Genomic DNA, 72,089 nt, shown 5'->3' on the forward strand with positions numbered 1-72,089 from the left:
CAAACAATTAACTGTATGATGGCTTAAAGCTACAAGAACACAAAGTGCAAAACTAAACAAAACTTAAAGATATATTTTATTAAACTGTAATTTAACATGAACAACAAATTGTGTGGCAACTACAAGGTCTATCCCAACATTAGAGTGAGCAGCCTTTTACCACAAAGAAGTAACAGTTAAGACAGATAAAAGAGAAAAGAAATCCACTTACATTTCTGCCCCAGGTACACAGAATACGCAAGCATCATCACATAGAAAGCAACATTCCATGTTTCATGATTTATTTCTTCCTGCACCTGATAAATCATGCATTCAATCATCTCTGACATCAGAAACAGTATTTGATGACTTGTGCACTCAATAAAAAGTTTGTTATCCTTATATTTACATATATACATATCTGTGTATGTGTGTATACACACACACACACATACACACACACACACACACACACACACACACACACACACACACACACACATATATATATATATATATATATCTATATATATATATATATATATATATATATATTATACATATACATATAGGGTCTATATTACAAGACCGAAAGAGCAGAACCGTGAACATCTAAAGAGTGAAAAAAACAGAACCTCGACGTGCTATTTGTCAGATCGCAGTACAGTGAAGACTGGAATATTTGCCCTTTCCTCACTGTAGTGCGAACTTAGAGTTGGAATATATATTTAGCGGGGGGGGTGGTGTGGGGGTGCAGCCCCCCACAATAACAAGTTTGAGGTTCCGTTTCTTTCGCTCTGTAGGCGTTCGTGCTTTCAATTTTTCAGCCTTTTAATATAGACCCATATATATATATATATATATATATATATATATATATATATATATATATATATATATATATATATATATATATATATATATATATATATATACAGATATATATTATATACATGTATCTCTCTCTCTCTCTCTCTATATATATATATATATATATATATATATATATATATATATACACACACACACACACACACACACACACAGAGTTGTCGCCTACCTCAACTCTGTACTACAACTACCCAGGCAGACCCACACACACAAACACAGAATCTATATACACACATGCTTCCATTCATAGGATCATAGGATCATGGGAAGTTACTAGGCTATTGGCCCTGAGGTCCTTACAAGCCTAGCCAAGAATTTAGCCCATGTTTCGACAAGTCAGCACCTGATGCCCCTGTCCAGCAGGGACACAGGTGGAATCCCAGGGAATGTATTTTCTGTTCCCCATCCAGTTAGCCAAGTTGAGATTAAAAATGGTTAACAAGGTACTCTGCTTGACATGGAGAGGGAGTCCTTTCCACAAAAGGGGAGTCTCTGGGACACAAATCTATCCTGCCAAAAAGTCCTATTGATATCACAGACCAGGTTGAGGTCATGTATCATGCCCATAATTGAGTACAATCCCCCTTTTGGGATGTACCTTACCAGACACCTGCAGCAACTGGAAAGACCCCAAAAGTACCTCACCAAGAGGATCAAAGGGCTCAAACAGATGCCATATGCTGCCTGGTTAGAGAAACTCCAGCTCTACTCAGTGGCATACCGCCTGCTCAGAGGCGATCTGTGCCTGACGTATAAAGCCATGTCCAACCCAGAATTAATGGACATGCTGCACCTCAGAAAATCCAAATCCCATCGAGCTGCGCACTCGAGAGACTTGAACCTCAGCACTGAAATAAATAGGACGTGCTGGAGGGACAGATTCATAACCCAGAGGCTCCCTTCAATCTGGAATAAAATCCCAGTCCAGGTTAGGCAGAGTCCCTCATTGACTCTCTTCAAGAGGAATCTTGATGAGTGGATGGGAGATCGTAGGTTTCCCCCTGGTATCACTTCTGTGTCACTGTTAGACAGAGGCACAGTATACTAACCTCGAAAAAGGGCATAGCAAAATTAATTTAAAATGGGTGGCGAAAGCCAAACACACTCTGGCTAGGCTTATAAATGCCCTAGGGCAGATAGCCTAGTATGAACCTATGAACCTATGAACCTATGTGTGCGGTTTACTCAAGTGGAGCTTGACTTGCGGATATGCAGCAATCCCATCAAGGCAGGGTCTGAGAATGCTTTTTATGTCAGACAGTGATCACCTCTGAGGAGTCTGTATGAGACTGAGTAGAGGGACTGGGCTTTTAGCCTATCTGTGTAGTGTAGATGTTTAAGGCCTTGGATTCTCCTGGTGAGGAACCTCTGTGGTCTCTCCAGCTGCTGTATGTGCTTTGTGAGGTACATGCTGACAGGGGCATTGTACTCAATAATGGGTTTTATAAGGGAAGACTACAGAGATATTATGACCTCCTTCTCCCTGGATAAGATACCCTTACTAATGAGGTGGGCCATGTAGAAAGCCTTCCGTACAACGGAGGCAATATGGTGGTCAAAAGTCAGTTTGCTATCAACCTGGGTGCCCAAATCCCTCACGACTGATTGGGTGCTTAGGACATTATTAATGTAATAATTTGTGGGAATGTCACTCTCCCCAAAGGGGATGATAATGCATTTTTTGGCATTCAGTTTGAGGCCATGTTTCTGGCACCAGTTATTTGTTTGGGCAAGACCCTCTTGGAGGATGTCCACATCACTAGGGGAACTGATGACAGCACCCAGCTAGCAGTCATCTGCAAACTCATCTGCATTCATACCACTACAGACAAGCACCCCATCACACAAATACATACACACTTCACAGCTCTGCTGTACTTACCTGCACCGTGACTGCTCCCATAGGAGTGCATGAGTGACTGCATTAACTGGGAACTGTGGGCATTTCTGGAGGAGATCACGTCAGCCCTCCAGACTGAAGCATTAGCATATGGCTTCACCTGTGAGACATGCCTGTGCTAAAGCCCCCATGAGGAGAAAACTGGTCTCTGAATATGGAAGGCTAACAGTGATGTAGAAACCTTCTGAGTGATGGCTTCTGTATCACAGAACACCTTTCAGAATCCCAGGGAATGCTGTTGTTGTATTTATTTATTTTGTAACTCAGTAAGTGGACTAGTCCATCTGAGACCATTTACATACATGATCTGGGTAAAAACAATATACATAATATCTAAATATATAGACAATTTTAGAGTAGGCATTCAGCAAGTGTATTTTTGAGAGTGGGTAGAAAACCCAAGTACCCAGAGGAAACCCATATGTACAAACGGTATAGTAGTATATAATACTCCGCTCAAGCACACATCAGAAATTTGGACTGAACCCCTAGCTTTGGAGCTATGAAGACATGCAATCTTATTACTGAGCTACTATGCTGAGTATCGTACACCTTGAAAATTAAATGGAAATTGGACATATGTCTTATTGGATTCAAAAGTACAATTGCAGACATGCCTTTATGTTTTAGTTCAAAATGTTGATGGCATAGGAGTGTAAACCTTCTGTAGCTCAAGGTTCATAGGTGTGTACTAGGCTAATAGCCCTGGAGTCTTTACAAGCCTAGCCCATAGGATTACCCTGGCATCGGGCCACCCAACATTAGATCCCCTTGAATCCTATAGATTCTGCTTAGGTCATGCTTTCATTGTTTTTTTTTTGTTTTTTATTTATTTTGTAGCAGCATAATGTGCATGTGGATAAAGAACAATGTAAAACATGGATTTTTTTTCACATTAGGTAATATTCAGGTAATAATGGCATATGCACAACATGGACTCATTTTGCAGATGGCACTGCTACAAATGTTCAAGTCCCAAGTGCTTGAAGACTGCTGTGTTGAAGCCACGGACACAGTTAAGTATGAGTTCCAGCAAACAGCTGCTGCACTTAACCCAAATGCATTTTTGAAGTTAATTGAGGTAGGTGCTGCACTATGGGAAAGTAGTGGGAGGGGTGGGAATGTAGGTTAGGGCAGTGATTGGGAGGGAAAAGGAGTGGGAGGGGTGGGAGTTTAAATTAGGGCAGTGATTGGTAGGGGATTAACATTTAGTCAGCAGGAAGGGAGGCTGAAGTTTAGGCAGTGGGAATGGAGATGTAAGGTTATAGATGAGAGAGGTGTTTTAGAGTTAGGGATTAGGAGCTGCAAGGGGAGTTTTAGGTTTAGTGAGGGAAGTTTAGGTTAAGGGAGCAATTGGAGAATTAAGCTAGGAAGGAGGAGTTTGGAGTTTTAGATTTACAGAGTGACCAGGGACCTTAGGTTTATGGAGGGGTTGAACGTTTTGAGTTTAGGTGCGAGGACTTGGGTAGGAACTGCATGTGAGTTTCAGGGTTAGAGTTAGGGTTATGCAGTTTCATAGGTTGGGTGTTGGAAGGGTTAAGGAGTTAAGTAAGAGCAGGCTAGTGAGAGTTAGAGCACTTCCCATTTTAAGCAAGTGACACTGAACAAGTTTTTTGTGCGCTGCCTAATAATGTAGAAATACTTGTAGCAGACCTCTTTCAGACAGTTGAAAGATGAATAACTGATATGTGTATGGTACCTTACCATCATGTTTTTGTTTTAATTATTTTCATTAATTTGTTAACAATTGTAGAAAATGGCACTTTATGCTTTTTGGTCATTGACAAAAAATGAATATTTATATTCATGGAGCACAATATGTTTTATTGGATATGCATGTTCAACAGCTTCTATAATCACAGTACTGTATTATCTTTTTTCATTTTAAAATTATTCTCCTTTGCAAATGCCTCAAAGTGTTTATTGTTTTATTTTCTCTATAAACTGCTTACACATAAAAAGCAACTATACGTCAAAAAAAGAAAAAAAAAATATGTAGCTTTCTTGTTCTGAAGGTGTACCTGAATTAGATTTGATGTTGTCTGCCTTTGAATACATTAATGTTTCTGACATTTGGTTCCAGACTCTAGGGTTCAATACTAATGAACTGTTATGGTCTGAGTGGATGTTCTTGGGGTATTCTGGTTTCCTGTCATTTCCAAATAATCATGCTGGTTGATTTATCTGTAGTTGTCAATCTGTACTCTGTCCTTTTATCCTAATTCATCTGTGAAAGGACGGTAAAAAACTAATAAAGACTATTACACTTACCCAGTAAATACATGCACATATTTGTTCTTGATTACCCAATATAGTACATTAATGCAGATGCCAAATGTTTGGCTTTATATTGATAAAGTTTCATTACTTCCATAGAGACAGACTGGTCATACTTCTTCAGCTGTGCCTATAGCTATTGCCTGACAAGTGGCAAGTTTAAAGGGCAAACCCACCTCAAAATGTATGAACCATGTACATGAGCCTCTTAATAAATGCAGGCAGACACTGACAAACAGTCCCCCCCCCAAAAAAAAAATGTATGCTTTTAAAATGAAATAAACCACCTCAGAATTTGTGATTTACTGCAGCAACATCATCATACAGAGGCAGAGCAGAGTGTATGGATTTATACTATTTGCTTGTGCTGATGATCTCCCATGATACTCATAAGAATGGTCAACAGTTTTTTTAATAAGAACAATATCCTGTGCTTGTCTGTGGGTGCAGATGGGAAGTTATCCATGCATTATATCATTTACCTTGTCGATTTCACACCAAAGGGCAAACACTGCCATTTAATGTTAAACTGTGGTACCCATCACTGAGTGTCAGCTGTATCATTAATGATTTTCAGGACTTCTTAATTCTTATTCACAAACATCATCCATTCAGCTGTTTCATCTGTATTCACTGCTATGCTCACTTTGCTGGCATCAGAAGTCCATGTTTAACAATAATCAGGTTCCATATCCATTATGATACTAAACTTGAATGACTCAAACCACAGTCTTTATGGAGCCCTGCTTCCTACACCATTGCACCAGGATGTATGTCTGTAAGCACTAACATTTGCCTTTATTTCTTTTAATAAGACTTCCCCCAGACTTCTTGTTTGGAAATGTAAGACCCAATACTGCCAGTTAAGATACTTCAAACATATAAATGTCATTTAACCAAAAAGAAAAACAGCAGATTGTGAAACCTGATGATTCATTTACTTGTGTGGGGGGAGTGAACCCTCCACTCATCCCTGAAGCTATGTATATATAGCTCCTAAATTGTACTTAAAATTTTATGTGTTTCAAGAAGCACACTTACCCTTCTCAAACCTTCCAAAGCAACCTTGTCACCCAGTATGTTAATATTTAAAATTTACAAATTCTCGTTTGATAGTATTGTAAAGCTAAATATTTTAATATACACTGTATTACAGCTGAAAAAGTAAAATTAACAGAAATGCAGGACTTTATCGAATACTAAACTTGAAGAATTTGAATGTCCTGGTTCTGCATGAGTGAGTTGTTTTCTTCCCTTTTGATTACTGACCCTCCATCTTATTCTGATAATTTTGTCAGTCTAATGCCTATACCATAATAAAAAAATGAATTTGTCACATAATCATATTTATTTCTGTTTTTCTCCAACATCTTCTTGATTCTTACTTTATTTGGGTACTATGCTCACAGAGGCTGCCCCTGCAATATTCAGTCGATGTGACAGTGAAATGGCTTCTTGTACATCTGATTGATTATGTATGACTTTCTTCCTACCTACTAATTGTGACACAGCAGCACATGGTACAGATAACATAGGGCCTGATCTCTCGTTGATTTCAGATTGCATCAGTTATTACAAGTGTGACTATCTATGACATCCAAAAGTATTTGAATAAGGTATGACATACACCTTTTGAAAGGACATATTTCAACAGTTTTCTGAATTGTAATAATGTGTACCATAATGCTGCTTGCAGATCTATTCTATTAAATGTGGTAATCTCTGTCATGGGAATGGTGTTTAGGCTTTCTGTAAGAGGTCATGTCTGAGTGCCATAAGTGTTATCTACTGCTAGCTGATCGTGTAGTCCCACAAGTATAAAATGAGGAAGCATGCCAACATCTGAAACTCTCATTCATCATTTATCTTATATTACAGGAAATAATAAAATCCAGCCACTATCTCTCCCCAGCAGATTATCAAATTCTATTTATTTTAAGTATCCCTCAGAACCATTTACAAAATAAATTACTAGCTTTTATGTATTTATTAGAAATGCTTCTATAGAAGCTTTTTGTCTAACCAATATATTGCACTCAGTTATTAAAATGGCATTGTACTGGCAATAAAAGTAAAGACACAGGCAGGATTTTTTTTAGCCAGTACAAAAGGCCCTACGGTAAGATGCATTTCACTGCTGACTCCTTTTAGAATAAATGGTTTTATAATATTAAAATAAAGGAACCTTTATTGCTGCAAGTGTCCTGGTTCTGTTAAAGCTTCAATAGTAATCACTTTAAAATGTCCATTTTTCATTCTTATTATGAAAAACCCACTTACTAAATGGATGTTTAGATACAGTAATCAGTTAAAATGTGTGTAGATTTACAATCTTGAATGAGCTCTGACCAGTTATTTATGAAAATTGTATACAGCAATGGAGTTGTTAAGCTAGTGCCGGACAACATAAGTTAATAAAAATGGTACATGTATTGGTCATATACATTCCGTAGAAGACAAGTGCACTTCTGCAATAGTTACACACAACACCTTTACAGCTCTATGATTATTTACTGTGAATTCTAAAAACATAAAGGATATCAAAAACAAAAGGAAACATACATGCCATTTCCAAATTGCTGCAATACTGACATTCTGTTAATGCTTTGTCCTTTGTTGCATTCTCTAATCCCTTTTCATTTTTACTTTATTTCATCTCTTAAAATTCTGAGTGTCCTACAATCTCTGCAGTCATTCTCGAAAACTGGAAATTATTTGGTATACAAACACTGTTATCAAAATAAAGTACACAATTAAGTCATAAATAAATCTGCAAACAAATGTGAGATTTAGGCATGTATATTACCATGTCAGTATGCCAAGAGAAAAAGACTTGTTTCTGACCTGGTAAGAACTTCTAATAGCAGTTCCCCAAGCCCTCAAATGTGATAGATAATAATCGTGTTCCAGACAATTTCTCCATACAATCTTGTAGAAATACATGCGGGATAACACAAAGTGATAAGTAGCATGTGGAATGTGCTTGCCAGTAATATTAAAAGGGCAGACCTCTTTTAGTTGGTATGAAAAGTTGGGAAGTGTTACAAATAAGAGTGTGGTGTTGTTGGTACATGCTTGATATCAGACAATGTATTTTCTCCGAAATGTTTAACTGAATTGATCTAGGCAGTACCTATAATTAGTAGAATCGGTAGTACCTAAAATTATCTATAATGTTAGTCTCACAGTTAATGTGATTCATATTCCAATCACAATTTGTTACAAATGCATTATTTAAAATCAGCTATTACCACAAAGACACTGTGTTTCATTTAGTTGTGTTGTTTCTGATTTAACTGCTAGGCATCCTAGAAATTGTTATTTAAAAGTTTATCAGACAATTTGTTAATCACACAGCAATATGCTAAAAAAAGTGGTACTTGGTTGTTTACAGCAAAGGACATTTAACATTTATATGTAAAGATATTCTGAAGAGTAAATTGCAATTCATTTTAACAAATTATATCATTAAGTTACCATTCTGACACATTTTTGAAGGATTTGAAAAGTGAACTATTATGTTGACATAGCCCAAAGGAATCCATAACAGACAATACTGCAAGAAAGAGAAATCAAGAAACTCTGTGATCCTTTTTCTAAGATATTTAACTTATGATAATCCTGATAGAAAAGGTTTATGCATCACTGCAGTATGGAATGGCTGCTGGGGTTTGGCAGCAATGCAACCACCTTTGATACCATGCCTTTGTGGTGTTTGAAATCATTTTTAGTGTACCTCAACATTAGAAGTTTCTATTTAGGATGTTGCAGTAAGAAGGTGTACTGTCACTTCACCTGTGTGGTCTTGAAAATGATTTTTTAGAGCATCTCATCATTGTAAGTTTTTATTCGGGGTCTTGCAGTAAGTTAGTGTAATGTTAGTATGGCTACTGCTACCTAGTTTATGTAGGTAGTTTTCATTCAGTCGCAGTAAGTATTTACACCTGTCAAAGGTGGATATATTATGTGGGAATAGCAAATGCTTGTCAGCAAGCAGGTATGTGTTCATACTCCTCCTCAAAGTGCTTAGTACTAGAAAGCTGACTACAGATGGGATAGAGACAGACTAGGGCACACAGATAATCTAGAAATGACTAGTGGCATATGTTGTGTGGGAAAAGCTACAGAATCCTGAAAGCCCAAAATCCTGAAGACCAAAATCCTGAGACCAAAATCTCGAAAGTTCAAAATACTGAAAACTCAAAATACTGAAAACACACAGGATACCAACACTTACTATATTCCAGCACAAGTGCATACAGAAACATATTACCCTTCAACTATACACAGGGGGGCAAGCCCCCCCTACACCCCGGCTGCTACTTAAATATATAAACACCATGATTGCACTTCACTACACTAAGTGCAATCTTGGAGTTGATATATTTAAGTAGCAGGGGGTGTGTGGGGAGCAGCCCCCCACATGGGGGATGCATACTTGGAGAAGAGTAATACGGTTTGTCTTTTATTTGTTTCTGTATGTACTTGTGATAGAATATAGTAAGTGTTGGTATCCTGTGTGTTTTCAGTATTTCAAGTTTTCAGTATTTTGAGTTTTTAGTATTTTGAACTTTGGAGATTTTGGTCTCAGGATTTTGGGTTTTCAGGAATCTGTAGCGCTCCCGTTATGTGAAGTTACAGAATTTTTTCAACTTTGCTTGATCTAAAAGGGAGGGTAGCTGTGCCATATTAAAGTGGACAGTAAAGCAATACAAAAGTCTAACACACAGTAGAATGCAATATATTACAGTGGTCGCATCTTCTAAAACCACTCTGAAAGACTTCCTAGCTAAAATCTGGCTCTGTTCTTGCTGAAAAAACAGGATAAACTATATGCCTAAATGTGGACAAGTAACTTTTTCATTATTTATACCTCCTTACTCTCCCTTCTTCACTTACTTCCTTACTTCTATCAAATTCTCTTCCCTGACTTTCTCTCTAAATATACCATTGACCTGTATTTCCCTCACTTCATATTGCAATTCCTGTTTGCATAAGGCTAACTTACGTTTAATTTCTGTGCAAACTGTCTAAAATTTCTCTTAAGTATTAAATAATTGTCATATAACTTGTATCCATTATTAATGAATGTTTTATATTATGTCTAATTTGTTATAATTAGGAAAGTCCACAAAAGCACTGAACTCCAAATGCAGCAGTACTCCCAAATGTTTTATTCAGACATGAAGTATCACATAAACCGTGTAAAAAGTACTAACAAGTACTGAAAGTTTAAGACTGCGAACATTCAAAGCAGGACTGTAAAAAAACAAATAAATGTTAAGCGCTTTTCGTCCGGATCCTATCCGGACTTCTTCAGACAAAAAAGTGATGTTGAAGTGCCGTTTAAATTACTTCACCTTATAAAATTGACCTATCAGGTCCCAATATCTAAAATTTAAAAGTTTTAAAGTAGTATTCACTTACGCTCATATGAGCGCCAATAAAACATAAAACATGTAAAATTCAGTAAGCCAGTTTAAAGTAAATAACATTAATCTGACCATATTCTCAATCAGTTTCTACTAATAATGTGGTACTATGCACGTTATCAATAATAGTTATTAAATAGATCGGCAACCAGTTGTTCAAATGAGACTGTAGTGAACGGTATCTTCTTTTAAATAAATGCATCTTGGTATTCAACACAATGTAATTAATAAAAATACTCAGTTGCTTATGGCCTTCGTGTCATACATTCAAAAGTCAATTATACATCCTTAGGCTTAGTGCATAAAGTGCTAGTGATAATCCACTGTTTATATGTATAATTTTAACTGACCTGTCTTCTTGTTTAACAAAACTACTATACTGTATGTGGAAATCCTTACAGCCGACTGTTCTATTTAAGCTGGGGTTTATAATATGTTTATATTTACAAATGTATCAGTGATAATAAATAAACATTGGTTGACCATAAAGCATAAAAAATAAATAGAAAATAAATAGTAGTAGTAAAAAATAATAGTAAAAAGTAATAAAAAAGGGGGTTGTTACCCATATAAATAGTACTGTACTTAATTTACAAATAGGGAAATATGTTGTTTAAAGGTCCAATTCTTGCTATTCACCAGTAAAACAGTGTCCATTAACATGTTTTATTGTCTTGTCTATATGTTAAGAAACTCATAAGAGCTAAAGGGTAAACTGTCCCTTTTATCTAAGTAAAGTTTCAATACACATGCTATAGAACACATTTCGTTTAATCCTGGTTCATTACTAGCTTCTAAATGTAACTGCCAGTTAAGTTCACTTCTTTCTAATAGTAATTTAACTAAACTATCATCTATGTTTTTTTATAGTGTTTATTTTCTATGAATTGACTTATATGTGAAATAATCCTAAATTTAAAGTTGTGTTGAACATTTTGGTCACAATGTCTAGCTAAAGCATTTTCAATTTTCTTCTTTTTAATTGCATATACATGTTCATAAATCCTGTCTCTCAGTCGGCGATCGGTTTTACTGACATAGAATGCTGGGCATTGTTGACAGTGAGCCAAGTATACAACCGATCTAGTGTTACAACTGTATATTTCTCGAACGTAAAAATTTTCCTTCCTAATAACAAAATGGTTCCCACTATCTATATAGATGCAGTATTTACATGTTCCACATTTACGTGTACCTGCGTTGCTCTTTTTAGGTATATAAGGTGTTTCTAGTAAGTTTTTTCAAATTAAAACAAACCCCCAGATTTATGAAGCTTGGCGCAAGTCCGGCGTAAGGCTTGTGCCGGCCGTGCGGCGTAGATGTGGAGTAGACGCGCCATATGCATATTAATGAAGGTGCGCAGCTGCCACAGCCACGTGCATAGGAAACGTCTTGCGAGTGCAAGGCGATCGAAGTTGCGCAGGGAGGTGTGTCAATGTCGGCTTTCGAGGAGCAACCTAAACTGCTGAATATTATATTCCGCCAGCAATAGTAATCATACGTATCAGTGTCCGCGAAGACTGAAACGTATACAAAGCAGAGTCCCTGCAAACAGAAAATGAAGAGTCAAACACAAATGCACGGTAGCGAATAATGGGTCCCTACCCATGAACAAATGACAGGAAAACCGTGTGCCTGTAGTCCAACGTAAGTGTTGATAGCTATACCATGTGGAAGTGAAACGTATCAGATGTTAGCATGCCACCAGTAGATACGTCCAGTCCAATGGAGAGGGTCACCATCCGACTCATAATTTGAGGGAGGGAACATAGCTGTGCAGATGTGTCCATAACAAAATACACAAGGAGAAATGTAGATATAGGTAGTGACCGTATGTCTGAATAATATCCCACAAGCCATGTAATAGTCACATACAAAAGGTATGTCCGTATTTCACATACCAAAAGTGATAGGAAATAGCATACGCATGTAAACGAAACAGAAGGAGCATATAAACGAGCCATAACAACACGGACACATGTAGGCCAAAAGGAACAGTATGATCCGTACCATCGACCAAGATTACCACCTGTCCCACTTTGCGAGCGACAGTCCCTCTGTAGGCAGATGTGTCCTGACACAAACATGTAAAACTGTCCAGAGAATATAGGACATAATTCCTCCATAGACATCATGCAATAGTTGCATTAAACATATTTCACTGGACGTATAATACAATAAGATACCGACATGCTACAAGAATAAGCTTAGATATAGGCAAGAATTGTAAGTTCCATCTGCCGAACTGACCTTGGGTATGTGTCGGCCTGTAAAATATGCTGTGTTCATCACAACTGTCACAGTAGAGTTGCCACCCTTACAAATGGCCAAAGTGGGACATGTTTGGTACAGACATCAGACTGTACAGGCTGACACATACCCACGGCCAGTACAAAGGACTGAACATAACTGTTTTGCCTACAGAAAAGCATATTCCTGTAGCATTTTAGTTGCTTATTCTGTTTCTCATAACAGTCAGGTATTTCAGATACAGAATTAACTGTTTAATGCAACTATCACATAAAATATAAGAAATATGTGTGTCCTAAAATCTCAGGACATTTGCCATGTTGACAATTACATGTCAGGACACAACTGCCCAAAGAGGGACTGCCCCTCGCAAAGTGGGACAGGTGGTAACCCTATGTCACACTGTGGCCAATTGATAAGGTGGAAACTCAACCATTGACTTGGGGAGGAAATGTCCACAATGGTCGGACATGTGTAAGGAGTAGCTTGGACATAGGAAAAGGTGCCATCCTACCAATGAGTAGAACAGGCTGGCAAAATCCGGAAGTCAGCTGTATAATCTGAATGTGTATGTGACACAGTCGAACGGGTAGTACCCGGATACACCAACCAAGTAAAGAAAGTGAAGTAAGGGCGTGTACCTATGTGCGTGAGGTATAGTATATGGAAAGCAAACATGGCAGGGTAGTCCACACAACCATAAAGGTACCCGACACATGTAGGGTAGTCAATGTGTAACTCTGGCCGTGTCATGAGCCAGCAACCAAAGTAGTGCTCTATGGGGTGTGAGTAATTCGCGTGTGAGGGGTGTGTGTTTAATGGTAAGTTCCTCAAAGGCGATACATGTGTCGTATGCAGAAAAGGTGAACCGGAGGTGTATGAGGGGGCAGCAGGTGAAGTGGAAAGAAACACAACCTCATGTAGAAACAGCTGCAAGAGAAGCAGACAGGCCATAGTGTAGAACACAATCTCACAAACATATGAATATGGAAATATGCGAGACAAATGTATAGATATGGCACCGTCACATACCCACAGATGGGTCCTGATGGAACTGGCCATAACAAACGCAACACACCTGGATGCATAATAGCCTACCCAGCATACCCTCCACAACATACGACCTGCCACCATACCAGAACGTCCACCAAATCCAGCCGTACTTGGTCACTGGTTTGTTGCAGAAACAGCTACACACAATGACCCCTACGCATATGTAGTAGGTATTGTCACCCTAGGCAGTGTCAGGATTGCAAACCATGTATCCCCTGCAGGTAAACCCCCCTGCACATTTTCATGCAGCCAAAGAAATCTTCGTTATCTAACATGTTTTCGTTTTGACCAATTTTTGGGATATCCCCCATGGGATGACCAACTTGTGTAAATAGTAGAATGGGTATGACGACATGATGTCCAATCCAGTAGATATCTGGACACAAGTCAGAATGTGCAGTGGAGGTCCATGACACTGTCCAGCCCTAAGTGGGCATGCATAACCTACCACCCAGGATAAACTACCTTCCCGTGATGCACTTGTCCAGACACGAATAGGAGGGAGAATATAATGCACACAATTGCAAAGTGGAAAATGGCATGAGGGCGAGGAAGACACTACGTAAACAGGTCAACCCTGATCAAGTGTGAGGGACACTGACTGTGTGCAGTCATGACTGACCATACCTGTCAACCTGTGTGAGCAAGATATCTGTACAGAGCCGTGAATATAAGTGAGACAAAGGTCCAAAATCAGGGACAATCTGTAAACATATCTCTTAGAAACATAGAATGTGATAGAATAACAGTTTGCACATTGGCATTAATGTCTGGAGTATGACGTCTAAACCCCAACTGTCTGTCAGCACGTTCCGACTGCAGTCTTTAATGCTGAGCTACTGCTGTGCCAGAACACAACAGCGTATTACAGAGGTCTGTGCCATACCACTCAACTGTCCGGATATTCGCAGAATGACTAGGATCACCACCTGTCCCACTTTGCAAGTAACACTCCCTCTGTAGGCAGTTGTGTCCTGTGAAAAAAATCAACACATAGCAAATGTCCCGAGAGTTTATTTCCTAATTTACTTTAATAGTCGCATAAAACAGTTATTATATATATATGAATCCTCAATATGTTATGTGAAGTAGCATAAGCAATTCAAATGTTACTAGAATAAGCTATTATATGTACAAAAAAGGTTAAAGTTCAGTACTATGCATGGCTGTAGGTATGATTTGTCCTGGAAAATCTGACATCTCTACAGAACATGTCCCACTTTGGGCAGTCGAAAAGGTGGCAACCCTAAGAATGACCACAGGTTCACCCCAGAGTGTTGGTGTGTGCCTCCGACAATCTGCACCAGTGTGGTAAATAGCTGGGGATTGACGTCACTAAATAATGAGAAATATCCTGAGTATAAGACTCCACAACCTGCACAACAGTCATGCTAATGCAAAACCTAGCATTCTATCAACGTTCTAAGCTTGTAAGAGCAATCGTTAAAATGTGTCCCTAATTGTCCCCCCATCATGTAGGTTTTGCTCAGGTTCGGTGCTCTAAGAGGTTGAGAGGTATGTTCTGTACATAAACAAACAAGTGTAGAAGCGGAGAAGAACGGCAATAAGACATAAGAGGGGGCCCTTGGGAGGAAAAAGTAGAATACAGGGAGCTCTGGTGGCAGATAACACTAGAAGCATACAACCCACCTGGGCTGAACGAATACACTAGTATATTGCCAGTCTTGAAATTAAGGGCAGCTAAATTATAATGAAATTATAATGGTATTATTGTAAGAAAGTACATTAACTTGTTTTAGCAATATTTTTTGATAACATTATTAACATTCCATTGGATGTAAGGGTATTTTTATATATTATAAATCATTTTCACTAATAACAATAATATGAAATTTTATTATTTTTTTAACAAAGGAACCTTCCTATGATTTTTAATTTATGGTCCAGCATGTTAAATACATATGAATTTCCACTAGATGGCAGCTGAACACCACAAAGTGAATTGTTTAGTATATATGTATATTTTGGTATTTCGTCCCTTAATCTATGAAAGAAATGAGTTCATATTAACTCTATGGAAACTAACCTTACTTGTTTTAAACATGTTATAAAATGAAGAGTTGTTAAATGTTGTTTAAATGTTGTACAACTGTTGTTTTTAAGTGAATAGTGAAGCACACTTCTATAAAGAAAATATGCAATAGGATTTTAATTAAGTTAATTTAATTAAGGTGTGTTCATTAATTAAATGATTATGTTGACTATATAAAGGGAATGTAAATGGTAATAAAGTATTCATCTGATGAAGTCTCAATGCAGCAGATGAAAACGCAAGGGCTCAATAGCGTTTATGTTTTATGATTGATTGTGTTTACTTATCCAATTTGCTGAGTGGACCGTGGTCTGGTAAATAAACGTTTTCTGGAAAGAAAGAACCTAATTGCCGTTCTTCTCCGCTTCTACACTTGTTTGTTTTTGGAGTCTTGGTTTGCTCACCGTTATAAACTTTTTTCTTGGTTGTATTGGTGGCAGAGAAATGGAGAAGCAGGCATTTCCTGCAAATTCCTCGCAGGAAGACCTTGGTCTCACTCGAAAACTGATTGGGCAGCTTACTGAACTTATCAACCTACTGACGCCAGTGGCTTCATCCCTTCTAGATACGCAGGGCAGAAACGTAGCAGCACTTCCCCCAAGGACCGAAGGGTTTACAAGAAAAGATAGTAAGAAAGGTACTGCGAATAAGGAGCTTATTGATGAAAGAGGGGACGCCGTCTCGCAATCTGAACCAGTTTTGGAAAGTTTTGATCCAGCCAAAACACCGAGCGTACTAAGGGACTTTACAGGGACTGATGAGAACCTTTGCAATGAGAATAATGGGCACGAGAGGAACGAAAGGGGAAATAGCAAACCCAAAGAGGTGCTGAGGCAAAAGGTACTGCTACTCCTTGCCAGGAGTTAAATGACTGGTTACGTTATAAATATGTACTTAAAAGTAACAGTAAAGAAGAAAAAAATGTGCAAAATAATAACAATACATATAGGGAGAATTTAAACTCCCTTTCTAAGCTAATGAATAAACACAGAATTTTGAATATTGAGAATACTTATTTAACAGAATGTATTTCGAAGGGAATTGTGCCCAAAGGGCTGCGTTTATATAAATATCCAAACAATGTTGTGACAGGTTCCTTATTTCATAAGGAATTCATAGAAGTTTTTAATAAATGTGGTATTGAAGTATTGAAATTGATGGTAAGGGAAAATACGAGGGCGCAGGAAGATTTGCCTAAGGAAATAGAAATGCTGGACCAATGTATCAAAAATGATTTGATTTTTTCCATAGAAGAGGAAAAAGAAAAATATTTTAACATTAGAAGGGATATTGAGAGGGAGATAGAAAATCTAATACAAAGGAAAATAAAGAAAATGGACCGTGATATATATGAATATAAATACAATTTGAGTTACCCCAACCCCTTACATAGGAGATATGGTAAGGAAGTTTACTACCAAGGGGATGACAAAACAGGGCCTACGGGTATAGAAGAAGATATTAACCAACCGGAAGAAGATAATGGATATGAAGATGAGTTTCCCCCCCTAAGGAGGTCCGAGAGGCTTATGAATAAACAAGGGAGCAGGCAAACAAATTTTCAATGGAGAGGGGGGAGAAGGGGGAGGGGGAGGTACTAACCATACCTAACCTCCCTGAATCTTCTGAAATTACGAATATGGGGAACAGATGGTCCTTTGAAAGTTTTAACATTTACAATTTTAGCCCTTTGGTTTTAAAGGAAGGACATTTTAGGTTGTTATCCAAGGGGTTGAAATTCATACCCAACACCAAGGGGGATTTAGCTAAAACCCTCCTTGATATTAGGTTGTTCCTAAGGAAAATTAACTTGAAAATATTATTTTCTGGTAACCAAACAGACCCAGCCCCTACATTAAGACGGAGAACCACCTACAATCCACCTATTCACCCCCAATTAAAGAATTTAGAGAGAATATTAGAAAAAGAAATTAGAAAAGAAAATGATATTATTAAATATCAAAACAACCTGGGGATAGAAGAGAAGCAGTTGTTATATGAAATGAAAAATGACCCTAATTTAAGGATGATGAAACCGGACAAAGGGGGCGGGGTGGTAATAATGGATAAAATCGAATATGATAGCAGGATGTATAATATTCTTTGGGACAATACCAAATATGAATTGGTCTCAAAAAATGAAATTAATATTGCCTATAACAAAATAGATATAAATCTGAAAGATATGTTATATGAGGGACTTATTGATCAAAAAACATACCTATTTTTGAAAGTGGAAAAACCCAAAATTCCCTCGATATTTGGGATTCCAAAAGTTCACAAAAATGAGTCAGACCCCCCATTAAGACCAATAGTCTCGGCTGATGGATCCAAAACTCATCCATTAGCTAAATTTATAGATAATAAAATTAAGAATCTATGGGTGGATAAAGAACAAATTTTAAAAGATTCCTGGGATTTATTAAAGGTCATTTCTAGTATAAAAAATCTGGACAATATTTTATTTGTCACTATAGATGTGATTGACCTTTTTTCATCCATTCCATACAATGAGGGTACAGAAATGTTTGAGGAAATATTGTATGAGAGTAAAAACCTAACTAATAATGAAAAACAGGTAAATGTGTGGTTAATGGAAATAGTGTTAAACAATAATTTTTTATATTTCAATGGAGAATTTTTTAGGCAGAAACAAGGAGTAGCCATGGGAGCTGCTTGCGCCCCAACTTACGCAAATTTAGTGCTGGCTAGATGGGAGGAGAAATTTGTCTTAAATTCTCAATTTAATTCCCATTGGGTGTTCTACCGTAGATTCCTGGATGACATAGTACTGTTTTGGACTGGGGGGGGGGGGAAGAAGTTTGAGGAATTCATGATTTACCTCAACCAGACTACTAATTTCCTGAAGTTTACACATAAACTATCAAAAAATGTATTACAGTATTTAGACCTGGAAATTTATAAAAAAGAAGAAAGTTTGGAAACAAAAATATATAGAAAACCTACATACTGTAATATGTTTCTACATTACAATAGTGCACATCCCCTCCATTGCAAAAAGAACATCATAAAAGGACAATTTGTAAGGGGAAGTTGGATGACAAGTTGTCCAAATGATTTCATTAAAGAATGTGACTTATTAGAAAAAATGTTTAAGGATCGGGGATATCCACTAAAAATTGTAAAGGAAATAAGACAGGAAATAGAAAATGGTAGAGACCTGAGATACACCCCTATAGTGAAAATTACTGATTTAGAAAGGATGGAATCTAAAGACAAAAGAGTAAATCAAAAGAATTTCCAGCTAGCCCTAAGCTTAGAATATAATGCTATGAACAACAACATTAGAAGAATATTTTTTAAGGAATGGGGTAGATTTATTGACATAACTGATATGGATAAACTGGAAGGGATTTCGGCAAAAATAGTGTACACAAATGCCCAAAGTATTAGAAACATTTTAGAAAGCAAGAAAAATGGGGGCCCGCAAGGGGCAAGGAAGATGGGTACATATAAATGTGGTAGATGTGCCCAGTGTCTGTATATTTCTAACACCGACAGGTTACACATTACAAGGAGGAATAGAGTAATTACTAATAATAAGAATTTTTACAATTGTGAATCTATGGGGCTAGTTTATATGGCCACCTGTGAGATCTGTGATTCCTTCTATATAGGGAAAACAGAAAGAAAACTCAAAAGAAGAATTTATGAGCATCTTAATGACATTAAGAATTGTAAGGATACTAATGCCCTATTCAAACATAGTAAGGAATGCACAGGAGCCACATTTAAGTTTACCGTGTTAGAATATACCCAAAAAGACATAAGAGGGGGCCCTTGGGAGGAAAAAGTAGAATACAGGGAGCTCTGGTGGCAGATAAAACTAGAAGCATACAACCCACCTGGGCTGAACGAATACACTAGTATATTGCCAGTCTTGAAATTAAGGGCAGCTAAATTATAATGAAATTATAATGGTATTATTGTAAGAAAGTACATTAACTTGTTTTAGCAATATTTTTTGATAACATTATTAACATTCCATTGGATGTAAGGGTATTTTTATATATTATAAATAATTTTCACTAATAACAATAATATGAAATTTTATTATTTTTTTAACAAAGGAACCTTCCTATGATTTTTAATTTATGGTCCAGCATGTTAAATACATACGAATTTCCACTAGATGGCAGCTGAACACCACAAAGTGAATTGTTTAGTATATATGTATATTTTGGTATTTCGTCCCTTAATCTATGAAAGAAATGAGTTCATATTAACTCTATGGAAACTAACCTTACTTGTTTTAAACATGTTATAAAATGAAGAGTTTTTAAATGTTGTTTAAATGTTGTACAACTGTTGTTTTTAAGTGAATAGTGAAGCACACTTCTATAAAGAAAATATACAATAGGATTTTAATTAAGTTAATTTAATTAAGGTGTGTTCATTAATTAAATGATTATGTTGACTATATAAAGGGAATGTAAATGGTAATAAAGTATTCATCTGATGAAGTCTCAATGCAGCAGACGAAAACGCAAGGGTTCAATAGCGTTTATGTTTTATGATTGATTGTGTTTACTTATCCAATTTGCTGAGTGGACCGTGGTCTGGTAAATAAACGTTTTCTGGAAAGAAAGAACCTAATTGCCATTCTTCTCCGCTTCTACACTTGTTTGTTTTTGGAGTTTTGGTTTGCTCACCGTTATAAACTTTTTTCATGTTCTGTACATATTTACAGGAACAGCCCTCACACTTGTGTAATGTACAACTGCATACCTGTAGTCACTTCATGTCCAAAAATAATAATCCCCATATGACTGTATACAGGTAATAGTCAAATGTGAATGGGAACACCCCTCATCGTGGAGTATGGACTATAACAACCCCACCCATAATATGTAATGCCAACAGAATAAGCTGCTGACAGGTGCCCAAACACCTGTGTCTATAAACACAGGTAAAACTTCAAAATAGGGAGATAATCCCTGTCCATATGCTTCGTCTGACATTTGACCTCGGCCAGGGAAGTTCCATTCACCAGGTGGACAAGCCTAAACCCAGGTCATTACATGAACACCCTGACAATCAAAGACCTGTATGTGGCTGGACTATATGCCTTGGTGTTCTGCATATCCTCGGAGTGATTAACAATGCAGCCAGAGTCCACAGCAGTAGGCAATAGGGAATGTGTAATATGTAGTACCCCCTTTTTCCCAGCAGGAGAATGGATGCCTGTGTCGTAGGTGAAGCGGTGAGGCGTATGTTGCTGTAGCTAAGTACTATGGGTATGCATATCAATGAGGGAGAACACCAATAGAATAGTGGTCCCGGTATCCAGCCAACGTCAATGAAGTCCCGGTTGACCTACAACCACTGCACATATAACCTGAAAGTGTAATGAAAGCGTTCGTGCAGTACACACATTTAAATATGTAAAGGTGAACGTGTGTTTTGCAGTAGTCCATAAACTGGAATACAGATATGTAACTGTTACGGTCAGAATTATGAAAGTTCACGGAAGCACAATTATCTATGAAACACATGTAACCCACAATAAGGATATGCAAGTGCGCCTGCACGTGTGTAATCCACTCACAGAATAGAAAATGAATGGTGTTTTCCCCACGTTCTATGTACATGGCTCATACCTGTTAAACCCGTAAAGTACGAAACCGGACAAAGCCATGACAATAACTGGTACAAATAGGGACAATCCCCAGATATTGCCCTAACAAACATAGAAAGTGAATAGAATAACAGGTGTGTCACTAGCATGGATTCTCTGAAGGGTATGAAGTCATAACCTGAAATGTTTGTCATTATTTACCAACATCAGTCTTTAATGATATGCCACTAACTTGCCAGATAGACACAAGGTTATGAAAAATAGACCAAAGATAAGAGGCAAACAGCTATACATGCAGTGGAAATCTATACAGTTGAAAGGTATGATATGGAGAGATATATACACATATAGCCACAGACATAATCCAAAGCAAATTACGAGATGAGGAATGTACAGACATATGTATATATGTACATATATAAATCTATACACACACGATACATGAATAGATATATACACAACAAACATATGTCCCTGTACATATAACACATGTATATAAATAGATCACGGTATAGCTAATATGGATAGACAGACAGACACACATGAAAGGAGAATACACCGATGGTTTCCGAACCATTGCACAGAAAGTACCAGTGTGCAGGGCCTGCAAGTTCTACACGTTAAACATGAATATAGGTGTCCTTTGCAGGACCCCAAAAATTGATCCTGTATGAAGTGCCAACCGTCATTGATGCAAAAGAAGTCACACCTGCAACTACGATATAGGTGTACATGCAACAGTAGCAGGTGCAAGGGTAATAACACATGGGTCGATTGAACGTATGACATATGAGCTGATATCCGCAGAGTGGGGAGTGCTCAGAAGTGTCCTCACACTTTATTATCATTCACATTAAACATGTTTAATGGGTACTGTGGAGGTGTGTCAGGTATGGGAATCATGGGTATGCAGAATTGGGCCAAGGTGTTGGTTGGCACAGATCTATTAGGTACGCCCCATGGGAGTGATCAATATACCTATGTGGATATAGCACACACCTACATTCTCCAAAATGGTGCAACCCATCCACTGGATATTGTGTAAACAATTGGGGGAAGACATAGGGACCTATATCAGTGTCATGTAGGCAATTATCATGGAAGGACACGCGTACGACCAAGATGGTAACCATACCTGCCAGAATGGCAGAATAAGACAGCTGGTCTAAGGCATAGTACACGACAGACAAATAGGGACTATATTAAATATACCTCAGACAAAGTCAGACCGTTGATAGAATAATTGCGTAGTCAGGAATACGAATGTTATGAGAGTTAGTAATCATGAAATAGAAATGTCAGTCATGATTACCTAACCGCACAGTCTGTCATGGCTTGCCAGCAATCTACCAGAAAGGCACATTATCATGACAAATGTAACAGAATCATAGGTCAAACCCCAGGGCGTATACCCATAATGTGTACAGGTGAGAGGTATGAAGGTAACCCGTCCTAATGAAATGTACAGAACTAGTGATACTAGGTGGACAGGTGAGAAGAAAGATGTCAGGACAAATGACAAAACATGTACAAGTCATAAGCATGTTTGTCCACAAATGTGAATTACAATGTATGGCCTGTGAAAGTCAATGTGCAAGGTTAATAGACTCAAAATACATGTGTCCCTCAGGGTGTCATGCAGTGTCACCGATACAGTGTCCAGTCCCCCATACTCGTACGTGAGCTCTGCCACTGACGGAAAGTGCAAATACCGGCGTACACATAAGGTACATGATGGAATAATTAGTGTGGATAAGCACCTGTTGGCCTGTGTGAGGAATATAACCCAGTGGGTGGGTGTGTCCCACAATAGGAATGTAATGGTAACTGGCCTGTGATGGCGCCATGTATTGTGTGTATTGCCGTAAGGAAATAGATGCCCAGTATCAGAAACATACCTCGCAACTGTACGAATGTGCAGATGTATGCCTCATATGTGTGGTGTGTTCCTCTCACAATCTGTACCTGTCAGCCAAATACCTGAGAACTGACGTCATTACATAATGATAAACATATGTGTTTAAGACCACAAATCCCTCAGAAAGGTCATACTAATGCAAAACCTATAATACTGCCAACTATCTACGTTTTTAAGAGCAATATGTAGAATCTGCCCCTATCTGTCCCCCCATCATGTTAGGCTTTGTACAGATGTTTTGCACTAGGAGGTTGATAGGTATGATCTGAAACAGATACATGTCTGAGGAAACAGCATTATCGACTGCAAGATAACACAGAAGATATGAAAAGCGCTGCAGTAGGATGTTCATCCGCAGGTATGTGCTGACATGTCAAATGACACAACAGTCTACATGAAGTACCTATAGGGCATCACCTTTACCAATGATGACAGTGGGACATACCCACAGCCATGCATACACCACATATAGACATAGCACACAGCAAAGCCTAGGCCATGATACATGAAGCATCCAGCATGTATGGATTGAGTGAGAGTACAGCAAGGAAGGATGACTGCCAGGCTATTCAGCAAACACCTGCAGGGGCGTGCAAGACCGCCCGTAACACGAACATTGCATGGACAATGTTGGGATTTGCAACATACCCCATTTGTATGTGTAAGCTATGCAAATGATGTAATGATAGGGTTGCCACCTTTCCAAATGCCCAAAGTGGGACATTTGTGCTACAAACATCAGATTTTGCAGGGCAAAACATACCCACGGCCAGTACAAAGGACAGAACTTCAGTGTTTTGCCTGAATAAAAGTCTATTCTTGTAGCATTTTAGTTCCTTATTCTGTTTCTTATAACATTTAGGTGTTTCAGATACAGAACAACTATGACATAAAATATAGAAAATGATTTTGTCCTAAAATCTCAGGACATTTGCCATATACTCACATTTTTGCAGGACACAACTGCCCAAAGAGGGACTGTCCCTCGCAAAGTGTGACAGGTGGTAACCCTACATAATTACGCGATATATGAAACAGTAAGTTGTCTGTGCAAGAGCAGCGTTATGTGCAGAAATGTACCCGGATGTTATGCGACTAACGTTTTGCACGTTGCTAAACGGAGCAATGACAGCTGCAAATACAGTATGAATACCGTCGAAGAAGCATGCCAATGTCCAAGTCCAAGGCCAGTGGCAGCTTTGTCCATTGGATATCAATGAACCAGTAGTTGTCCTCCCCCTATCCCTGGTGTGGAAGCGTAGTGCAGTGCCACGAGAATGGGCTGCACCTCAAAACAAGACATATGGATAATATACATACAAAATGTAGGTTTAGTTAGATGTTAGTACGCCATGCAGATGAATGGCAAGCTGGAGACAACATGGCTACTGCGTACTGGTACTTATGTGTGGAAGCGCTCTGTCAGAGATGTAACGAAGCATTTGTAGGCAGTGTGAGGCAAGTGAGGCTGAGGATAATGAATCACAACATGTCATGCCATATGGGCCAAGCCTCTACCATGTAGTGTAAGTTAAGGGGACTATTAGAGTAGAAGATAGGTGACAACATGAGTGTGTATGTACAAAACACTGTAACCTCTCCGGAGCAGTGTCACATGTGTGCTGTCAGTACTCAGTGGAAGAGACGTGTCATGAGCTATCCTGGGGAACATCGGGAGACTGACGGCATATGCCATGGATACCACCGATGTGACCTGCAAACCTGCCCACAGTGTGTCTGCGCCCATGCACGCCAGTAAGCCCGAGTAAGTATGTGTGCGCGCGTGTTAGCCTGTGTGCGCGTGTGGAAGAACGAGTAAGCTAGTGTACGAATGTTGAAGCCCGTGTAATGTCGTGTATGCGTTTGTAAGCATGTATACATGTGTACTACACACATCACACACGTACTGCACACACAGACACACATGCTGCCAATACTACACACATCAGTGAAATGGCACATGGATGGAGACTACATCATCAGAAGTAACAGTGCTGTAAACTATGCTACAGTGATGGTCATAGCTGCAATGCATCATGCCTGCTGAAGTACACCTGGAAGTAACACACTGTGTGTTAACAGCACGCTAACATCAATACAGTGGAATAAAGCCACCATGTGCAGCAGCACCAGGTTAGTCAGATCCTGCATCAATGTCACACATCACAGGTGGTGGCACAGGTGACATCATATGCACAGGGTGTGGTGTTAACATGTCCAGAGCTGTCATAGAGCCATCCAATGTACATGTAGGTGTATGTGCGTGAGGGACAATGGTTATTGCATGGCCCAATGGTGGTGCAATGGGTGTGTGTAAGTAATAGCCATAGTTGTTTGTGGTAAGTGTGTGTGTCTGCATATACACAGGTACAGCATGTGTCAGCCATATACAGGAGGTTGTGGGACAGTCACAGACCGTACCTGCCAGGCTGTAGAGATCCCCATTACTGGCCATGGACACCCCTCCATGCATCCAACACAACTCAGTCCTGCACCTGTCAATGTCTACACATACAGTCCTGGGATCTGTACCACAACCTGTGGATAAACGTGCATCTGTAATGTTAACCTGAGGTGCATAGAATTGACAGTTACTACAGATGGATATGAGGCATACTCACACTCCAATGTAATAACCACTGCTGACTGTTGCCGAGATCTGCATACGGCCAGTCAAAGGTGCTGCACTAACATTGTTTCCAATGCCCGTGTAATACCCAGCAACACAATAACCGGTCTCTACACATGTATAATCCACGATCACTACAGCACACAGTATGTGCACTATCACAGAGCCATAGCAGATGTACATACATCCATGGTGCTCACGTACAGACAATGCAGCAGAGTCAAGAGTGATAATCCCAACATACATATCTATATACAATATACATTATATATATATATATATATATATATATATATATATATATATATATATATATATATATATATAGCCATATACATACATATATATATATATATATATATATATATATATATATGTAGATAGATACATACACACACACACACACACACACACACACACACACACACACATGTGGCAGGGTTGGGAGCAGAACATAAATGTAAGCACTGTACCACACGACAGCATCACGCAGTTACAAAACACACTACCGTGATCAGTGGATCACATGATTCACACAGGCACACGTCTAGCCTGCAGACAGCATCATCAAAGGCAAAGACGCTGCACGGATGTTATGGAGAGTGAATACTGTAAAAGCAATGTACTGTTGTCATGCAGCTGGAAACACACACACACACACACACACACACACACACACACACACACACACACACACACACACTTGGCAGGGCTGGGAGTTGAACATACACCTAACTACCCTAATGCATTTACAGAACGCGCTACCAAGAGTACTAAGCACAGCAGTCCCAGAGGCAGTCATCTAGGTGCATGTCGTCATCCGCAAAGGCAAAGACATTGGTAGCAAACTACTGTGGTGTGTGGCGTCTAAAAGCAAGACTGCATCCCTAGGCAGACGGGAGCATGCACGCAAACACACACACTTGGCAGGGCTGGGAGTCGAACATACACCTAACTACCCTAACACACTACAGCATGACACATTTACAGAATGCGCTACCGAGATTACTAAGCACAGCAGTCCCAGAGGCAGTCATCTAGGTGAGTGTCATCATCCGCAAAGGCAAAGACATCGGTAGCAAACTGCTGTGGTGTGCGGCATCTAAAAGCAAGACTGTGTCCCCAGGCGGACGGGAGCATGCGTGCAAACACACACACACACTTGGCAGGGCTGGGAGTCGAACATACACCTAACTGCCCTAACACACTACAGCATGACGCATTTACAGAATGCGCTACCGAGAGTACTAAGCACAGCAGTCCCAGAGGCAGTCATCTAGGTGCGTGTCATCATCCGCAAAGGCAAAGACATCGGTAGCAAACTGCTGTGGTGTGCAGCGTCTAAAAGCAAGACTGCATCCCCAGGCAGACGGGAGCCTGCGCGCAAACACACACACACACACTTGGCAGGGCTGGGAGTCAAACATACTCCTAACTACAATAACACACTACAGCATGACGCATTTACAGAATGCGCTACCGAGATTACTGAACACAGCACTCCCAGAGGCATACTTCTAGGTGGTTGATATCATCCGCAAAGGCAAAGATGCCGATAGGGAATGTATGTGGTGTGAGGCATCTAAAAGCATTACTGTGCCCCCAGGCAGCTGCAAACACACACACACACACACACACACACACACACACACACACACACACACACACACACACACACACACAAACACACACTTGACAGGGCTGGGAGTCGAACATACACCTAACTACCTTATCACACTACAGCATGACGCATTTACAGAATGCGCTACCGAGATTACTGAGCACAGCACTCCCAGAGGCATACTTCTAGGTGGGTGACATCATCCGCAAAGGCAAAGACGCCGATAGGGAATGTATGTGGTGTGAGACATCTAAAAGCATTACTGTGTCCCCAGGCAGCTGCAAACACACACACACACACACACACACACACACACACACACACACACACACACACACACACACACACACACACTTGACAGGGTTGGGAGTCGAACATACACCTAACTACCTTATCACACTACAGCATGACACATTTACAGAATGCGCTACCGAGATTACTAAGCACAGCACTCCCAGAGGCATACTTCTAGGTGGGTGACATCATCCGCAAAGGCAAAGACGCCAATAGGGAATGTATGTGGTGTGAGGCATCTAAAAGCATTACTGTGTCCCCAGGCAGCTGCAAACATGCACACACACACACACACACACACACACACACACACACACACACACACACACACACACACACACACACTTGACAGGGCTGGGAGTTGAACATACACCTAACTACCTTATCACACTACAGCATGACGCATTTACAGAATGCACTACCGAGATTATTGAGCACAGCACTCCCAGAGGCATACTTCTAGGTGGGTGACATCATCCGCAAAGGCAAGGACGCCGATAGGGAATGTAAAGAGAGTGAGCAGTCTGAAAGCATATTACTGTCCCAAGGTGGACATAGACAAACACACAGCAGTGGTGTGATCGGGGCAACCAAATATCTACGGAGCACTACAACAACACTACATAGATACGGGACGCACCACAGACAGTACACCCTTCAAGACAGCAACCAGTGTGTTCAATGTAGGCATCCATCGTGACATTGGAAATGGACATCTGTTGCCTGGATGACCACCAGCACTATACAGGATGTCAATGGCCATGGCCACATGCTTAGTATCATATGTCTGTTTGGAATGTACTGTGTGTAAATCTACACAATGGTGTACTGGGCATGCTCACACACTTAGCAGTTGCAAAGGGCCGTCTTGCATGCACATGGATTCTAATCACGGAAGGGCGCAGTTTGGAGTGTACTGTGTGTCCAGCTACACAACGGTGTACTGGGCATGCTCACACACTTAGCAGTTGCAAAGGGCCGTCTTGCATGCACACGGATTCTAATCACGGAAGAGCACAGTTTGGAATGTACTGTGTGTCCAGCTACACAACGGCGTACTGGGCATGCTCACACACTTAGCAGTTGCAAAGGGCCGTCTTGCATGCACACGGATTCTAATCACGGAAGGGCACAGTATGGTATTACTGTCCCCACGTGCATGAAGGCCACTCACATGTATTGACGAGTACACACTCAGGAGCTATCACAGTTGTCTCAGGTGTAGATCACAGAGGTGCACACCACAATCTACAATGTAGCCGTCACACATCACCATGTCATTGGACCAGCAATACACAGCCATACATTAACACAACACTGTGTGACTCATGACCAGTGGACTGTACATAGGTCTACAGCAACTGTGCAGACTACACATGTACTGACAGGGTTCCATCATGTGTTATGCATTGCAATGATACCACTGTACATAACCAGGTCGACTCTACACATACCAGGGGCCCTGGGTCTTACACAGCTGTGACAGATGACTGTCGCTGTACACCAACGAACACACATGTTTGGCTATGTCATACATGTAATTGCAGTGGATATGTGCATGGACCAAACACACACCACATATGTACATAGCATAGCTTTTGCTGTCCACTGTGCAGACAAGTGGCTACAGCAATCATACGCACACAAATGGAAGGTGGGTCCACAGCTGTTGAATGCTAACAGTACATGAGGTAGCAATGTTGACCGAGGACACATTCCCTCTGTACTAGTTACCCATGACACCCATCATATCATACAACAGTCCATGTGTTATGTATGTCAACACACATGTCCACCAATTGCAATACATACAAACATGGCTACATGACAGGCATGTAGGACCAACACACATGTACAATCTGTAGTGTGCATGCAGCTACCATGCATGTACAGTAGCTGATGTAAGTAACTCATCTGTGCCTAACTACAACATGCAGCTGCAATGCAGCCCCATAATTGACACCTGTATATGGTGACATACTGACAGTATGGTAGGATGTACAGCAGGTATGGATGGATGTGTGTACATAAAGTGGTGATGCACCTGTGTAGATGGATGTTTGCCAGGGACAGCTCACAGGTGTGTCACACACCATCCAGCCATGACATGTGCAAACAGTACGCTATGTTACCGTAACTTGACGGTGGAGACATAACACCCACACAGCGGTCAGGTGTTACCGACAGTATGTCACTTGACACCTGTAACACTTACATCCTCCCGTGTGCATATAGCAGCACAATTGCCGAAGGTAGTGTTGGTACACATGATGCGACCAATACTGCTGCATGTCTGTCAGACATATCATCATATAGCAGATGTATCATTCACAGTACTGCCATGTGTGTTTGCTTGTGTGACCATATATGCCACATATGGTGTGGAATACAACCCAATTGTCACACACCCCTGTACACTGTTGTAGAGATCTGTATATACTGCAGTGTGGAAAGCATGACGTAGGCAGGTGTGGTGTGTGTATCACACACATCAGCTATCCAAATGTGTATGACATTTGTGGTCTCCACAGTGTGTGTGTGTATGTAGGTATGTATGGCTGTCTGGTGCATGGAGTGAGGGTGTATGCTACCATACAGAACACACAGGATCCCTAACCCCTCATGGTGATGCAGTCCACTACCCTGTCAATGCCATCGGTCTCAGCTGCACTGGCTACCTGTACATGTACGTTCTCTGTGTCGCATTGTGTGGGTGCACAGTACTGTGAGGGTGATGACCACATAGGCAAGGGTCCTCACCTCAACAGTATAGGGTGTGCGTTATAGTGTTGTTGACCCCATTAGTGTGAGCATGTTCCTGTAGTGTGACAGGGTATTACTGCTACACAGTGAGGCCTCATACTATCAAGTGGCCTCTAACATTATCATTGGCAAGACCGCTGTGTACAACCCCTGCACCATGTCAACATACCTGTGATGTGACCTGGTATGGATGTCACGTCTCTACCCACTGTAGCCTATTAAACTGCCCACATGCTTCTGGATCAGTATATGTGTGTATATCTGTGGTATGTTAGACTTTCAGACAGTCAGGCTGAGGCTATGTTTAGCATGCTGATATTGCCATATGTGCCTGTGAGTACACCACAGTTACACATGGGAGACTGCAAACAGTGCTACCTGTAGGCACATGCAAGTAGACCATAAGGAGGGAACCAGGGCATCATTACCAACATACTGTTACTGTTGTTACCATGACACATACTGTGAACATATAACAATGCATGCTAAACCTGTATTACATGGTATGTCTGGTGCGTGTCAACAGTACACAACTAATGTAATATACATGTCTCACTATTCTCACACAACTATTGTAATAAACACTTCTCTCACTATTCATACACAACTAATGTAAATTACACTTCTCACTATTCTGTTCACCCTGTGCATCAGACCATTTGAGCATGTCCCTGCACCGATGGTGTGGATGACAGGGATGCGGCACAGGCTTCATCATATGCACAGGGTGATAATGTTTGCCAGGGGCATAGGCTGCACCAATGGATGACATCATGTGTGTGGGTAAAGGCCAGTGATATGATTGGACATGTCTGTTTAGTATGCATGTGGTTGTTGTTGTGCCCTACAGATATCTTTGCTGTGTGCGTGTATGTGTGCACACAGTTCTGCCTTTTGTGAGGCCTACACGGGGTATGATTGACAGCTCCAGATTGTACAGACCAGGTTGTACAGCTCACTGTGTCAGGCCATGGCCACGTGACCTGTGCCTGCCAGGGGTTGCACAGGCACTATGAGGCAGAGGTACAGATTGGCTACTGTCTGACAACACATGTCCACTGAAACCGTGTCCCCACTGGGAACATCCAGGGCCATGTCCACTTGGCCTGCTGTGTCCTGGTATGGACAGCGCAGCACCAGCTGCACTGCTACTGCTACCGGCACTATGGGAGCGGGCATGTGAGGTGGCATGCTCACGTTGACCTGCACTAGGTGGTGTGGCTGGCCTACGTCCATGTGGCCTACGCCTCACTCCTACCAGATGTTCCAGCACAGACAGCTCACGCTCGCGGATTGCCATGCCACGGTCAAGGATTCCAACCATGTCACCCAATCACCTGTCAAGAACATCAGCAATCTGCTGTTGAGCATTTGCCAATGCCTGGATGTTGTTATTTAGGGTACGGATAGCAGCCCTCTGCAGCCTCTGCCCTTCCTTGGTGTGCCATTCAGCATGTGCCTGTGCCGCCATTACACTCTGGAGCATGCGTCTGGTGATACCAGCTGCTGCGCTCTGTCCTGCAGGTGCATGTCTGCCAGAGGTCCTCCTGCGAACAGCACCGGCCACATACCTGTGTGGCACATCTGCAGTCATTACACTGACACCATGGTGTGTAGACACACCTTCTGTAGCCACCACACATTTCTGTTCCATGCTAACAGACGCTGACTGTCCTTCTTTATGGCCACTGGTGATGCGGTATTTTTTGGCAGCAGAACTGTGTGTGGGGAAGAGGGGGACATAGCTGGGATGGCAACCGTTGGCAAAGATTCAGCCCCTGCCAACCCTGCCTGTACCTCATGTATATGTTCATCACTGCTAGTATCTGTGGGGACACTAACATCAGATGAACCGCAGGAGGGTAACGCACCTACATCACCTGTGAATGCAAAGAAATACTCTAAATTACAATAGACACAGACACACACACACACACACACACACACACACACACACACACACACACACACCATGCATGTGATTTGACAGATGGCATGCAGCATGCATGTGGTACAGCAGAGGGCATGCAGCTTGGACATTAATAGTGTTAGTAAGCATACCTCCCTGGGGTGCACACTACAGCAAGCAGGTGTCATATCAGTAGCCATGCAGTTCACACAATCATGGTAGTATGCATGCATCCCCGTGATACACCATGTGGACCAGAACAGGATCACAGTACACATGGCTGATGTGACCTTGACATGTACTCTGCTGACGTGTGCATTAACATGCATACATGTCTGACACAATGGTGTCCTGACACATGTACAGCATCATAATGGGCATCACAGTGTGGTGTTGTCTGTATGCCCTACAGATAGACTGCATGTTTAGCAAATGTGCATGAGCATGGAAGGGTAGTGTGAGCCGTCTACATTGCTATACAATGTGAAGTACAGACACTGTGCCATTGCATGGCATCTTGAGGCATCTATATTGCTGTACAATGCATAATATGTACACATTGCTTAGCCATAACTGCATGCATACCCACAACATAACTGTGGATTGTGACCCACGATGCTGAGGTGTATACACACCAAACCATGCTGTGTCAAGTGACAGGTCACTGGAGGCCTACAGCTGACACCCTGCACAACAACTACAGGGTCTTAGCTGCCTGGCAACCATGTACACACATAGCGGACATGTCAATTCACCATTTCCCACATGACATTGATGTACCACACACACACGAGGTGCACAGCGAACGGTGATGTCCTACAGCAGCAAGGGAAATGTACAGTATCTGTGGCCTGATGTGGTGTCAATGTCTGTGGAAGCTGTACAGGTGACTACTGTCATGCTATGACACAGTCATGATGTGCAACTGATCTTCTATGGTAGACTTCAGTGACACCTCCACTAGCTGTGCACAGGCTGTTAGGATGTCCACTGTACCACTTCAACTGTATAATCAGTCAACTAAGGCTATAAGTGGACCATGTGTGGACAATGTGCAACAGGGTGTATACACATCACATCTATTGTGTGGCTACGTGTCTCTGGCCATCCCCCATGGCCATGTGTGCACATGTGTTGGCCAAATGTGTGTGATGGACATCTATCTCACATGTCTGTGTTGTCCCATATGACATACACCCATAGATGTCAGATATGCCACCATCCACAGGGCTATGTAGACAACGGGTTGTATGTTTGGTATGTGGGGTATGGGTCATGGGATAGTGTGATAATATTGCAGCCAGAACACTACATGTCTGGGATATGTCAGATAGCATATCACAATGTGTGCACCCAATGCAGGGGCATACAACACAATGGTGACACCTGTGGGCTGCCCATATCACAGCTCACTGTGTGGTACTGTTTGCATGCCACACATGTTGTTCCAATGCATACTACATATGCCTCCATTGTAGAACACCTCCACTGTTGTATGCACAGCTGACCACACATGTAGCAATGACAAATACTGTGGTTTCAAGTTGGTCTATCATTTTGTTTGTATATATTGCACATGGGTGTCCTGTGAGAATGATGGGTGCTGCGACCTGTATATCATGACTGGAATGAACATCAAGTGTGCAAGTGTTAACTGGCCACATGGCAAATAGATCTATGCTTTAACATGCCTGATACTGATGACAGTCTTACCTGCAACGGACTCACGTCTGTGCGGCATGCCAGAGGTACCTGTATAGGGGTGACACAGCAGTATGAACATTTTCCATGACTGTATGACAGCCACAGGGTGCACTGTGCATGTTAACACATTCGCCTGTATAATAGCATATAGTATGCACATGTGTGCAAACACAGGGTAGCATACTGTAGTATGCAGCTTGTGTGTCCACATACCTTGCATATGTTGTTACTTTACATAATGTACAGTGACACATGCAACTAAATGGGATATAATAGCCATATGTGCAGTACTGACTTACCAGGCAACTCCAGGCTCATTGGTTGAGAGACACCCACCTCCACGATGGCAGCTACAGTTTCTGGATGCTGTTCTGAGGGTGTCCCCAGACTGGCCAGTAGCTCCTCGGTGTGTGTGAGTGGGGGCTGGGTTGGTGACCCACCACCTGTTCCACCTTGTTCCCTGGCAATTGCAGTGGCACGCTGTTTTGCATGTCGTATCAAGTCCGTGCAGTGTCTGCGCACCTGCTGGTAGATGCGGTTATGGCCACCCACATTGTTCAACCTCCTGCGAAGATCCTGCCACAGGTCATCCCGCTGCTGGGCATGCTGTGGCACATGGCTGAACAACACCTCATAGTTCTCATGGAGGTACGGGATGAGGACATCATCCTCCTGGCAGCTGTATGCCAGAAGGCGTGTACGAGGCATTATCTGTAAGACATAATGATGGTGACAGGTCACAGTTTCAGAGATGTACAGACATACTGCTGCACATACATTTCTATGACATCTAGTACATCTGCGCAGTTATCTTTGCAAATCATCATGACACGGACACGACTGACGTGTTTGTGTCACACACATGTAACACCCGTTGTGCATTGGATATCATCACCAGATATGTGTGCCACCTCATTACATTGTTAATACTCCATGTGAATGATGTCTTGATGTGGGCATGTCTATTTGCCTGCACTGGTGTTCTTACCTATCTGCACATGCCTGGATGTGTCCACGGTAATGCTGTTGACCTTGATGCTGTGTATATGTCACATATCAACACAGACACAGCCTTAATGGACTTGAGCAGTGACAATGCACACATACACATGGAAACCTGTACATGCATGTGTTTTGCCATATAAATCTACACAGCACTGTACAGCTGTTCAACATCCTGCCACGGATCGCCTGTGTTGCACATGTGGTAGACATGGGACAATGGTTAGTCGGATGTCATTTGCAGGGATGCTTATGAACCATAGCATGTATGGGCAAGGTGTCCTAGCTGTAACAGACAGCCATTATGTCACTGCGAGATGCATCAGTGCCACATTACTGATCCAGACAGTTGATATTACATCTACCATGCGGCCATCACACCATGTATGACTGGGATGACATGTGCAGCTTTGATGGACAGCGTTGCATGGTTTGGCGGGAGTATGTCACATGTATGGCACAGCAATCTGTTCAGCATGTGGCGATCCTAGTATTCGGACGGTGGATGTCCGTGACATATATCTTACAGATCAGGATATGGACATGTAGCATGTTCATCATCATGGTGTAGCAGATGTCTTTATGCAAGGTAGACAGCATGCTGCATAGTGGAGGTGAGGATTGTGAAGGCTGGTATTGCCCATACACGCATGGCCATTACCCCTTAAAGGTGATATGTGATCCAATATTGGTCACCCCAGTGCTGTATATGCCTGTCCAATGATCTCCGTGCTCATGGATGGCACCCTGTCATGACATGGGTACCTCGTATGACTAACTAAGGGGCCTGGAGACGTCACCAAGTCAGGGAGCTGTACTGCACAGCACCATCCCTTACACGTGTCCATAATGATGACCACAGCCTAGGTGGTAGTTAATGTGTACAGGGATGTTCACCTAGCGGTGACAATGCTGATATCATCCATCAGAATGTGCACATATGTCACACACCTCACCCACACAGCCCATTCTGTATGTTGTTCACAACACTGACACAGTTATTCCTCATAGGTCATGGCCATTCACATCCTTACATACACAGATGCCTAACATTTGTCTGTGTGGTATGGGCTACAATGAGGGTGGAGTACAACACATTAACCCTGTTCTACTGTAGCTGGCACTGGTGTGATATGCACATGTCACTCTGGCACCATTTGTAGTTGTGAGTCTGTCAACAGGCCACTGGTAGAACACTCCTGTGATATACAAAGGTATTTGTAATCAAACATCCGTACTGTCTTGTACATCTGTACTGCTAACATCTACAGTGATAATGGTTCATGGACATGCACACCATACTCAGCAGTGTTATAGTGTGGTGCCACACATTATGACTGTCGTCACCAATAGTGGGTTGATATTATCCAACACCCTATCTGTATTTTATGGTCATGCTAGGCACTTGTACAGAACTTGTGAGCATGTCATGAGCTACTGATTAATATAGCACCAATTCCACACCATTTCCCGCAGGTACACTGGCTGTGCTACGATTTCCAGCTTGCTTATGGTGCAACAACTGTTGTACACACGTAACTCACATATCCTGTGAGACATGGTTGTATATACAGGCATGTCCAACTGTCACGTACCAGTGCTATTGCCTGTCTATAAGATGGATATATCGTACATGTGGCAATGGAGCAATTGTCTCATGTGCACATTCAATGCTCACCTCCCGACATACGACACTACAGCCTGTGGGGGATGCACTTATGCAGCCCTGCTGGGGGTAATGCTGTCACCAACCCTGACTGCACCTGACAGTCATGTGGGGATGTGTAACATTCGCAACACACCACACTCATCACATAGTCTCACATGATCTCCACCACAGGGCACACATACAAGGACAACGTGTGCAGTACCTCTCCATACTCTGTGTAGGCACCAGAGGAAGCCACATACGGAACACAACATCACCAACTTATAGCCCACAGACTCATGTGTGCCCATCACATACAGCCAATAGTGTGTTATAACATACACAACACACCAGTCATAGGTGACTCTGTAGACGGTCACACTGCAGTTCCACACAGAAGGCTACACAAGGCGATAGTTGCTTACATCTTGCTGTCGGGTAACTGGTTCTGCAACATGACCTATGCACCCATGCCACACCTCACCAGGTACGCTGTGACTTGTCATTCTCCATGTTAGTGTGACTGCCCTGAGATGCCACTTCACAGACTACGTGTGCAGGGACATGCAATAGCTTGCCACTCTTGTAGCCCTGAAGGTGTGGGTCAAGCCCTGGGGAGCATTATGCATTCATCCAGACCCGATATCACTGTACAATGCCTGACTGTGTCACTTCAGCAGTTGCCTATGCTTCTGCTGTCATTCTCCAGGCATCTGGTATCTGTCCGCTTTGACTGACCTGGTCAAACACAATGCTTTGGCACAGATGACCTGCACCTGTCAGCCCTGGGAGTACAGCTCACATGCAACGCTCTTGCTGCTTCTATACTGCCTGTCTTGCACAGTTTCCAATAACAGTCACCAGCAGAACGGGAACTGGCAAGCACGACAAGGGGTCATGTGACACAATGCTTGCATCTTCCTCTATGATGCACGCAGGCAAGGCACACCTTAGAATGCACCACTCCAATATCTCTGCAGTGACTGGGACCTGCCTCTCATCTCTGCAGAGCACACCTGCAATGACAGGTTATAGACAGACCATACCTTTCAGGCACATACCTTGTCTGGCGCACCCACAGCTGAGGTGTTCCCACATCCCACTATGTTGTACACACATCCTGGCTAGTTACTTAGCACAATGCATCAGAGGTGCTCCACATGCAACTAACTGTGTCCGGAACCACTATACACATTGTAACAAGCTACAGATTCCACTACATACCCCACGGTTACCAGACCTCATTTGTTGGTGTACTGGACAGTAGGGCTCAGACAGCTACTACTGATGTTTGACTGACACTAACCCACACTTAACTGGGATAGTCACTCATGTACTGACACATCCATGAGTCATAACCTCCACTCGGCTGGATAAACCCATACACACCACCTCCAAGACCAACATTAACCTTTACATGAACACTACCAACATGTGACTGGTGTTCCACACCTGTGGTCATCCCCTCATTGGTGGATTCCGAACATATGCTAATCAACCTTGTTAGCCACATCCCGGCACCACACCCTTCACGGCATACACAGTACATGAGTACTACAACACCTACTACAGACATCTTATGACAGCGGTTGTTAATGTCATGACACCCGTGCAGATGGACATTGCACATACAAATGCTGCAACACACCCCAGTACACTTCAGTAGCATGTACACAACTGCATGGATCATGCTATGCCACACAGAGCCATGATGGTACACACCGGATAACAGACGCCACTCCGGTGGTCAAGTTCCATGGACATAATGTACAACAACAGGTGGCGGCTGTTGCACAGTGGTGTACAATCCCATGGGTGGGGTAGCTCACTGGTCAGCCTCGGTAGGGCCACGGGATCCCTCATCACATACTCCATGACTAGCTACGTAAACATTACTGCGACACATTCCGGGGTGTACCACAAGGCATTATGGTGGTATGTCAGTAGTCACTGGCAATACCCACATCTGCTGTCACATACAACAGTCACTCAGGAACATTACAGACCCAGGTGATGTTGGCAACATGCTGGTGGATGGATTCAATGCTAACATTACACCCTCTCACTCACTACAGGGCCGCAATCCATGCAGGAACATTGCGGTGTCCCTGAGGTCAGACCCACACAGTACTAACCTGCACTCTATATGTCCTGGGACACTGGCCCCATGTCACCTTCCTAAATCCCAGGCCGTGATGTCCACAAACCTCTGAACGACATGTCTCCCCACTAGGCCACCATATTCAGTAATAGCCTTGTATCAGACATTGTGGCCCCTGAAGGGCACACAGCAGCATTCATCACACTCCACACAGGTGGCACCACAGTGCACGAGTGGGACTGTAGTCCTACACACCTGACTGAACTGTTCTGCATGACTATGGGGCACATCATCAAGGACGTCATTCACAGAGACATTGTTGGGCTCCGGTCCTTTGATGCCACCCAGGTTGGACTTGTTAGGGCCACAGCATGGCCCCTACACCTGATGGACTCCTTTCATACAGTTACCAGGGTAGTTGATGATGGTGCGGGAGGCCACACATCCTACATTGTCCTCTCATTGCCTCTCAGCACCGTTCTCCATTCTGGTATTGACAACATGCACATCCACCTGCACATTGTACCCTATGTCTCAGGATGTTATGCAACGTGGCTCATGGACAGGACACACAATGAGGGTTTCATAACATAGTACCTACTGCATTTCAGTTACATTTGGCATACCACAGTCCTCAGTCATAGGGCCCCTCATGTTCAGTATATGCTTCCCTGAGGTACAGGCTAGCACAGAGGGACTTTCCCTGCCTAGCTTTACAACCCCCTGCATACAAAGCACCATGATTGATCCACCAGCTGAAACTGACTCCATCCATACGAGTGTCACTGTGACAGATACCTGATATGAATATCATGGCCTCAAGCTGCATGACACAAGGTCCATGGACATCAACTTTGCATTACACCATTCACCCACTATCACAAAGGTGGAAGTCCCCTACATACATGTCACATTGTACATGTTTGTAGTACACACGTATGTCACACCCACTACTGTGATTACCGTATTGCCACTGTGGCGTGGACATCCTTCTACATGGCCACACTTATCTGTACTGGGTGTATAGCTGCTACATAGCCACCCATTGTACTTCTGAACTCAAGACTTCTACACACATTCAAGGGTACACCATCCCATTTAGGGTGTACCTTACACAACAGCTACAGCTTTACATACCACAGCATTAACACGCCATGAAGTTTATTGAGCTCTGACAGCTAAGGTATGCGGCTGAACTATGGACACCACATCTGTACACATTTGCATACTACATACTCAGGGGTGACCTCTGCTGAACAGACAGGGCCCATGTCCACAACAATATTAATGGATATACTCCACATACGCGACATACGCAGATGCCACTGTGAGCAACATGCTCATGGATATGTGCACACACCCAACAATGAGTGGGATGTGCTTGAGGGTTACATTCCCAAACCGGACACTCATCATGCTTTGGAACATGACTCCTATGTACATCACGCAGGGACACTCAGTAGCACTGTTCATGTGATACCTCCCTTGGTGTTTGGGACACCCATGTATGCCAGGGATCACTGCAGTGGCTGTACTGTGCAGAGGTGCAGGTAACACATGGCTCTGCTGATCACAGGACACTACACTAGAGAGGTGCCACTGGTGTGAACACTGTGGTTGTGCTTACACATAGACTTGCCAGACTGCATATTACCCCACTATGAACCTGTGAAGCTATTATATGTCCTTTGTGCATGGTTACTTGGTAGCCCTTCCATTTAGATTAGCTATCATGCTATTACAATGTCCCATGCCTACAAGCCATATGTATCCTGTCATTGTACATGCCAATAGATGATACCTGTGGTATGCATGATATGCCTGTTATGCTGTGTAGAATATCTGACATATCTACCTACAATACTATACATTACACATATTTAACATAGTATCCCATAATGCAAAGCATACTTGCACAGCGGGACCACCTTAGACATGTCATTGTCGTTATATGCCCATACACATGCCTACTGTGACAGTATATTAACATATACTATCCCCGGCTATGGCACGTACTTGTTGGACATACCCTACCACTGATGGCGGGTTGTATGTAATTGTTCTGTTTAAAGCCCTCATGTAGCATCCCTTGTGGTGTCTGTGATGTGTACCTTGTGGCCCACAGCTGGATGCACAGTTTCTACAAGCTTAAATATGCTTGGCAAGACATCACTACATAAATACCTTTTCCCACGTTATGCATTGCGGACACTTTTAATTAATGCAAAACGAGCTATACATACAATAAATAATTAATACAACACATGCTACACATATACTTACATACCGAGTGTTCTACATACCTATTATCGTTACATACTTTCGTCTGTATCTCTCTCACACTGCTTACATGGGTATTTTGTATGAGGTTTGAATGTCTGGCAAGTCTTCCTTATATACGTCGATACCTGTAACGTGGTTTCCTGCTGCATATTGGTGAGTCTGAGTGACTAATTACTTGCATATCAGCTTTGCAGCTACTACATTCACCAATTACGCGGCAACAGTGGGGTATAATTGACTTCTCCACTTGGGCGTTGGCCATTTGCCCTACCTTCGGGGAGACGGCCTGTATTGTGTTTTGTTATGTGTAATTGCAACTGCTATGCATAGAGACAAGTATACTTTGGATTCATGTCCCCAGTGGATTGTGTGTGGTTCAACATGTGGGTGTACCTGTCATCCCAACGTCTGTTAACGGACTATTGCAAACAAAACCTGTAACATCGCCGTTTGTTCCATTATACAATGGCTGCAATTTTGCATGGTGCCTTTAATTGTGTCTCTCACAAGGTATGTCGATGGTTCTGCAGTTGTAATTGACTGACTGGATGTTTGTGCTGTTATTACAGTCTGGTTTCTAGTGTGGGAGATGTCGGTGGGTGTACGTACCATATACAGGTTTGTGGACCTAGCATTTCTACATATTCCATATATATGTGTGTGGGCTCTGTCCCTTATTAAAGAGCTATCAGTTAGTAGACTTATGTTACGGGATTGTACATTGGGCCATTGTTAATTGGTTTCTATATAGTATGCAGGTGAGGTTGATACTTCCATACCTCCGGAATTGCAGCGATATGTAAAGGGATATGTCTACATGACGGCTATCCCGTGTATGTCTGTCCCAGATATTTGCAGTCATTGCATTTGTGTTGGTAACAGAACCTCTTTGCCATGGGTTGACACCTTTTCATATGGCCATTGTTGGACACTTCCGGGACACACAGCAGTGTTTACAGGCCAACACATAGCCACGGTCAGTACACAGGATAGCACATACTTTTATCCTCAGTACATACCTATTGTTGTTGGACTTTGGCTACTTATCATATTGCATGTAACATTCACGTTTCTTACATACAGGCATAACTATTTAATGCAACTATTACATTATGTATGGGACATATTAATGTCCTACGATCTCGGACATTTGCCCTTTGTAATGTTTTATGTCGGGACACACCTGCCCAGGGAGGGGCTGTCCCTCCTAATGTGGGACAGGTGGTGACTGTATGCCTACGGCTAGCTATACCCACACCTACCGTAATCATCTACCTCCGAGTTGGCACTAGCAGACACATGATGCGAACACACACACACATTACAGTCACACGGGGATGCAAACGGCACCCTCAACACACACATACACAGACTACGGTACTCACACACACAGTTGAACACAGTACCTACGTGGACCGCAACACCGGCAGCGGTACCGAATTATCCATTCATATCATCATAGTATTACTCGCGGTTGTACTGTTCTCTTTCGATCTTTCAGCCTCGTGGTTACGCATGTCGGTTTGTTACACATTCCATAGTTGGCGGTATCCTAAGTATTTGTAACTCCAAGGTATTATGACTGTCGTTGACCTATCTATATATATTTACAGATATCGCTGAATCCGTATATATCAACATATATCACTCTATCACCCTTTCTATCTGTATTATATATATGTATATATGTGTACATATATATATATATATATATATATATATATATATATATATATATATATATATATATATATATATATATATATCTGATGGGGAAAGTGACAGGCAAGCTACACCTTTCATTGTGTACTTGGTGTATACTGTTTCCTGGACTCCGCACATTTGTGTCTGTACCTGTCACATTACACAACTGCCATAGGTTAGGGTTGCCAGCTGTCCCACTCTGCGAGGGACAGTCCCTCTTTGGGCAGTTGTGTCCTGCAAAATATTTGTAAACATGGCAAATGTCCTGTGATGTTAAAACATACTTATTTCCTATAGTTTATGTAATAATCGCATAATACCGTTATTCTGTATCTGAACCAACAAACAGAATAAGTAAGTAAACAGTTCTGCTTTCCGTACTTGCCGGGTGTATGTGTCGGCCTGCAGACATCCGCCGTATGTCCCACATTAGTACTTTGAAGAGGTGGCAACCCTACCATAGGTACATCTTGCCTAGCAATAGTGTTAGGTGATTCAATACATGATTGCATGTTCTACACCTGGCAGTGGTCATTTTACCCTTCAGAGCAGGTGCTATTAGTACAGGGGTATATAATGCTGGTTTCACCTGTTCTGGATATCATTCACAGTGATCTGCGTGATATTCGGAGTAGCTTATCCCTGTTTTGCGCATATCCATATAGTCATATTTAAATGTCACTTACCAGCAGTGGGCAATGCATATTCCTGGTAACGTGTGCTAAACATATGATCTGATGACCTGCATCCGACATGCATTACTCGTGCCTTTGGGATTACGGTACATCCCTTGCAGGACGTGGGACCGGGAACATGCACGACGGTCACTGCATTTAACATATTGCATCTGGGATTTGTACACGTGTTATGTCGTTTTGTACGTGGAGTACACTACAGCTGTTACTCCATACTGCAATCACATGGGTAACTCAGTTAGTTTACATATTGATGAGTCCAGTTAATGGTATGTCCTTGTGATGTTTACTGTATGTGCTCTGGCATTGGGTATGTATATCACAGTGAGCCACACACGATACTGTGCTACACCTTCAAACGACCGTGGGTGGAGCATGCTGGTGTGACGAATACCTGTCATGGGTACACCCCATGCCTTGACACAACATCCATGATTATATTATGTGGAGCCCCTCATTAACGCAGCAGGGACTCCGTGCTGTGTGTCTGCAGAACAGTGCTTAAACACATGTGCTCCCACAATTGCCTCTGCTCCTCTACGTGACAGTTGGTTACTCGATGTTGTGGTAACAGCGGACACTGTTTGTCCCGTTTGGTGTATGGCCTCTGACAATCGGCCATATACACACCGATGTACCTGGGTACCTATACACACAGCACCAACATATGCTGATAGGAGCATGTACTGTTCAGGTGTTGACATTCCGTGTTCCAATAGCTGTTGTGTGTACAATGTTTGTGGGCTGCCTATGTAGGATTCACACAGTGGGCCACCTATACATTACAATTTACAGGTGGTCGTGCTTGTGTGCCATCCATTTTACTGTGTGTGCAGGTGGAGAGGTGTGTCAGTCCGTAGGGGCCTACACTGTCAGCGTATGTGCTATACGTTCCCTCTTTGCCAAGGCGTAGGCATATTGGGCACACCTCCGTCTGCCTACTGGGGCTGGCACAGTGTGTTCATGGTGTGAATCCCTCTGTGCCTGTGATGGCCTTGGCAAATACGGTGGTCTATGAGGGCCTTCACCATTTTGTCCCTGCTGCAGCTGTTTCCACAGGATCATATTATCTAGCATGGCACATACTATGACGATGTGGGCACATGTGCCTGGAGAGTACTGCAAGGCTCCGCCAGATGTGTCCAAGCACCGGAACCGTGATTTCAGCATCCCAAACACATGCTCTATGATGATTCCGGTTTGTGCGTGTGCCTCATTATGGCGTTCTTGCATGGGTGTGTGTGCATTTCTGATGGGAGTCATCATCCACTGCTCCAGTGCATAGCCAGCATCCCCCCACAAGGTGGCCATGTGGGATGTCCCCCCTGACAAATACCTGATACAGCTGTGAGGCATGCCAGATATGGGAGTCATGGTAGATTCCAGGGCTGCCAGCACACACATCCATGATTATGCCCTGGGCATTGCACACAACCTGGCAGTTGATGGAGTGGAATCCTTTGCGGTTTATGTAGCGCCTACCATGCTCACCGGATGGTGACTTGATTTGTATGTGCATGCAGTCTATCGCACCCAGTACCTCCGGGTAGTGTGCCACACAGTGGAAGTGACGCATATTGCTGGCCAACTCCTCCTGAGTTCGAGGGTAGTATATATACTCATTGGCATGTGGTAACATGGCATCCAGGAACTGGTGTAGTACCCTGGATGCAGATGCCTGTGAGATCCCCATTATATCTCCAGTTGGCCTTTGAAAGGTACCTGTGGCTAGTATTCGCATGCTTACACATACCTTTGTGTCCACTGGGATGGGTTTCCCTCTGTTATTTCTGGTTCTCAGGCGTGGCCGGCACAGCTCCACTATTTTCTGTAAGATGTCCCTGTCCACCCTGTAACGCTCTACTATCTCCAGATCATGTAGCCCCTGGTAGGTTACCCTTGGTCTGAAAACTCTTCTCCTCTGCCGGGGCCTGCGGTGGTTGTCGGCATCATCCTCCACAACACCTTCAGTCTCTAACACATGCTGATGAATCACAGCTATGGCAGCTCCCAACATGTACATTTTAAAAGTTCCTCGTGTGTTTACACCTATGGTGCAGTGTTTGGGAATTCACAGGTGTGTGTAGGGTGCTTTCACACTTTATACTATTGTGCTGTGAACACCGATGATGTCATAGGGTGTGTATGTATGATCATAGCTTCAGGATATCTTATGTGTTTTACTACCGGAAATACTATTGTGGTGCCTTTGGTGTTGAATTACATTTGGCTGCTGTGGATTACCTCTTGACCTTCCCTTTACATTTCTGCATGTTCCACCTACCATTTTCTGGCATGCATACGGCAGCCTGCTTTAATTTGTACTTTCCTAGACCTGGCGTATCTTGTGTAATGTGTGCTATTGCCGGTCTACTGTCGGTTTGCTTTGCTCTGCTATGACAGATCTCCTATCTTTGCAATCCAATGCCTCCCCTCCTTTCTTTGCATTCCAATGCCTCCCCTATCCTGTTTTGCAGGTTTCTGTGAGCAGACTTGACAGCTGCCGTCGATTGGCCGCCGTGAGTTGATTGCTATTGATTGCTCATTAGTATGCCAATTACCCTATTTCAGCATTTCCTTCTTTTCTTCCCCTGACCTTCCTGTTTGTGCTATTGTTCGCGCCGTGTGCATCTGCTTACTGGGTTTCGGGCACATTTTCATCCCCGTACACATGCGCTTTTGGGCACCATGTGTGCTCTCAACTAAACAATTCTATACCTTCCTCCCTACCCCTGCCCTGCAGCTTTGCTTAGCAACGGACAAGCCAGATTTGCATTGCTCCAATGTGCTTACTGCTACGGTGGCACACCCCTCTGCTGATGTCATGTATCTCCTCTGAGCCACTCCTTGGGGTTATAGTGCTGCGCCGTATGGTTCAGCCTTCATCCAGCGGGACATTTGCGATTCAGTATTATCTGCCTCATTTGCATGGCATTGACAACTAATTCATAGTTACCACGCCGAACACTGTCGCAGGCCCTTAGCAACCCTTGCACCTTGGTTGTGGTGTTCCATGCCTACCATTGTGTATTATGGTGTACACCTGATTTGTATTACATTGCAATTTTATGACATTTTTATATATTTTCTTTATGTTCCAGTTCGCACACACATGCCCTGCGGTTGTACTTTGCATTACTGTGGACATGACATTAAAGTTGATTTTTAGGTGTTGTGCATCCTTTCTTATGCCATTGGCTGTGTATTTAGCCATTGGCATATGTTAACTTTGTACTACATGAGTCTGGTCCGCTTCCATAGCTCAGATGTTCTGTTTGGGAAAATGTAAACCGTGTTTTTTGGTTTACATTTCTGTGGCCTTACGCTACACCTGCACCACTTCATGGATCGCTATATGCCTTCATTTGCATGGTGCGACACTGCGCATGGGGTGATTAGCATACCTATGCCGAGGGCTGCGCAGTTCTGGCGTACGCCGTTAGTGCACGTGGTATTGGATCATACCTGAATCGCTCGACGGCCATATTTGGCATTATTCCGCTCATGCTACGCCTGCGCCTGGCGCAAGCTTCATGAATCCTGGGGCACATCTAAAAGTGATGATAGGAAATTCACCTATTTTATTGAATATATCATTATCTATTGACAGGTAATACCAGTATTTTCTTACTGTGTTTTGAATGTCTGCTGCTACAAGGCTGTATGTAAAAATGAATGAAAGAGAAAAGCTTTTACTAATGTTCACAGGTTGTTCAAATGGTGTTGTAACCACAGTTTCTTCCTGTGCTGTATCTGTTACTTCAGTATTGGTAACGCTTATTAGTGTTACTGTATAGTTGTCCAAAATCGGTTTGTAAATCCCTAAGTTTCTTTTTACTTTAACTTCTTGGAAGATGTTTGATAGAAACCATGTAGGGTAACCTCTATGTATAAACATTTCATGCAGTAACTTATATTCTTCCTCAAAATCATTTTTTGTACTTGTCATTCTGGCTGCACGTACCAGTTGCCCTTTAACTACTGATTTTTTTCTGGTGTAAGGGGTGGGAACTGGTAAAGTGCAAAAAGGAATTTGAATAGGTGTTCTTTCTGTAAATTTTTGCAGTGCATCTACCTTCTTGTTTGTTTTTACATAGTTCCACATCTAAAAAGTGAATCTTCTGTTCTTGAAAATTTGTAGTGAACTTTAGGAAGTTACCTGTTGAATTGAAAAAATCTACTAAACTATCAGCTGTGACACTGTCTCCATTATTTAAAATGAAGATATCCAGGAATCTTGTGTAAAAAAACAATTTTCTCTTTCCATTGACTTTGAAAAATAAAATTGGATTCACAGTCGGCCATCACCAAGTTAAAAAATCTTGCCCCTACTGGGGACCCCATGGCTACTCCAATTTTTTGAAGGAACAGTCTGTTGTTAAATGAGATGTAATTATTTTTCAAAATAATGTCTAACAATTGTTCTACCAACCTAATATCATTGTCAGTTGCCCCTTTATTTTTTATAAACTCATTTACCCATTCAATACCTAATTCTTGGGTTATAGATGAATATAAGTCACATACGTCAACTGTAAGAAAGTTGAATTCTTCACTGAATGTCAATGTTTTAATTTAGTCCAAGAAGGACCATGAGTCTTTACAGATTTGTTTTTCTTTCGCCACATATTTCTTCAGTATTAAATCTACAACTTTCACACAAGGGTATGTGATAGACTGTCTCACATCTACCAATGCTCTAAGAGGTGGGTCAGTCAACCGTTTATGAATTTTAGGTACACCAAATACTTGTGGTAATTTAGGGGGCAACATAGTTACGTAATGTCTTAGATGTACATCTATTAGCCCGTCAATAAATAGGTCACTAATAAACATTTTAATTCTATCATATGCTGTGTTGAGTTGATTTAAACTTACTTCTTCATATGTTTTCTTTTCTAACACTGAAACCATTTTCCTATTATAATCCTCTTTGAACATAACTACTAGGCCCCCTCCCTTGTCTGGTTTCATAAACCTGATTGGGAGGCTTCTAAATGATTTTAATTAATGCCATTCCTCTGTAGTTATGTTCTCGTTGTTTCTTTGTTTTCTGTTGTTAGCCACTATCTGCCTAAATTCATGTTCACATAAGAACTCAAACATGTTAATAATAGAATTACATGGTGGGTTGAATGTACTGTCTACTCTTAATTCGTTGTTACTATATGAAGAGTTACCCATTAGTACAGTCAAATTCAACTTACGTATGAACAATTTAAAGTCACTCAAAAGTTCTGCAAGATTACACTTATTAGTCGGTACAAATGTAAGTCCCTTTGAAAACAATTCAACTAAAGTCTCATCAATATGACATTCCATATAGTTGTAAATTTTGAAGTCTCTTTCACCATTAAGTACTACTTTACATGGTGGAAATATTAATTTTTCTTGTTGCTGTGGGTGTTGTATCTCTTCTTGAGGGAAATTGTGGACTGGAATTCCAATTGTTCCCCCTCCCCCCTCTGTAGTTTTTTTGTTGTAATTGTTGTTGATGCCACTGATTTTGATTGTGGTATGGTGGGGGGGGGTTGACCTTGATGATTGTAGCCCCAAGCTGTATCTCCATTCTGCACTTCAGAAAAATTGACACCTTCATTAATATAGTCTTCACTGTTATTCACGTCCTCATCCAAATTTGTACCTGACCTTATGTTTGGTAATGTGTGTTGTTCAGGTCTTGTTAGGTGCCCTTGTCCAGAGGGTTGCTCTCCCCTATTCCAGGTTACATTGTTTTGTGTACTTGGTGGTTTTGGGTATGCACTGCCCTCTGCATAAGCTTTCAAGTCTCTTTGTAATTTTTTAACTTTGACATTTTTCAATTTGTCAAGTTGTTGCGCTATACTAGTAAAGGTTTGATTATAGTCATATTAGTAACAGTTAAATACTGTATCTGCTTTTATGTCTCTTTCTAAAATTAAAGTTTCTGAAGCCAGTTTGTTGACTGTTATTTGATAATGTTTGACCATACATTTTAAAAGGTCTAAAGCTTGATTGTTGAATAGTTCTATTAGTTCCTTATGGAATTCGGACCCTTCAATCAGGCCCGTAGGATACGAACAGTAACTTAACCCTTTTGGCACTATTTTCTCTTTTAAACATTTATTGAAGCAGTTAAGCTCTAATTGTATTTTTTTAATTTTTAATAGTTTGTTGTCAAATAATTTCAACTTTTCAACCAAAGAGCCATTCCCTTCATTTAAAAAGTCAATGTTGTTACTTACCTGTGGGTTATCCACATTAAGTTTGTCACTCAACCAATTTGTGATATCCTGTGAAACATTTAGCCCTGGTGATGATATCCTTACATTATTATCTGTTGCTGAGTTAATGTGTTGATTGTTTGTTGACTGGTGGGAAAAACTTGTTTTTTGTGTGTTTTGGATCGAAGACCCTGCAGGGTCAGTGTTCGTAGTAGTTGAACTACCATTCAACTTGGTTGCCGAATCTACCCTGGCTGTCAAACATTCTAATCGTTCGTTCATTAGTTCCAAAAGTTGAGTAAGGTTGCCCCTCTCCGTTTCGTCACTGTGTGTGGAAGTATCCATTACTGCACGTTGGTCATCAGTGCTAAACAAGAAGACTACAAACTAGCACCAATAAACGAAAATCAAACTAGGAAAGTCCACAAAAGCACTGAACTCCAAAAGTAGCAGTACTCCCAAATATTTTATTCAGACATGAAGTATCACGTAAACCATGTAAAAAGTATTAACAAGTACTGAAATTTTAAGACTGCGAACATACAAAACAGGACTGCAAAAAACGAATAAATGTTAAGTGCTTTTTATCCGGATCCTATCCGGACTTCTTCAGACAAAAAAGTGATGTTGAAGTGCTGGTTAAATTACTTCACCTTATAAAATTAACCTATCAGGTCCCAATATCTAAAATTTACAAGTTTTAAAGTCGTATTCACTTACGCTCATATGAGCGCCAATAAAACATAAAACATGTAAAATACAGTAAGCCAGTTTAAAGTAAATAACATTAATCTGACCATATTCTCTATCAGTTCCTACTAATAATGTGGTACTATGCACGTTATCAATAATAGTTATTAAATAGATCGGCAACAAGTTGTTCAAATGAGACTGTAGTGAACGGTATCTTCTTTTAAATAAATGCATCTTGGTATTCAGTACAATGTAATTAATAAAAATACTCAGTTGCTTACGGCCTTCGTGTCATACATTCAAAAGTCAATTATACCTCCTTAGGCTTAGTGCATACAGTGCTAGTGATAATCCACTGTTTATATGTATAATTTTAACTGACCTGTCTTCTTGTTTAACAAAATTACTATACTGTATGTGGAAATCCTTACAGCCGACTATTCTATTTAAGCTGGGGTTTATAATATGTTTATATTTACAAATGTATCAGTGATAATAAATAAACATTGGTTGACCATAACGCATAAAAAATAAATAGAAAATAAATAGTAGTAAAAAATAATAGTAAAAAGTAATAAAAAAGGGGGTTGTTACCCATATAAATAGTACTGTACTTAATTTACAAATAGGGAAATATGTTGTTTAAAGGTCCAATTCTCACTATTCACCAGTAAAACAGTGTCCATTAACATGTTTTATTGTCTTGTCTATATGTGAAGAAACTCATAAGAGCTAAAGGTTAAACTGTCCCTTTTATCTAAGTAAACTCTTGAGTTTCAATACACATGCTATAGAACACATTTCGTTTAATCCTGGTTCATTACTAGCTTCTAAACGTAACTGCCAGTTAAGTACTTAACTTTTTTATTTTATTTTATTTTTTATTTTATTTATTTTTTTTTTTTTATGCTTTATGGTCAACCAATGTTGTTTATTATCACTGATACATTTGTAAATATAAACATATTATAATCAGTAGGAACTGATTGAGAATATGGTCAGATTAATGTTATTTCCTTTAAACTGGCTTACTGTATTTTACATGCTTTATGTTTTATTGGACCTCATACGAGCGTAAGTGAATACGACTTTAAAACTTTTAAATTTTAGATATTGGGACCTGATAGGTCAATTTTATAATGTGAAGTAATTTAAACGGCACTTCAACATCACTTTTTTTTCTGAAGAAGTCCGGATAGGATCCGGACGAAAAGCTCTTATCATTTATTCATTTTTTACAGTTCTGTTTTGTATGTTCACAGTCTTAAACTTTCAGTACTTTTTAGTACTTTTTACACAGTTTACGTGATACTTCATGTCTGAATAAAACATTTGGGAGTACTGCTGCATTTGGAGTTCCGTGCTTTTGTGGACTTTCCTATTTTGATTTTCGTTTATTGGTGCTAGTTTGTGGTCTTCTTGTTTAGCACTGATGACCAACGTGCAGTAATGGATACTTCCACACACAGTGACGAACCAGAGAGGGCAACCTTACTCAACTTTTGGAACTAATGAATGAACGATTAGAACATTTGACAGCCAGGGTAGATTCGGCAACCAGGTTGAATGGTAGTTCAACTACTATGAACACTGACCCCGCAGGGTCTTCGATCCAAAACACACAAAAAACAAGTTTTTCCCACCAGTCAACAAACAATCACCAGAAGGGTTTAACTACAGGTGAGCTGAGTGGGATACACATTAACTCAGCAACAGATAATAATGTAATGATATCAACACCAGGGCTAAATGCTACAGAGAATATCACAAATTGGTTGAGTGACGAACTTAATCTGGATAACCCACAGGCAAGTAACAACATTGACTTTTTAAATGAAGGGAATGGCTCTTTGGTTGAAAAGTTGAAATTAATTGACAACAAACTATTAAAAATTAAAAAATTACAATTAGAGCTTAACTACTTCAATAAATGTTTAAAAGAGAATATAGTGGCAAAAGGGTTAAGATACTGTTCGTATCCTACGGGCCTGATTGAAGGGTCCGAGTTCCATAAGGAACTAATAGAACTATTCAACAATCAAGGTTTAGACCTTTTAAAATTTATGGTCAAACATTATCAAATAACAGTCAACAAACTGGCTTCAGAAACTTTAATTTTAGAAAGAGACATAAAAGCAGGTACAGTGTTTAACCGTTACCAATATGACTATAATCAAACCTTTACTAGTATAGCGCAACAACTTGAAAAATTGAAAAATGTCAAAGTTAAAAATTTACAAAGAGACTTGAAAGCTTATGCAGAGGGCACTGCATACCCAAAACCACCAAGTTCACAAAACAATGTAACTTGGAATAGGGGAGAACAACCCTCTGGACAAGGGCACCTAACAAGACCTGAAAAACACACAGTACCAAACATGAGGTCAGGTACAAATTTGGATGAGGACGTGAATAACAGTGAAGACTATATTAATGAAGGTGACGATTTTTCTGAAGTGCAGAATGGAGATACAGCTAGGGGCTACAATCATCAAGGTCAACCCCCCCCCCCCACCATACTACAATCAAAATCAGTGGCATCAACAACAATTACAACAACAAAAATACTACAGGGGGGGGACAATTGGAATTCCAACCCACAATTTCCCTCCAAGAACAGATACAACACCCGCAGCAACAAGATGAATTAATATTCCCACCATGCAAAGTAGTACTTAATGGTGAAAGAGACACCAAAATTTACAACTATATGGAATGTCATATTAATGAGACTTTAGTTGAATTGTTTTCAAAGGGACTCACATTTGTACCGACTAATAAGTGTAATCTTGCGGAACTTTTGATTGACTTTAAATTGTTCATACGTACTAATGGGTACCTCTTCATATAGTAACAATGAACTAAGAGTAGCCAGTACATTCAATCCACCATGTAATTCTATTATTAACATGTTTGAGTGTTTATGTGAACATGAATTTAGGCAGATAGTGGCTAACAACAAAAAAACAAAGAAACAACGAGAACATAACTACAGAGAAATGGCATTTATTAAAATCATTTAGAAGCCTCCCAATCAGGTTTATGAAACCAGACAAGGGAGGGGGCCTAGTAGTTATGTACAAAGAGGATTATAATAGGAAAATGGTTTCAGTGTTAGAAAAGGAAACATATGAAGAAGTAAGTTTAAATCAACTCAACACAGCATATAATGGAATTAAAATGTTTATTAGTGACCTATTTATTGACAGGTTAATAGATGTACATCTAAACCATTACCTAACTATGTTGTCCCTTAAATTACCACAAGTATTTGGTGTACCTAAAATTCATAAAGGGTTGACTGACCCACCTCTTAGAGCATTGGTAGATGCGAGACAGTCTATCACATACCCTTGTGCGAAAGTTGTAGATTTAATACTGAAGAAATATGTGGAGAAAGAAAAACAAATCTGTAAAAACTCATGATCCTTCTTGGACCAAATTAAAACATTGACATTCCGTGAAGAATTCAACATTCTTACAGTTGACGTATGTGACTTATATTCATCTATTTCCCAAGATTTAGGTATTGAATGGGTAACTGAGTTTATAAAAAAATAAAGGGGCAACTGACAATGATATTAGGTTGGTAGAACAATTGTTAGACATTATTTTGAAAAATAATTACATCTCATTTAACAACAGACTGTTCCTTCAAAAAATTGGAGTAGCCATGGGGTCCCCAGTAGGGGCAAGCTTTTCTAACTTGGTGATGGCCTACTGGGAATCCAATTTTATTTTTCAAAGTCAATGGAAAGAGAAAATTGTTTTTTTACACAAGATTCCTGGATGATATCTTCATTTTAATTAATGGAGACAGTGTCACAGCTGATAGTTTAGTAGATTTTTTCAATTCAACAGGTAACTTCCTAAAGTTCACTACAAATTTTCAAGAACAGAAGATTCACTTTTTAGATGTGGAACTATGTAAAAACAAACAAGAAGGTAGATACACTGCAAAAATTTACAGAAAGAACACCTATTCAAATTCCTTTTTTCACTTTACCAGTTCCCACCCCTTACACCAGAAAAAAATCAGTAGTTAGAGGGCAACTGGTACGTGCAGCCAGAATGACAAGTACAAAAAATGATTTTGAGGAAGAATGTAAGTTATTGCATGAAATGTTTATACATAGAGGTTACCCTACATGGTTCCTATCAAACATCTTCCAAGAAGTTAAAGTAAAAAGAAACTTAGGGATTTACAAACCGATTTTGGACAACTATACAGTAACACTAACAAGCGTTACCAATACTGAAGTAACAGATACAGCACAGGAAGAAACTTTGGTTACAACACCATTTGAACAACCTGTGAACATTAGTAAAAGCTTTTCTCTTTCATTCATTTTTACATACGGCCCTGTAGCAGCAGACATTCAAAACACAGTAAGAAAATACTGGTATTACCTGTCAATAGATAAGGATATATTCAATAAAATAGGTGAATTTCCTATCATCACTTTTAGACGTGGTTTTAATTTGAAAAACTTACTAGAAACACTGTATATACCTAAAATGAGCAACGCAGGTACACATAAATGTGGAACATGTAAATACTGCAACTATATAGATAGTGGGAACCATTTTGTTATTAGGAAGAAAAATGTTTACATTTGAGAAATATACAGTTGTAACACTAGATCGGTTGTATACTTGGCTCATTGTCAACAATGCCCAGCATTCTATGTCGGTAAAACCGATCGCCGACTGAGAGACAGGATTTATGAACATGTATATGCAATTAAAAAGAGGAAAATTGAAAATGCTTTAGCTAGACATTGTGACCAAAATGCTGAACACAACTTTAAATTTAGGATTATTTCACATATAAGTCAATTCACAGAAAATAAGCACTTTAAAAAATACATAGATGATAGTTTAGTTAAATTATTATTAGAAAGAAGTGAACTTAACTGGCAGTTATGTTTAGAAGCTAGTAATGAACCAGGATTAAAATGAAATGTGTTCTATAGCATGTGTACTGAAACTCAAGAGTTTACTTAGATAAAAGGGACAGTTTAACCTTTAGCTCTTATGAGTTTCTTAACATATAGACAAGACAATAAAACATGTTAATGGACACTATTTTACTGGTGAATAGCGAGAATTGGAGCTTTAAACAACATATTTCCCTATTTGTAAATTAAGTACAGTACTATTTATATGGGTAACAACCCCCCTTTTTTATTATTTTTTACTATTATTTTTTATTACTATTTATTTTCTATTTATTTTTTATGCTTTATGGTCAACCAATGTTTATTTATTATCACTGATACATTTGTAAATATAAACATATTATAAGCCCCAGCTTAAATAGAATTTCCACATACAGTAGTAGTTTTGTTAAACAAGAAGACAGGTCAGTTAAAATTATATATATAAACAGTGGATTATCACTAGCACTGTATGCACTAAGCCTAAGGATGTATAGTTGACTTTTGAATGTATGACACGAAGGCCGTAAGCAACTGAGTATTTTTATTATTAATTACATTGTGTTGAATACCAAGATGCATTTATTTAAAAGAAGATACCGTTCACTACAGTCTCATTTGAACAACTGGTTGCCGATCTATTTAATAACTATTATTGATAACGTGCATAGTACCACATTATTAGTAGGAACTGATTGAGAATATGTTCAGATTAATGTTATTTACTTTAAACTGGCTTACTGTATTTTACATGTTTTATGTTTTATTGGCGCTCATACGAGCGTAAGTGAACACGACTTTAAAACTTTAAAATTTTAGATATTGGGACCTGATAGGTCAATTTTATAAGGTGAAGTAATTTAACCAGCACTTCAACATCACTTTTTTGTCTGAAGAAGTCCGGATAGGATCCGGATGAAAAGCCCTTAACATTTATTCATTTTTTACAGTCCTGTTTTGTATGTTCGCAGTCTTAAACTTTCAGTATTTGTTAGTACTTTTTACATGGTTTCCGTGATACTTCATGTCTGAATAAAATGTTTGGGAGTACTGCTGCGTTTGGAGTTCAGTGCTTTTGTGGACTTTCCTAGTTCGATTTTTGTTTATAGGTGCTAATTTGTTATAATTATTTAAACTGTATGTCTGTTTTATTTTTGAAAATTGTAAAATTATATTTTATATTTTAAAGAAACATCTTTATTAAATTATCATTTATGACATAGGCAATCATACATTTATATAAATGAAAACAAAGCATATTGACATATTTTAGTTGCAAAGATTATACATCATTTATAATCTATCCAGTCTTTGTCAGTCAAACATTACATAGCTCAATCAAATCCTTCCTTCTTCTAAAACTCATTCCTCCTCCAAAACATTATTCTGCATGCATTGTTCCCACAATTCCAATTTTTTTTTCTATGTAATTTGCTCCTACCGTTTTCCAAAGATCCTATTTCCAGTTGTTTTGTCTCTGTTACTATACTCAGTACTTCTACTACAGTTGGTTTAGACTTTGATCTCCATTGTCTAGTAGAGAAGGTGTGTGAGACTATCACAGTAAGGTTACAGTGTAAAAGGGCAGTAAAGAGCCAGTCACAACTGACAAAAACAGAGTAGAAAATGACAATCAGCAACACTAAATCTTAATCTCATTAGTGCAAACTGGAATCTTATGCAGCCAGACAAACACTGTGGCATGTTAATCCATGGGAAAATAGGCTATGAAGAATGAGAGCGTTCCCATGACAAGTATTCTACAGAAGTATGCATCCTAGTACAGCATTGCATCCTCTGCAGACTTGCTTAAATGTAGCACTTCTTTGCTGGTGCAGTTCAGTCTTTTTTTAAGTCAAAACCTGCTAAGAGAGTTCAAGACAAGTTTGTTGTCTCACAGCCCAGTGCAATAGAGCAGCAGTGTCTGCAAACACGCCATGTTTAAATTAAACCAAATGAGCACACAGGCCAACTGAAGTTAAGATTGTTATGTTATCAGTAGCAATTCAAGCCCAGGAACAGAAGCAGTGTCATCAGTGTTGGGGGAACTAATTACAACAGTTTCAAATAATCATTTTCACATCAGAAAATAGGATTTCTAAATCAGCACATTCTAATGTATAAAATTTTAAAACATTGTCACTTTCTAGATAGTATGGGACTGTCTTTCAGGTCAAATCCATTAGAGCATCAGTATTAGAGTTCAGTGCAAGTGTGTCATGTCAAAGACTAACATACCAGAGCAGCAACATCTGTAAACACATCAAGTTTAAAGTAGAACCCAAGAGCACACAGGCCAAGTAAAAGCGACACCACTGTGGAATCAGCGGTGGCATTGTAACATACAGGATGGAATACTTTAAATTTAATTGAATTTTAAAAGGCAGAAAGATATAAATAAAATAGCAACATGAAAGTTAATAAAAAGGATATATATTATGGAGTTCTTGAATAGTTTACAAAGTTAAATGCCTGACCAACTGAAACAGCTTCTCTACTGTTATAAAATGGGTTGAGGAAATCAAGCACATTGATAAGCTTTACCTGGATTCAAATTTGTTTTATACACACATAAAACAAGAGCTCAACATAGAAAACAGTGACAGAAACATGAAAAAACAATCTCAGATTTCAAGATCTACATTGAAAAATGCATCCATGTTTTAGCAGTTGATGTCTATCTGTCTGCTACACAGTGTCTACAAAACAGAACGAGTGGAAAGGAGGTCATTGCATGGAAAACCAATTAGTGCACCACTAAAAAAATGAGACAAGACAAACTCATCTATGCAGAATAAAATAAATTGGTTTATATGAGCAGTTTGTCTGAAGAAAAGTGCAACTTAATTTAAGAGGGCTAGCAGTATAGAAGACAGAATACATCCTCTATATCAGTCTCCACAAATACTGCACCACATCTTCTTTTAGAACAAAATCCCTATTCACAAACGACAAAGCAAGAAGAACACTGCAGTGCAATTCAGTGCAGCTCCTGTTTCAATAGTCTCTACTTTATTCATCAAATGCCCATTAAATGACCATTTTGTTAACCTTTTCCATTCATATTGTAGAATGTTTTTATGGTAAAACCATTAAATCCACAAATACTTTTTATTATTTTATGTAATTCTGCTTAACATACTAACTCAACAATTGGTGTTAAAATTACTCTGGGTGCATTTGAGCATTTTCACCAATACAGTTTATTAACAGCTTTTATATGGTAATTACTTGTCTTTGACATTATGTTTAGCAGTCTTCACAAACTACTAAGCATTATTAACCATCATTGAAGTCAATGGTTGATATAATGGTTAAAGTGTTTACCTTAGACACACAAAGTACAGAGTATTATTCTCATCTTTGAAGGGAAATTGGATAGACTTAAAATGGCCTGCAAGGGCACTTAGCCTAGTACTTACCTATTAATCTATGATTATGGTATTACTGCAAAAGCTCACTCAGACTCTGCTGGTTGTACAGCAATTCAAACAGGTCAATTAAGGTTGATTGCCTGTGAACAGAAGATGGAACTAGGAGCAAATCTTGTTTATTTAAGGGGAAAAATAAAACATTTCAAGGCTTTACTGGGAAAACTCACTCACACTCTGTCATAGATTGCTGTGAGGTAAAGGTTAGTTTGTTTTTGCTTTCCTATATTTTGTATTGCTTCATTGCCTTTATTTTGTATATTGTACTGTATTTTCTCTACACTATGTTTTAATTCTATTCTTCTTTTAATTGCATATTTAAACTAGAAAAGAGACCACAGCTGTGTCTCTTGTGAGTCACATAAAACTTAAATTTCCCCCAGCCTCTCAGTCTGGTGCTGTTGTAACCTCAACTGTCTTTCTAGTTGATTTGACCACATATTTTGTTCCATGTCCTCTTTCGTTGTTTATTGTGAATGAGAACAAAATTATCATTTTGTGAAATCGCTCCCCTTCAGCTATTTAAATTTATTGGCATTTGCACTGTATTCCATACAGCCAGAATATAAAGAGCTCACCCCCTTCCAATCTAACTTGCTCTTTTAAAATGAGTGTATTTCTCCACTTAGATTGTTAAAGCTTAAGTAAACCCCTCTTTCATATCTAACTGCTTAGTACACACTGCAGCTCTTAGGACATTAACCCGTTTTTCTACATTACCTTTAAAATTTGCAACATCTAGTCCAAGACCACCAATTACTGGAGAGCCCACATTCTGCCTCTCAGCTGCCATCTTGGGATTAGTGCTTCTGGTGAGAGAAGGGGCACTGGGACATTATTTCCTGGAGACTGCTGATCACCAGAAAGTGTGATAACTGCTTCACAGGTACCAGTTTGGAATGTGTGCTTATATTTTGCTCCTGGTTAGAGAAGGAGCAGACTGCATTGATTTCTGACTGTTTCTGACTGGGCAGTGATTGTCTGTGTTGGACTTTCCCGAATGATCTGGTTCCACTTCAAGCCATCTACCATGAAAAGGCTACAACAAGCCTACAGACCCCTGCATCATCTGGGATAAGACCATTGATCACCAAGGAGCCAGTTGCCTGCTTCTCATCTTAGGATTGTTGCTATTGTTTTGCTTCTAATGAGAGAAGAAGTAAAGGAGCAATGTATACTAGCAGCATGAACCTGTGGTGAGACCAGCACTGGTAGTAGCCAAGCAGTAGACATTCAGGTGAATCCCCTCTTTTCATCATTCTTGACAAAGCTAATTCTTTCTTCCTAGTAAGCACTACTTGATTAACTGCTGCCTAACTTAACCAGAATATCGCGCCTAAATAATTCACCCATAAATCATCAGGGCCTACATATTAGTTTCCCCTCAACTGTATGGCAGAGCCCTGTATCGATGCAGACACCTTGAGTTGATATTTTTCCTGTAAAAGCACCCTTGACATTTCACCAGTACATAGTTGCACACAAAGCAACTAGTTTGTAGTGACAAGCACTGCCCCTAAAGTTTCAAACCAGATACTCTTGACATTACCAGCTTGGTGGATATGGACATCCTGAGACAATATAGAAATTGCTTCATGTTAACTGACAACCAGCTAAATCTCAAACAAACTGATATAGTATGCAAGAGGTGCATTTACACAATGGCACTGGAGACAAAGCTCTCACACAAAAGCACTTATAATGTCAATCAGGTCATCAGTAATACACACGTTACACCTGTCACACAAAGCTCAAAGCAGATACAAAGACCCACATATGCTGAGGCACTTAAATGTAACCTTCCTAAACTCCAAAAACCTCATAAATGAGGTACAGATAAAAATATCCTCAGCAGTCCTGAATGCTCTCTTTCAAAACAGCATCATCATCAAAACATAAAGCTACATTTCATGGAACTTCTTCCTCTAAGCTCATAAGGCAAACCACCACAAAAGCCAACATTCTGATCATTGGAGACACTATTGTGAGACACACTGATGCCCCCCTCACTAGGCAGTTGCTTATTGGGGCGAGGATCTGCCACATTACACACTCAGGTCATTGTACCACAACTACCAGTATGACTCAAACATAGTCCAAGTGGGTGTATATGACCTGAAATGTACCCCCTAGACTATATAAAGAGAGACATCATGGCAATCTCAAAATATGTGCCCTAGGCTTGTATGAGCCTAGCACTGAGCAGTATTTTCCTTCTGCAGGGATGATTCCACAAAACAAACAGAAGATGACTGACTTTAATAATTGACTTAGTTTCTGGTATCATTCTAAGGCTGTGCAATATTTATCAGCATGGAAGGAGATGGTCACCAGAACATGTTACTTTGCCAGGGATGGTCTGCACGCCTAAAGGTGCTACTTTTCAATGCTAGGAGCCTAAACAAGAAACTCTATTCCCTACAAGCTATGCTTACTCTAGCAAATGCTAACATCTGTGCAATCAGTGAGACATGGTTTAAAGCCGCAGTGAACACATCAGCAGTGCAAGGCTATAATGCCTTCCACTCATTTAGACCAGCTACAACATAGGCAGGGACTAAAGGTGGAGGTGTCTTGATTTACATCAAAAATAAATAAACCTCAAGGCTGGTCAAACAGGACAATGCACTTGAGCTTCTGCATGTTCAAATCACCATAGGCAATTCCCATACCACTTCCTTGAAGCTATAGATCCACCTTTAAGACCCAGGAAACCCATAACATGTATTTAAACTTATTGGAAGCACTCACCATCTAACCCAATACTATATTCACGGGCGACTTTAATTAAAGCACTGTTAACTGTGAATCATGTACAGTACCAATCATGCAGAAACAGAGATTCCTGGATTTTGTAAAAACAAATTCCATGGACCAGAGTGTCAGTACACTGACCAGGGGTACAGAGATACTAGATCTGGTCCTCACTAATATGGGAGAATGCTGCACAACCCCTAGTGTAATGTCTTCTCTGGTAGAATCAGACCACAAAATAGTCTCCTTTGAAGTAAAAAAAAAAAAAACGGAACTCCAGCTAGGCCTAGAATGTCCAGGAACTACTCTTAGGCTAACCTCCCACTATTAAGTGATAATCTATCAAAATGTTAAGCCCCATAAACTCTAAGAACACTGCTGCCTAAGTGAAACTGTTCACAAAATCCCTATACAAGCATGTTGATAGCTACACAGTGGCAGCTGTACCCACCAGGGGGAAGTACAGAACTAACGCAAAAAGAAACAAGACACCCTGGTGAAATCACAGAATCAATAGGCTATGTAACAAAAGGAAGAAAAGTGTGGCAAACATTAGGAGATGTAGCACCTAGCAGGATAAAATCACTCTTATCAAACCAACCAAACAATCCAGAGGATAAATAAAGTCTACTAAAGCCAAATTTGAGGTAAATTTGGCCTCCAAGGCCAAGGACAACAGCAAGGCATTCTTTAACTATGTCTGTAACCTCAAAGGCAATACACAATTGTGTGCAGAACTTATTATTAATGAAGCCACCTCTTCTGAGCCAGAAGATATAGCAAACCAATGGATTGACAAATTCAGTTCTAACTTTATCCCTCTCTCACCCCCTAAGTTCCCTTCAGGAAATGCCATCAAATAAAAATCCTCCTACTATCACTCGGGAACAGGTCCTCAATTTTCTCTCTAAGGCCAAGAACACTGCATCAATGGGCCCAGACAATATCCCAGGTTGCCTTCTAAATAGCATGAAACATGACCTATCAGGTTCTCTGGAATTGCTATTTAGTTATAGCCTTCAAACAGGCTTTGTGCCTCATGGATGGAGAACAGTAAGAGTCACCCTCTGCACAAAGGAGGGCCATCTACAGACCCTGGAAACTGCACAACCATGAGTCTGACTAGTCTCATATGCAAAGCCATGAAAATAATTATAATGGAAATGATCAATAATGACATGAGAAACCTCCAGACACAGGAACCACCCCAAATTGATTTAATCAAGGGCAGGTCATGTCTATTCAACCTGGTGGACTTGTTTGAGAAGGTCACCAAAGCAATGGATGAGGGCAAAATGGTTAACACTGCCTACCTTGACCTAGCCAAGCACTTGACACAATACCGTACTCAGCCATTGCTGACAAACTCAAGACATTAGGTATAAACCAATATGGCACCAGGTAGATAGGCAGCTAGCACACAGACAGAACACAGAAAGTTAGAACTGGGAAAGCCAGTCCAGAAAAACAAACAAATTCGACCAGCACTGAGGTTAACCACTCTTGGAAAACAAGGTACAAAATAAATGTTGAAAATTCTAAGTAACGGACATGCTGAGTAAATAAAATCCAAATTTAATTCAAAAATCCCCGAAGCTTTAGGGAATAACCCTTCTTCAGTGTATACATAAAAAAAACAGCAATCGCAATTACATTGAAATAATTAAATCTAGAAGTCACGTGACACCGCCAGTTGAATACTCAATTAAAACTTCTAATTAAAACCAATAAAAATATAATTACTAACATAAAATGTCACTCTTACAACATCTAAGCATGTATCAGTATGTATATGAACTAGTCTCTCCCATCACTAGCTATCCTTCTTGGGGTTTATCTTGGTCAACCAGACCTCTCGCTACTGATAGCCTTTCTTGCTGTATTTTGTATGTATTGTACATAGCTACTTGCTTTGTTATAATGTGTATGCAACTTACAATTATTTTTCTTGATGTTCTGTAGTTTTAATTGTACTATCCTGGAGCGTGAATTTTTATTTGCTGTAAGCTGTCTGTAACTGGAGCTTTTCTTCTCGGGTCTCCACTGAAAATGGGCTCCTGGCCCAGCTGGACTTACCCGGTTAACAAATGTCAATAAATAAATAAAAATAAATACAATGCAACAATATGAAATATAGTGAACATTAATATGTATTACAAGTCATTTTATCATCATCATCTTCTATCGGCTGTTCCCGTTAGGGGTCCCCACAGCAGATCATCTGTTTCCATTTCTTCCTGTCCTCTGCATCTTGCTCTGTCACACCAACCACCTGCATGTCCTCTCTCACCACATCCATAAACCTTATCTTAGGCCTTCCTCCTTTCCTGTTACCTGGTAGCTTCATCCTTAGCATCTTTTTTCCAAATATACTCAGCATCCCTCCTCAGCACATGTCCAAACCAACGTAATCTTGCCTCTCTGGGTTTGTCTCCAAACCTTCCAACCTGGGCTGACCCTCTAATATACTTATTCCTAATCCTGTCCACCCTTGTCACACTCAGTGCAAATCTTAACATCTTTAACTCTGCCACATCCAGCTCTAACTCCTGCCTTTTTGTCAATGCCACTGTCTCCAACCCATATAACATAGCTGGTCTCAATACCCTCTTGTAGACCTTCCCTTTCACTCTTACTGATACTCATCTGTCACAAATCACTCCTAACACTCTTCTCCACCCACTCCATCCTGCCTGTACTTTCTTCTTCGCCTCTCTTCCACACTCACCATTACTCTGAACTACTGATCCCAAGTATTTAAACTCATCCACCTTCGCCACCTCTACTCCCTGCATCCTCACCATTCCTCTATCCTCCCTCTCATTCACACACATATAGTCTGTCTTAATCCTGCTGACCTTCATTTCTCTTCTCTCTAGAGCATATCTCCACCTTTCCAGGGTCTCCTCCGCCTGTTCCCTACTCTCACTACAGATCACAATGTCATCTGCAAACATCATAGTCCACGGGGACTCCTGTCTGATCTCGTCTGTCAACCTGTCCATCACCATTGCAAATAAGAAAGGGCTCAGAGCTGATCCTTGATGTAATCCCACCTCTACCTTAAATGCATCCGTCACTCCCACCACAGACCTTTTTACCAAAAATAGTAATTTCAAAACCATTTGCTTCCTTTTCAAAATTGGTTTAATACTAATGGCCATATTAAACCCAAGTGTATGATCTGTGTCTAACCGTAGGATCTATTCATGGTCACAGACTTCAAGTATATTATTTAAGTCACCTCCCCTTCTATTCTTATGTCTAATGTCAATCACTCTAAAAAGAAATCTATGCTCACCGCCTTTTTCTATTATATGTTTAGCAAGTGTATTATTAGTTACTTCTCTCCGTATCTCTGATTTGGCTCTATTATTCTTCCTTTAAGTTTTCTAGTACACTTTCCTAGATAGGAGGCAGGGCATTTCACACAGTTGGCCACATAAACAATATTGGAGGTATGACATGTAGCGTAACATTTAAACAAAAACTTTCTCTTAGTCACTGGATGGAAGAATCCATTGTCTTTCATAATATAATTACAACATTTACAATTGTAGCATGGGAGTGATTGACAATAGACATAAGAATAAGTGACTTAATATACTTGAGGTCTGTGAATATGTGAATATTAAAGCAATTTTGAAAAGGAAACAAATGGTTTTGAAATAACTATTTTTTGATAAAAATGACATGATACATATTAATGTTCGGGTCTATATCAAAATTCCTAAGAGGTAAAACGCTGAACGTGAAAACATCAAACCCAAAATATCGAATGGTGAAAATAGCAAAGCCCCAGAACATCGAAATTTTACCTAGGGCAAGACTTTGGTGGGCCGTTCCGTGGCTTCGCTATTTCCTCCACTGTGGTGTGAGAGTTACGGACCTTAGGGTTATGGTGCGGGTTAAGGTAATTGGATAGTTAGTAATGTATGTATGGTGTAGTGTAGGGCTGTGTTTTGCTAACTGTATGTGTGTGTATTAATTAGTTTGTTTGTGTATAGGTTAGTAGGGTATGTGTGCGATAGTTAAGGACCTTAGGGTTAGGGTGCAGGTTAACATAAGTGGATAGTTAGTAATGTATGTGTGGTTTAGTGTGGGGTTGGATTTTGTTAACTGTATGTGTGTGGTTTATTTATTTTGGTATGCTTGTGTTGTGTGTATGTTTCTTGGAACAGCAATTTTTTTCCCTGGGAAAACATTCGCTATTCTGAGCGTTCAGTGTTTTCAATATTCGAAATTCCAAGTTCGAACATATGGTGTTTGACATTTTGGAATTTTGAATGTATGATATAGACCCTTAATGTTCTCTATATTTCATAATGTTACATGTTTTATTAGTAATTATGTTTTTATTGGTTTTAATTAGAAGTTTTAATTGAGCATTTTACTGGCTGTCATACATGACTTCTAGATTTGTTTTTTTAAATGTAGTTGTAATTACTGATTTTTGTATGTGCACACTGAAGAAGAGTTATTCCTGAAAGCTTTGTGGACTTTTGAATTAAACTTTGTTTTTATTTAATCAGTGGGTCTATTACATGGTATTTTCAACATCTGTCATTTTGAGGCCAATCCAGACTCAGTCCTGGGACCACTCCTTTTGGTATTTACATTTCTGAAGTCAAGGCCAATGTCAAGGGCTTCTGGCTGATTACATTTGGAGATGATTGCAAATTAGGAACAGTCATAAAATCCCCCACTGACACAAATATTCTCCAGGAAGGGCTGACACAGACAAATAATTTATGTCAGAGCCATGGATCAAAAACTAAATGCCAAGAAATGCATAATAGTATCCTTCATTAAGCTGTTCACCCAAGGTAACTATCATATTGACAATACACCCCTAAGAATTGACCCAGTAATCTACCCGTTGACCATAGAAATCATTCTGTTGTACAGTTTACAAAGGTATGGCACCTAGGTCCAAGGAGGTCATTGTTCCACTGTATTCAGCATTCATCTGAGCTATCATTGAATACAATACTCCCTTTGGTATGAACCAATGAACCTATTAGCACTGTTCTCTTAAATGAGGCAGCAGGAGTATGAATACAAAAAAAGATACCATTCCCTTAAAAATGGATAAGTGAAACAAAATAAGCCAGGAAAATGCACTGACACAGTCTGACTACACTGGTTATGTTGAAACCACTGTTCCCAGTGGTTTCAACATGTGCCTGTGCTAGCATATTTTACCTTGGAGTGTCATTGTTTAAAAAAAAAAAAACAGTGGTTTCAATGTCCAAGGTGCTGTTGGACTGAGTCAGCATATTTTTCAGGATCACAAATGCAGCAAGCTGAAATCTTCCATTATCCCCAAGTATGGGTTGACTCATCTTTTCATTTAACCATCAAAGAGAATAGGCAGCCAACAACTCAGTATAAGGTACTCTACTGAATGAAATAGTATCTCACATATGAAACAAAGTGGGCAACTGCATAACATTTTAGGTCAGCCTATTCTTAGGGTTTGCCGTATTAGTGTTTACACTATGAAATATTTCCAACACTAAGACATTACAGGCAGTATGGGATTAGTATGTAATATTTTATCATCCTCTCATACGCATCACTGTGACTCACTTATGAAAGTAGCAGTATAACGCATTATTGGGTTGTTGTTTCTTGAAACTGAAAGCATGTTACACCAGTAGTCGACTACTACTACTGTCAACTGCTTGGTATAGCAGTAACATACTATAAAACCTCAGTAAAGTAATGTAGTTACCTCAGTATTTTTGCAGCCAGACTGAAACTCCTCATGTCTGGGCTTTGTCCTCATATTCCTACATCTAAATATATTATCTCAGAATTTGAATAACCTTGGAATAAAAGAAAAAAAAGTATTTTCATTTAAAATCAACTCTTCCTCAAACTTTGAGGTAGCATAACCTTGAGATATGTATCTACTATTTAAATACTGAGAGTGTAGGGGTGAAGCTGTCACATCAGGGGTACACTGACAGAAGCGTAGCAAGCGTGAGAGTAGCGGATACCTGCCCCAGGTGCAAGAAGTTGGGGGTGTGATTGACAGATCCATTTTTTCCTGACTTTGATTAAATGTGTGGACATGACATCAGCCTGGTGCTCCACCCTTCTCTCCTAGGTATGAGCAACAGGTCAGGGAATAGACAGTGGTCTGCTACTGGCACATGCTGCACTAGAGATCCAACTGTCAAACTGCAGTTAGCACTGTCTGCAATTTCTTATTTATTTAATCATAAGCACATGGTGAGTATATAAAGTAAATGGTTATATATTCATTTGTTTTATAAATCTATTTATTGTTTAAAGAATGTTTCGTTGTACTAAGCTGAGGTTATTATATAAGAATGTTCATTATAATGTACGGAATTTTAAACAACATATTATTTTAGTTGTTTTTGTAGCTAGAACCAATAAAAATAAGAGGAATTTTGATATTATAAGTTAGAATGAAGAGATGGCCATCACAGCAATGCTAATCTTATTGCTGTTATCTTACAAAATAATATAATAAATAATTTGCCTTTTGGAAATATATACTAAATTCCAATACAGTTAAGGCAGTGCCTTCACCTGCCATCTACTGGCCATATTAGAGTTCCATCCCTGTACCAGTATATGAAACACAGAGTTTGGCCAACAGTTAAGAAATAATTCCAGTTTCAATGACTGCTCTTACGCATAAGTTTCCTGAATGTATATCAAACATTTTGTCTGCAAGTAATCTACATTGGCCTTTTAGCTGCAAACAGGAAACTTATGGATGCCATAACATAATCAGTAGTTTGGACTGACTGCCATTCTTGAACCCACACAATACTGCCTAGATTTGTATAGTTGAGTATGAATACTGTAGAACAAAAGATTGTTCAGATGAATTTTCATTCCATCAGCTAACTTAATGAAGATAAGCTTATTTGACTCAGGCAGCATGTTGTGAGCTCCAAGTTAATTTTTTTGTAATGTTATCAACAGTTATATAGTTATAGTCTGTAAGCACATGATGATAGTTGCATACTCTATAGAGAAGCTAATCTTACATCTTCCTTTAGAAATCTATGGGCCGATTCATTAACAGCTACACTAAGTGCTGCTATTGTCTTGACAGCGCAGAGCAGCACAGCACACGTACAAAACACACTATTTGGTATTGATTACACAGCTGTACAGATCGTGTAAAGCCTCAAAACAAATGGAAATGGCAGAATATGATAATGAAAGCATTAAGAGCCGAATTACATACTGATTATCTAATCCATCAAGGTGGAATTCAGGAAGCTGTAAAGCAATGGTGTACACCTGGTGCTCACGTTTGCCCTGAACTCCAAAACCCATTGGAATATAGGAAGAATTAGACTTAGAAAAATAAAGTTTACTGCAGTTATCATTATGCTATATGTGTAACAAACTTTAAATCAAAATGCTTCTGCTGCTGCTAGACCTCAAGGAGGAAGAAGAAGAAGAAGCCTGTTTAAACCCCATTTGACTTATCATGGATTGCACAACACAGAAACTGCAAAGTGATACGGGGGTGGGGGGAGGTGGGGAAACACTAAAGGAATATGCAAACTCTCTCCCCCCATACCACCTCAGGCCCCAGAGAAATTATGGGGAACACATCCTACTGGAAAGAAACGTTTGCACAGCATTATGCATACTAACTACTGGTACTTTCCAGAGACCCACAACGATCATATTAGAGGTTTCACGGGCATCAGATTCTAAAATACAGTTTTAAATGTAATGCTACAAAATGCAGTGGGTCACATCTGTTTCCCACACACCTCACTTCTGAGATCAAGAACTATGCAGGAATTTTATGCAATAGCACACTTCCCTGAAGAGTGGGGTCCATGGACTGCTTACACATAGAAGTAAAAGCCCCCCATGGTGAACAGGGAAGGAGGTACCTCAACAAAAAAAGGATACCATTCTATAAACTGTCTGGTTATCTGTAATGCCAAAGGGATAATCTACAATGTCTGTGCAAGTAACCCACGAATTTTCATAACGCACACATATGGCACACCTGCAAACTTTACACCAGGTTTGCTAGGGGCAACTTTCTGCAAGGTCATCCAGTGAGTGATGCACATTATGCAATGGAGCCCTGGCTCATGACACCGATGATAAACCCACACAACTCCACTGAGAATGTATACAATGAGGCCATGCTCAAACTAAGACTATCATAAAATGTGGATTTGGATTGCTAGACACACCAGGAGGTGCTCTGCAGTGTGTCCCAGATACCTCTGCACACATACTCACAGTTTGTGCCATGTTGCCCAATATAATGTTCAGGAAACAACTTGAACCAGGACAGCAGGAAGCAGGACCACAGTTTCAAACACCACAGGCAGGGCCAACAGCAGAAGCAGATACAGATGAGGAGTCTGAGGGAGAACCACCAGCTGCAGATGGTGTTGGTAGATGGAGGCATGCACAGTGTGTCCTGGTTCTGGCTAAAATGCAAACAATCACTCATGCACTCACTATCTAGGTCAATGCAAAAGATCCCAAATGTATACAAATATGAAAAGTGTTGCCTGTGAAACTCCACAACCTTTATGCAACCATGTAACGACTGTTCTGACAGCATCAGATAAGGACAACTCCCAAAGAAATTTGTACCTCCAGTAATGACAAGGTAAGTGTGGAACCTGTAAGGAAAAGGAAAAATGCTGCATAACCAAGTACTCTCATATGGAAATATCTATATGCCCCTAAGCACAGCATTAATCTGAGGTGTACACTTATGTCAGTAATAGCTTATGTGACTGATGTCTGCAATATACAGCTGTGTATTCTCCCCAATAATGTTCATCAACCATTTCACCTGACCATTGTCTATAAACCATGGAACAGGTCAATTATACCATCTTTTGCATAGGTATCATAAAATGCAAGACTGAAATACCTACTGCTTTACTTACAATACTAACTAAAGTATAATGAAGTCTAACAATTATAAAAGCAATCATCCAAAAATGACTATGAACAAGAAATCAAAACCTTTTCATCTGCAATACATATTGATAAATGTAAGCTTATGAGTAAGCATGCAGTACCTATCCACTGTGTACATCAGAGATATATGCAACTCTAAGTCACAAAGACATGAGCAAAGAGCAAAGCATAGTCATCATCACTTATACAGGGTGAGTTGGTGGGGTAGCAGGAGGCAAAGCTGACACCAAAGAAATTATATGGTCAAGACGAGTAACAAGAGATGTACAGCATTCAACAGTACTGTTTTGATAGCTTGCATGTGTGTGTGATGCAGAATAGGTATTTTTTCAGTGTCTGTATGTATCTGCATGAACACAATCAAGCACTGTGTTAGCACTGTGTGCTGGAATCTCAGACATGTTTGAGCTGTGCATGGTAGCGTAGTCAGTTCAGCATCGTCACCCTCGACCAAAAGAACTACCTCTGCCAGGAGTTGCACTGCTACTTCCATGGTTCTGGCTAGAAGATTGAGTGCTATGTGAACAAGAGTACTGTCTCCTGGATGAGCTCTAACCATGACTACACCCAGGACCATGACTCTTTGACCTACCCCATCTGGGTCTGGACACTGCAATCACTGATGGAGAAGTGAAATTAATGCCACTACAGGAGCAGGATCTAGCATTGTCATGTTGGCTAACACCAGAAGATATAGCAGCTCTCCAGCCATGTGGATGGCCACACTGCATCAGCAGATATTCTATCACAGACACTGCCTAATCCAGTGTACCATTCATCCTGTCTAAGGAGTCATCCACATGGTTCAAAGTGTCATGCACGTCAGAATGCACAATGTTTAGTACTCACATTATCTCTTCCGAGGCATTGGCGGAATGTGTCTGTGCCTCTCATGCATGTCAGAATGCACAATGTTTAGGACTCACATTATCACTTCTGAGGGCCTGTTGGAATGTGCGTGTGCCTCCATTACAGCCCTAAACATGTATCTAGTTGTACCAAATGACACAACAGCAGCCTTTTCTGAGAAACTCTACTAGCCATCCTGTGTGGCACCTCAACATCATGATGGCTATAGGGAGAGTCAACCAGATCTCAAATCAGAATAACCATATTACCCTATCAAATATGCCACCTTCACCTTGTGCTATATCAGAGTCTCGATTGCATGAGTATTTATAGACATACTGGCTGTGTCTACATTATGGGCAGAGGATGATGGAGCCACAACCTCAGTGTCAGACCAACCCTCTGCACCCCCGGAGTGTGCCTTTTCTTTGCCACCATCACACTAGAGACTTCCAATACTCTATCATTGGTGGTAGGAGTTCAACAGTGCCACTGTTAGGATTACCTATGATAAGAAGCAATAAACACAACAAAGAGAGAAATAGGGAAT

This window comes from Protopterus annectens, chromosome 1.part0 (genome assembly GCF_019279795.1).
Source record: "Protopterus annectens isolate FY-2018-M chromosome 1.part0, PAN1.0, whole genome shotgun sequence".
NCBI lineage: Eukaryota > Metazoa > Chordata > Ceratodontiformes > Protopteridae > Protopterus > Protopterus annectens.